Source organism: Triticum urartu, chromosome 4 (assembly GCF_003073215.2).
Source record: "Triticum urartu cultivar G1812 chromosome 4, Tu2.1, whole genome shotgun sequence".
In the NCBI taxonomy this organism is placed as follows: Eukaryota; Viridiplantae; Streptophyta; class Magnoliopsida; order Poales; family Poaceae; genus Triticum; species Triticum urartu.
Genome location: NC_053025.1, coordinates 536452678 through 536524766, shown reverse-complemented (window position 1 = coordinate 536524766; position 72089 = coordinate 536452678).

Here is a 72089-nt window from a genome sequence, read left to right as displayed (position 1 = left end):
CTCCCCTTGGCCCTCCCGGTTCTTCTCCACTAAGGTGCGTTTCTCCATGCCCCTGTCTCTGCCGTTCCAAGGCTTAATAGATCTCCTATGATATATGACTTGTTTATGAAGATTTTGATGTGTTATGGCTGGTTCTTGTTTGTACATTTGCACCCTTCCAGGGCTTAACTTGCTTATGAATACATTTCCCATTGATTTTGATGTAGTTTTAGAGTGGCTAGTATGTATGTAGTGGAGCTAGCAGTAGCAGCTGCTTCTACGGCACCTTCTTTGCTGTTCAGCTGTGTCAAACAAAATTCCAATGGCCAACTCATATGCCCTGCAATTTGCTCATGATTATTATTTATATCACATCACCTTCTCCTCTTTGCTTGCCATGCACTCCCAGCTCCGTCATTGCGACCGCGTAATAGTCCGCGAGTGATACAACATGCTCAAATTCAGTAATTAATCAGTATATATATACCATAAGAAAAGTCTCAAAGATTGGGACTATCTTGCCTTATGTTTCAAACTTTGAACTATATACATGACTTCTATTTTATTTTTGAAATTCACAGAGTTAGGACTATCGTGTGGATGATGCTAAACAGAGATAGGAGTAGTAGTGGTGGCCATCTAGTTGGACTACTACTGCTAGGACTTGCTCCAGATTTTAGGATTTCTTTTCTTTTAGGATTTATTTTCTTCTAGGACTAGGTTTTTATTATTTTTCTATTGTGATTGTTTTTGAGCTCTTTCTTTTTCATTTCCTACTATCCTTATCCTAATTATCTTAAATTGTTATGATGTGTGTAACAGGATTAGATCTTGGATTTGCTAGTGGACTTTGGGAGTTTCTTACCCAGCTTGGTGGCTCCATATTTTTCACTATTTCAGCAAGTCTTTTGTAAGCATTAAACTTTCAGAACTACATTTCTATCTTATGTGTACATCTGTTTGCTTCCAATTACTATATATGTATTGTTGTTACTAAAAATGATGAAGCTCCTGTCAATTGCTATACATATATATGTGTATGATGATCCTCCTTTCCTGCAGTAGTATAACTAGGATATAAAGCACATTGAACTAACAATCTTGTATGGTACCTAAACTACAATGATTCAGGAACATCAGATGACATAGCATGTGGATATTGACATAGGATGAGTAGATTAATAAGTAGGCCAAAAGTGATGGACAAACCTCATGCTAGGAATTCTCGAGGGTTGCAGTACATGGAATGCATTTGCTAATGCAGCCAAAACCTGATATATACCAAAAAAATTGTATAGAAATATGCTGAATTTTCTGCTCTGATTGTTGCTCAAAGAAATTTAGCAAAAAAAATGGGGTCCTGGGAGACGCCGCTGCTGCTTGAGGCCCTTGAGAGGCCCTTCGTGTCGTGATGATTTTGCAGGTACCCCGAGAGGCCCTTGAGTTTGCCGGAATGTCGATTAACTTCCGTTCCGGCAAATTCGGGTACTCCATATGTCCTATTTTCAGCAAAGGTCATGCTGAAATTTTCCGTGAATTTTAGCATGACTTTGCTAAAAATCGGACATATGAGGTACTTGCTACTAATGCATGGGCCGGGGTATCTTAGTACTTAATTAAGTAGGATCAACTGCCCCTTTATTCTTGCTCCATTAAACCATAGGTGGCAATAGAGCCAAGTGATTAGGCCCAACTTAGAAATTCTCCTCAGCATCGATAAACCCTAGATGAAACCCAACATAGGTGGCAATAGAGCCAACTGATTAGTGCCAAGTGATTAGGCCCAACCTAGGGTGCCTCGGCATCGATAAACCCTAAATGATGAAAACTTAGCATTTAGGGTGCCTCGGCATCGACAAACCCTAAATGATGAAACCTTGGCTTTAGGGTGCCTCGGTGTCGATGAGAACCTAAATGATGTACGCTTAGGCTTTTAGGGTGCCTCGGCGTCGACAAACCCTAAATGATAAAAGCTTAGCTTTTAGGATGCCTCAGTGTCGACAAACCCTAAATTATGAGACCATGATCTTATTCCTTGACAATAACCAACTTTTTGACCAAACTTTTTTCCTATGTAGAGCGAAACATGGCCCACAACGATGAGGCCGGTGTTTCGGGCGGCAAGCAATTCTGGGAGCTGTCCCAAGAGTTGGAGGAAGAACCTCACCGCTATGAGGACGCCGTGGAAGACACCGCTCCTGACTACACAACCCCTAGCGGTGTCGGGGAAGAAACCACTGATGATGGCGCCGCGGATGCCACCACTGATGATGGCGGCGCACGCACAGATGGCAGCCAACCAAAGAGGCAACAGAAGGACCGGTGCCCGAACGTGCTCGGCATCGTCAGGGAGGAATTTACTAAAGTGAACTCCGACGGGCATCCGACGGCGCCCAAACACGTAGTCAAGGGGTACTCGATTTAGCTCGGGTGCATTCTCCGGAGCACCGCCTCAATCAACACCGAGAACCTAAGGCATAAGGACCGAGGGAATTTGCGCAGCCTCCTCTTCACAAAGCTGCACGAACGATACAAGTTCCCCGCTGAGTTGGCAAACATACACCTCTCGGGTAATAAAGTGAACGGTGCCGCCCTCATGATGATGAGCACGGCCCTGTCTACTTGGAAAAGCACGATGAAGGCAATGCTTGACAAAGGTGATAGTTATGAGAAGATCAAGGCGAAATATCCTTTGATGAGAGAAGATGACTACAAGGAGTTCAAGATCAAGTGCAAGAGCCCCGCAACCTCCGAATCAAGTCCGAAAGAAATGCGGCAGTTGAACATAGGGGTCCACCAACTTGGTCCCGGTGGTTACAGAGTGGCGGAGCCTGTATGGGACAAGGAGGATGCGGAGCGTGCCGAGCAAGGCCTACCGCCCCGCTTCGAGAAATACAGTGACAAGCAGACTAGGAACTTTCTCAGGGCCCGGTACAAGGAGGACCCGGTAACAAAGGAGCTTACCACGGATCCGAAGACCAAGGAGCTTGAGCTTGTTCTGGTAAGGAATACACCCCCGCGTAATTAGCTCCATATGGTTGCATTCTAATTAATCCCCAATATTTCTAAATGGTTCACGTTCCTTCCGGAGGACAAAGAAAGTAGTAGCGCGGGGTCGTCTCAGAGCTCCCCTTTCGACACCCCTTTGAATAGGGCATTGAACGTAATGAAAAACAGGGATAAGCTTAATAAGCCGACGTCAGCTGGTCGTGTGGCCGGCAAAAGGCTTGTCCACAAAATGGTCGTCATACTATGGCGCTGGTGGGCGAAAGGAGAAAAAGACCAGCTCAGAAAGCCAGTCGCGCGAGGTTGAAGCACTCAAGGCGCAAGTGGTGCGGATTCCAGAGATGGTCCAAGAGCAAGTGCAACAACAACTGGGATCGATGCTTACCGGCATTATGCCTACCTTGATTCATGGGATAACGACATGGATTGCGGGTGGCCAACAGGGGCCGCCCCCGATTCCCAGTTTCATGGCCAGCAACTCACACAACGCGCAGGCGGCGCCATTGGTGTCTCCGGCGGCGGCGGTATTGGTGTCTACGGCGGCGGTGCCATTGGTGTCTCCGGCGGCGGCGGTATTGGTGTCTCCGACGCCGGCATTGGAGCTTAATGCACCCAGGTGTACGCCGGCCGGCACCTCGCCAGCAAGCGGCCCCTCCGTCAGTTGCACGCCCGCCGTTGGCGGTGCCTCGACATTAGCCGAGCTTGACGGCATCACAGTAACTAAGCCTCTCGGCCGAGGACTTCATCTCCTTGCCTTTGACTGGGCATCCCTCACGCCCTACATGTTTTCGCAAGGCGCCGCCAACGTTCCTTGCACTCTCCTGCACTTCGTGGGCGGCGAGTTGGTCGATGTCGCCAAGGGCAGAATCGTTCAACCGGGCAACCCCGTGTTCCACGGTAATCCGATGCCACCCACAATGTATAGGGTTGAAGTGGTTCGGGTGCTGCCAGGCTGCGACGAGCTGTTACCTCCGATTCGACCCGCTGGGGCCGACGAAGAAGATGAGATGACCCTCAGCGCCTGCGTAAGTTGGCCCCTACTTTGGCCGAAGAGCTAGATTCGTTTGGGGGCGGGGGACACCACCCCACAGACAAGACCGCCAGTCGTGCCGGCGCCAAGACACGGCAAGAACGCCGCAACGCTACCGGACATGCCGGATATCCCTATGGCACAGGATCCGGACATGCATATGGCACAGGACCCGGACGATGACGACAACGACGATGGTACATTTACCAACATCGATAAGTACTTTGCCGAACATGGGTACGGTGACAAGTTCTGTGGGCCTCCTTCTCAAGAACCCAAACAAGATGACCGTGATCCAGCTGGTACGGCGGAGAAACCCAATTGCAACAGGTGTCGTCTGGCGTTCAGTTCTCAGGAGACGCCTCCAGCTGCCGCCTTCACCGAGCCTCAGATAGCGGAGGTGCCAAATATTATCAGCCCCAACACGCTCAAGAAGGAAGTCTGTGATCAGAACTCGGTCCCATTACAGCAGATCAAGAAGGGCCGGAAACGGCTGACTAAAAAGGCCGCCGGTGCGAGCCAGCCGGCACCGAGTACGATCCGTGCTTAGGACGGGCCACCTTCACCTAAGGATATCTCGAGGAGGGTGCATGTGGCGGGTAGGGCAATGCTACCGACATATATGCTCAATGCTGCAACCGGTGCTATGCGGAGTCTGCACGACAGTGTTCTTTCTTTGGAGAAGCGGCGTCTCAGAGAGAATGATGTGGCATACCCGGTTTTCGTGGCCATGGTGCCAGAGGGCAAGGGCTTTGTGGATGGTGCCATAGGGGGTACGATCGTCCTGCGGTTTGATGACATCTTTGCTATGTTCAACCTTCATCCGCTGCACTACACCTTTGTTCGGCTGTTTTCGCTGACTATGGAGATGCGGATCATTAGAGACAAGACCCCGGACATCGTGATCGTCGACCCCTTCTACATGCGTGCCAAGCTCTTGAGCAGCGCTGGGGACCGCCAAGTCGTGAGTTCACACCTCGAAGACGTCATTCTGGCAAACCTAGATAAGGATAACTTCCTTGTGCCTTTATTTCCCGAGTAAGTCATCCCTTAACTGCCCCGTAACATATGATTTCTTAGATTTCGATCGTTCTTTTTTTTTTCTAACATTCCGTGTTCTGTGCAATGACACACATTACACACTCATCCTCTTAAGCCTGAAATATTCCATGGCCACGTATTTCGACCCAAACTGTAACTCCAAGATAGACTACATAAATATCAAGAAAGTTCTTGATGATGTTCTCCCTGGCTACGCCAAATCTGGAGGCACCTTCATCAGGGCAGTTCGTAAGTACGGCAAGCACGTGTTCGCCCACAATACGACGTTCTGCTGCGTCAAGCAGCCGCCTGGCGGTCAGAAGGATGCCTACTACGCCCTCCATCACATGCGGGCGATCGTAAGGGACCATCATCTCACCTTCTGCTACCAAATAATCTCAAAGATTGGGCCGCGAGCTTGTCGGCAATCCAGGATGCGGACATCAGACAAGAATTCTTTCGCATCCAGTCGGAGTTTGCGGACATCATCCATCAAGATGTCCTTCATACCTCGGGGCAGTTCTTCCTCAGATATCAACCATCCAACATTGAGGTAGACGGAATGCTACAAATGCAAGCTGACAACACCAGCGATTTCATGACCATCACGACAGACGGCGGCTTCATCCACGCTCCTGTCCATGAGTCGAGTCGAAAGTAGTGATGTGTAGTTCTGAAACATTGATTGGCTCATGTTGTAATTAAACTTTAATGAATTGTATGTCTATTTGGTTTGGACAGTCGTTCAACTTAGATGTAATCGATGCTATTTATTAGTAGGACCATGAATCGTGCTATTAATGTCTTGCTTTTCTCTTCCGATCCTTTTGTTGCATACTTATATATTGCTTATGTATGTATTGTCTGTTGTTTGGCTTGTGCATAGAGATGCCGTCGTATGTCGTGTACAAGGGTAAGGTTCCCGGAGTCTACGACGACTGGGAGGAGTGTCGGAGACAGGTTCACCGTTTCAGCGGTAACAGTTACAAAGGGTACACCACTAGGGCGGAGGCCGAATCTGGATACGCCCTCTATCTAGCGGGAGAGAGGAGGGAGCATTGGAGGAACCGGATGAAGATCAGTTTGATCGCGATGATGCTCATCGTGATGACCGCAGCTCTCTTCTATGTGATGGTAGTTTAGATGATTGATATCGACTTGTAATGTGAAGACAAACTCGATACTCGCGGTCTCGAGACTCGTAATGTTTTATCTTTGTTTGGTCTTTTTAATTCGGAGACTAATATGATTAATTGTATTCGGAGACTAATCTTCTATTGTATTCGATGAATCTGCTGTTGCTGTGTGCTACTGTCTATATTCTGTCAAATAATATATTTTGTAACCTGTGCAAAAATCAGAAAAGTAAAAAAAACAAATATTCATACTAATGGCGCATCACCACAAGGTGCGCCATTAGTATGCCAAAGGATACTAATGGCGCATCAAGACAGAGTGCGCCATTAGTATGACAAAGCAGATGGTTACATATGGCCCCCCGGGAGGCATACTAATGGCGCACTTCCTGGTGCGCCATTAGCATACCAGATACCAATGGCGCACCAGTGGTGCACCATTAGTAAAAAATTCTAGTGGCGTGATACTAATGGCGCACTATTAGCATACCAGATACTAATGGCGCACCAGTGGTGCGCCATTAGTAAAAAATTCTAGTGGCGTGATACTAATGGCGCACCGGTAGTGTGCCATTAGTAGGCAAAACCGGTGCGCCATTAGTAGGCCTTTTCCTAGTAGTGGAAGGACATGACGGTGTACTCGTATTGGCCATAACGAGTAAAAAAGCCGTTTTAGGAATGTCCCCGTTCTTGATTTTGATTTGATGGTAGCCCAGCCTCAAATCCATTTTTAAGAAAACTGAGGATCCAGCGACTTGGTCATGCAGATCGTTGATCCTGCGGAGCGGATACTTGTTCTTGATAGTGACCAAGTTGACAGGTCGGTAATCTACAACCATCCGATCCGTTCCATCCTTCTTCATGACGAAGAGGATGGGGCAAGCCCAAGGAGAAGAACTAGGACGGATGAAACCCTTTTTTAAGGACTCATTGAGTTGAATCTTAAGGTCGGATAGTTCTAAGGGTGCCATCTTATAGGGTCTTCTAGAAATTGGGATGGTTCCTGGAACAAGGTCTATCACGAACTCGACATCCCTGTCAGGTAGAACACCTGGCAGTTATTCTGGAAAGACATCCGGGAAGTCTTGGACTACCAGAATATCTTCAAGGTCTGGAAGGGGGTTGGCATTTAGGCAGTAAAGCTGGCGCTTGGCCACTCGAGTTAAGACATTGACTGTCTTGCCCGATGGGTGAGTAAGTTGAACGGTTCTAGTGGCACAATCAATCTTAGCATAATGAGCTGACATCCATTCCATACCCAAGATGATGTTTATGTCCGAGGACTTGAGAGCTATTAAGGATGCAAGGAAGACAAGTCTATCGACAAGAATTTCATTCCCATGGCTTACTCTAGAAGTTTTCCATTTGGAACCCAGAGTTTGAATTACCATGGAAGTGGGCATGTCACAGAATGTCATGTTATGCAATCGAGCATAGCTCTCAGATAGGAATGAATGAGATGCTCCAGTATCGAAAAGAACAGATGCCGGATGGCAATTCACAAGGAGCGTACCAAGGACGACGTTAGGATCATCATGAGCCTCTCAGTTGAGACATAGTTAACATGGCCACGTGTGGTGGTGGCTGGCTTGGCATAGAATTCTTTCCCGCTGGCTTACCACGGCCAACGGACTTTCCAGACTGGTTGGGGTTGTTGTTCTGGGGACACTCTCGACTGTAGTGACCCGGCTCTCCACACTTGAAACATGTCACAACATTGGGGCATGGAGCAGTATTAACAACGGGGCCACCATAGGGCTTAGGCGGTGCAAACTGCTGGTTGGGGCGAGGCGCCTCAAAGGATGGCCTCGGAGTGAACCTGGGTGGTAGCGCTGTGCTTGGAATCCACAACCGATGCTTCTGAGATCCAGAGCTGGATGAAGAACCAAAATCACAGGAGTGCTTGCGTGAAGCGTCATAGTCAGCCTGGCCTGTCTCGGCACTAATGGCCTTATTGACCAGCTTCTGGAAAGATGTGCACTCGTGTAGATGAAGATCGCGGTGAACTCGGGGCTGAGTCCCTTGCAGAACCTTGCCTGCTTCTTAGCATCGGTGGATACCTCTTCAGGAGCATAACTTGCTAAATTTCCAAACTCGCGGCTGTATGCATCCACAGTCAGTCTGCCTTGGGTGAAATTGCAGAACTCTTCCCTCTTGCGATCCATGAGACCTTCCGGGATGTGATGCTCACAGAAAGCCTCACTGAATTCAGCCCAAGTAGTGATTTGGCCAACCAGGCACATAGCCTCAAAGTTTTCCCACCAAAGGCTTGCAGGGCCTTCGAGGTGATAGGAAGCATAGGTAACCTTATCAGCTTTGGCTACGTTGGCAGAACGTAGCTTATGGGTGATGCTGCGAAGCCAATAATCCACTTCGAGGGGCTCGATGGAATGATTAAACTTTGGTGGGTACAACTTGATAAAGTCACTGATTGACACCAAGTCGTTTCGCTGATGACGTGCAATGTTCTGCTCAATCCGCTCCAGCAAGCGGTTAGTCTCACTCTTGTTTCTTTCTGCCTCCAGCATAACTTCGGCCAGAGAAGGCGGGTGAGGCATATTCTCATCCCTAACTGCACTGGCTTCCCCCTGCCCCGGGGCAGCAGGGTTGCTGCGGGTGTTGACCATCCTAGGAAAAACAAAATAATGGTTTAGACAAGGATGGCACAATCTTGGCAAGGAAGTGCAGAATGTAATGGATAACATGGAATGCTGAGATGTTCATTGCACGGCATGGTAATATAGAAACTGCCATATATACCATCGGTCATACACACCGTACATAGTTTAGTACAATCCCAGGAATTCCAAGCTCATCGGAGGCATCTCATCAGAGTACAACTACGGTGAAAGACGTTCATCTCATCGGAGGCATTCCAAGCTCCTATACATTATTTTCTACACCTCCGGAGCGTGATACACACCAAGTCGTATCCCACAGTCACGCAGGATTGTGGAGAATACAACTATTATAGTACTAGTGAAACTACTACTAGCTCAGACAACTCCGTAGTAATCCTCATAAAAGTCACCACCAAAACCTGGAAGCGGAACATGATCATCTGGGAACAGACGGTCCTGTGGAGCTTGCGGGCCATAGGGACTCGGATGTGGCCCATGTCCCACAAACGGTGGCAGAAAGGGACCACGAGGAGGGGTGATGCCTCCTACATCACGCCAGTCCATAGAATCTGGCAACCCAGACCGTACGGGGTACAGGTCCCTCATGTCCATGTATCCCGCCTGCACAGCAGGTGCAAACCAAGTCAAAGTGGCCCAATGATCAGAACGAGAGTTGAAGATCTCCATACGCAAGGCATGATTTTCGCGGTCCTTATCCTTGAGCATCTCGGCAGTGGTGCGGAGTAGTGACTCCTCATATGTAGAGTCATAGTATAAAACCTGATAGTACCCCTGTGCTCCAGGGAGTGAGGCTGGCATGTAGCGAAAATCGGTGTTCTGGAGCAAAGCAGTTCTGGGTCGAATGATAGTCATCATTGAGTAAGATGCGTCCTGCACGGACATCTCGATAGTGACCCCAAGTCCATAAGAGCAGTGGAGGGGTTTAGTGGCTCCAGGATAAGAGGGATATATCTTGACGGTACAAAGGTATTGGCTCTGGTTGAAATCTCGGAACTGCTCCTCGACGGTATACTCAGGATACCATCGATATCCTATCTCGACCATCACCCGGACCAGCATGGCCGTGTGACCGGGTACATCGAGGCACCGGGTCAGACGAACCACTTGGTTCTGGGAACGGGTGGCCATCTGAAAGCACAGAATAATGCAAAGGCATTAGAATTTTCTAGGAGAAATCGGACAACATAACGGCTGTAAATGCTCAGAAAAAGATTTGAGACATTCACAATAGTTTGCAAAAGCACTCAACAACATCATATCAAGGTTCTGGTTCAACTAAAACATACTAAAAGTAGTAGAAACTATACTGAGGCTTGTAACAACAATCCTATAAGCTACTACGGATTAGTAACACGTGAACCTGATAGAGAGAAGAGAGCCTAGTCCTTAACCCACGTAGAATGAGAAGAGAATGACTCAGATCAGAGGGCATAAGGTAAAGGAGTAAAAGAGCCTTACGTTCCATCCCACAATCATTTCCCTACATGTAACTAAAGCATTTCTAGACTCGACATTAACCAGTTTGGCTCAACGAACCTATAGGCAGTTCGGCTCTGATACCAGCGCTGTCAGGACCCCGATTCGAAGTCACATCGATCTAGCCGGTAACACCTCATATCACTTTGTGGCCTCATGCGCTGTATCCCCATGGGTGTCGCCTTACCGTGGCGCAGGACCGTTTGCGCCTTTTGGCTCACATATATGATAGTGTCGCTAGCATCCATATAACAGAGAACCCGGGCCGACATGGCTAGTCGTGAACCCAAAGCGGCACTAACCTATGGGGACAGGCATACATGTATCACATCGAGCATGTCGGTCATCAATGTGTGAATCCGGGCTATAGCACTGGGCTAGCAGTACTCCGGGAACCCGGGCTGTAGCAGGCTAGGTAGGACTCTGGATGTCACCACGTTACATTTCCCCGAAGGGACAGACACAGGGACGAAGTGAAACACATGCCGACCAGTCAAGTGTCATAAGCAGTAGTGCTGGGCTAGCAGGACTTCCGTGAACCGGGCTGTAGCGGACTACTATGGCTCATGGAGGCACTAGACTACATTTCCCCATAAGAGAGGCTGCCAAGGATAAACAACTAGATTGTCGGATCCCACACATACCAAGCATTTCAATCGTACACACAATATGCTCGATATGTGCAAATACAACATGGCATCACAACAAAACTCTACAACTCAAGTACTTTATTTAAAGGCTCCGGAGAGCCATACATGACATGTTCATACAGGTAGGGGTCACATGACCCAACACTCAAGTCATACAAGCATACAAGCACATGCAGAAGCAAATAAGTCTGAGTACAGACACTAGAAAGAAAGAAGGCTTGACGAAGCATGTCTATCTACATAGGGCCCTCCATGGCTAGAATCACCACCTGGGTGGAAAGTCACTCGTCAACATCAAGGTCTACGTAGAACCCATCGGAGGGGGCGGTGTTGTCGTCTGAAAACAGTAATTAAGCAAACATGAGTACAAAGGTACTCAGCAAGTCTTACATCAGAACCTACTATACATGCTCATTCTCAAGAAGGTGGTGGAGTTATTGCAGCAAGCCAGCTTTGACTCTTCGCTAAGCTATCCTACGAGACACCACTTGTAAAATATTTTTCGCGCATGAGTCCACTAATCACCAACACAAGGATCCTCCCTTGTCATCCTGCGAGAGGGCCATCCCTGGTACTCACACTTATCTTGAGTATTTTAGTAGTATCCATTAACTTGTCTATGAACTATATTGCAAACCAAATAGTCCTTTACCGCGGACACGGCTATTCGAATAGATGATGTTAACCCTGCAGGGGTGTACTTTTTCACACGTTCTCTCACCACTTACCGTCGTTTACACGACATGTACTGGGCAACCTTCAAGCGGAAGCACGAGGGTGTCGGCCATGGCCTACCTAAACACTCAAGTTTCTAGTCCCGGTTTATCGCCTATTCAGGTTCCATCTGCAGGGAGTCCAGCTGAGGTTTCCACATACGGCCCCGAACGATGTGAACAGGGTTCCCGAGACACCAAACGGGTGACCCGGTACACCGTGCCATGGTGTATCTACCGCATCCTAGCCCACCCCTAGGGTCAGCGCTACGCACGGCCGCCAACGCATAACCTACAAACACCAGAAACTAGTTGCAACTCCTGGACAGAGTACTAGGGTGGTGAAGAAGCCGAGAGGGTCAATTAAGGATCCCAATGCATGGTAGTAACTGATTCTTAAATCACACATACAAATCTCAGTTCTTAGGGACGGCCTCAATGAAACAACCCACCATGTACTCCTACATGGCCTCTCACCGATACCTTTACCAAATCATGTTCAACACATCCCTCACATTACCGACGTAATCATTTCGCTCTAGCCCATCACCCAGATGGACTAGACCTGACACAACTCTAAGCATAGCAGGCATAGCAAGGTAGGAAACACATACATGGCTCAATCAACTCCTACACATGCTAGTGGGTTTAATCTAGTTACTGTGGCAATGACATGTCATGCAGAGGATAAGGGTTCAACTACTGCAGCACCTAGCAGTTTGAAACGTTGTTGTCATAATGCAGTAAATGAGAGCAGGAGCGAGAACATGGGATTGTATCGATATGATCAATGGGGCTGCTTGCCTGATGGAGTACTAGTAGGGTACTGCCCTTCAGTTGGATACTCGGAAATATCCTCGGAGGCAGAACCTACCACGAAAGACACCACAGAACACAATCATCACATGGCAATATGCAACAATATGATGCATGCTATGACATGGCAATATGAGGTGTCCTGCCTAATGCAATGTGAAACAAGCTGGTTTGAGTCTATTTGAATCAAGGATTCAAATGAAAGCTTATGTTCTTAAGCCTTATAAGTGCATTAGCTTGTTTCACCTAAATAGCAAGGTTAAAGTGTTTTGTCATGCATGAAACCTTTACAGATGGAAAGATTGAATTTTTCTGATCAAATTTCATATATAACTCTTTGCATTTGGAGTTACAGATTAAAAGTTATGAAATTTTGAAGTTTGTAATATTTTCTGGAATTTCTTGTATAAAAATAATTCTTGTAATTGAATTATTGCGTCAGCATTGTGTCAGGGTGACGTCAGTGGTCAATGGGGCCGGTCCAGGTCAAACCTGACCAGTGGGACCCGCGTGTTAGTAGTTAATTAACTAACTCAATTTAGTTAGTGCTAATCTAAGTTAATTAACAGAGATGTCCCACTTGTTGTAGACTCAGGGAAAGTCAACCTGGGCCCACACGGGGTCAACCAGGTCAAACTCGCCGGCGTGGCCAGACACGGCGGAGCAGTGCAGGTTTCATGCTCTGGCGACCAAAACGATGGCGGAGCACATCTACGTGATGCGGGGAGTGAGCTGATAACCCACAAGTATAGGGGATCGCAACAGTTTTCGATAAGTAAGAGTGTCGAACCCAACGAGGAGCTAAAGGTAGAACAAATATTCCCTCAAGTTCTATCGACAACCGATACAACTCTACGCACGCTTGACGTTCGCTTTACCTAGAACAAGTATGAAACTAGAAGTACTTTATAGGTGTTTTCGGAAAGGCTTGCAAGAAAGTAAAGAGCACGAAAATAAAACTAGGGGCTGTTAAGGTAAAGAAGCAACTAAAGTAAATGTAGCAAGTGTGGAAAAGTGGTGGTAGGAGTTGCGAAATTGTCCCTTAAGCAATTGACTAATTTACTAGATCGATAGCAAGTATTATGTGGGAGAGGCCATTGCTAGCATGTCATCGCTTACTTGGAATTCTATGCACTTATGATTGGAACTATCAGCAAGCATCCGCAACTACTAATGTTCATTAAGGTAAAACCCAACCATAGCATTAAGATATATTGGTCCCCCTTCAATCCCTTATGCATCAATTTCTATGCTAGGTTAAAGCTTCTGTCACTCTTGCCCTCCAATACATAGTCCTATCAACATACAACTAACCCTATGGTGTGATCCACGTGCGTGGTCATATGATGGGCACCAAAGGACAGCAACATAACCACAAGCAAATTAAATCAATCATAGCAATTCATTAAACACCGATAGGACAAAAAAAATCTACTCAGACATCATAGGATGGCAACACATCATTCGATAATAATATGAAGCATAAAGCACCATGTTCAAGTAGAGGGTACAGCGGGTTTCGGGAGAGTGGACCGCTATAGATAGAGGGGGGAAGGTGATGGAGATGTTGGTGACGATGGCGGAGGTGTTGGTGAAGATCGCGGTGATGATGATGATGACCACGGCGGCGTTCCGGCGCCACCGGAGGAGAGGGGGAGAGGGGCCCCCTTCTTCCTCTTCTTCCTTTGCCTCCTCCCTAGATGGGAGAAGGGTTTCCCCTCTAGTCCTTGGCCTCCATGGCATGGGAGGGCGAGAGCCCCTCCGAGATTGGATCTATCTCTCTGTTTCTCTCTGGTTCTGCGTTCTCCTTTGTCTCTGTTTCACCGTTTCGTATATATATGGAGATCCATAACTCCCATTGGCCTGAAACCTTCGCCGTGAGATTTTTCTGAATATTAGCTTTCTTGCGGCAAAAGAAGAGCATCAACCGCCTTACGGTGGGCTCACGAGGGTAGGGGGTGCGCCCCCTGCCTGGTGACCACCTTGGGCACTGGTTCGCGTTGATTTTCCTTCCGAATTTTCCATATTTTCCAAAAATAAGCTCCGTCCGTTTTTATCCCATTTGGACTCCGTTTGATATGGATATTCTGCGAAACCAAAAACATGCAATAGACAGGAACTGGCACTGGGCACTGGATCAATATGTTAGTGCCAAAAATAATATAAAAAGATGCCAAAAAGTATATGAAAGTTGAATAATATTGGCATGGAACAATCAAAAATTACAGATACGACGGAGACGTATCAGCATCCCAAGCTTAATTCCTGCTCATCCTCGAGTAGGTAAATGATAAAAAAGATAATTTTTGATGTGGAATGCTACCTAGCATAATCTTGATCATATGTCTAATCATGGCATGAATATTAAGATACGATTTATTCAAAGCAATAGTCTATCATTTGACATTAAGACAATAATACTTCAAGCATACTAATAAAGCAATCATGTCTTTTCAAAATAACATGGCCAAAGAAAGTTATCCCTACAAAATCATATAGTCTAGCTATGCTCCATCTTCACCACAGAAAATATTCACATCATGCACAACCCCGATGACAAGCCAAGCAATTGTTTCGTACTTTTGATGTTCTCAAACCTTTTCAACTTTCACGCAATACATGAGCGTGAGCCATGGACATAGCACTATAGGTGGAATAGAATATGATGGTGGAGAAGACAAAAAGGAGAAGATAGCCTCACATCAACTAGGCGTATCAACGAGCTATGGAGATGCCCATCAATAGATATCAATGTGAGTGAGTAGGGATTGCCATGCAACGGATGCACTAGAGCTATAAGTATATGAAAGCTCAAACTGAAACTAAGTGGGTGTGCTCATGAAGACCTAGGGCATTTGAGGAAGCCCATCGTTGGAATATACAAGCCAAGTTCTATAATGAAAATTCCCACTAGTATATAAAAGTGATAACTCAAGAGACTCTCTATATGAAGAACATGGTGCTAATTTGAAGCACAACTGTGGAAAAAGGATAGTAGCACTGCCCCTTCTCTCTTTTTCCCTCGCTTTTTTGTTTTTTTGGTGGGCTTCTTTGGCCTCTTTTTTTATTTGGGCTTCTTTGGCCTCTTTTATTTTTTTGTAAAGTCCGGAGTCTCATCCCGACTTATGGGGGAATCATAGTCTCCATCATCCTTTCCTCACTAGGGCAATGCTCTAATAATGATGATCATCACACTTTTATTTACTTACAACTCAATATTACAACTCAATGTCTAGAACAAAGCATGACTCTATATGGATGCCTCCGGCCATGTACCGGGATGTGCAATGATCTAGCGTAGCAATGACGTCAAAAAATGGACAGGCCATGAAAACATCATGCTAGCTATCTTACGATCACGCAAAGCAATATGACAATGAATGCTCAAGTCATGTATATGATGATGACGGAAGTTGCATGGCAATATATTTCGGAATGGCTATGGAAATGCCATGATAGGCAGGTACGGTGGTTGTTTTCAGGAAGGTATATGGTGGGTTTATGGTACCGGCGAAAGTTGCGCGGTACTAGAGAGGCTAGCAACGGTGGAAGGGTGAGAGTGCGTATAATCCATGGACTCAACATTAGTCATAAAGAACTCACATACTTATTGCAAAAATCTATTAGTCATCGAAACAAAGTACTAAGCGCATGCTCCTAGGTGGATAGATTGGTAGGAAAAGACCATCGCTCTTCCCCGACCGCCACTCATAAGGAAGACAATCAATAAATAAATCATGCTCCGACTTCGTTACATAAAGGTTCACCATACGTTCATGCTACGGGAATCACAAACCTCAACACAAGTATTTCTACAATCCACAACTACCCACTAGCATGACTCTAATATCACCATATTTATATCGCAAAACTATTGCAAGTAATCAAACATATCATATTCAGTGATCTACAAGTTTTATGTAGGATTTTATGACTAACCATGTGAATGACCAGTTCCTGTCATCTCTCTAAATAGATATAAGTGAAGCAAGAGAGTTCAATTCTTTCTACAAAAGATATTCCCATGCTCTAACAAGTATAAGTGAAGCAAAAGAGCATTCTACAAATGGCGGTTGTATATGTTAAGAGAAATAGGCAATCCAAACTTCAAATGATATAAGTGAAGCACATGAAGCATTCTATAAACCAGCACTCAAAGAATATAAGTGAAGTGCAAAGAGCATTCTATAAAGCCATACTAAAAGAATATAAGTGAAGTGCAAAGAGCATTATCTAAATCAACCAAGGACTATCTCATACCAGCATGGTGCATAAAAGAAAAATGAAAACTAAATGCAAAATACGCTCCAAGACTTGCACATATCGCATGAACGAAACAAATCCGAAAACATACCGATATTTGTTGAAGAAAGACGGGATGCCTCCCCATCATCCCCAAGCATAGACGCTTGAGTCTCCTTGAATATTTACTTGGGGTTCCTCGGGCATCCCAAGCTTGAGCTCTTGCCTCTCTTCCTTCTTCTCACATCGAGACCTTCTCAATCATCGAACACTTCATCCACACAAAACTTCAACAGAAAACTCGGTAAGTTCCGTTAGTATAATAAAGCAAATCACTACTCTAGGTACTGTTGCAAACCAATTCATATTTTGTTTTTGCATTGTGTCTACTGTAGTATAACTTTTTCATGGCTTAATCCACTAATATAAATTGATAGTTTCATCAAAACAAGCAAACTATGCATCAAAAACAGAATCTGTCTAAAACAGAACAGTCTGTAATAATCTGAACATTCACCATACTTCTGGTACCTGAAAAATTCTACCAAAATTAGGAAAAATAAACAATTTGTATAGGAAGACAGTGCAAAAAGAATCAGAACCATTTGGCATGCCAGCTAGAAATGTAAAATTGCGCACTACAACCAAAGTTTCTGTCCTGCACCATACAAACCATCAAGCAAATGTAAACATCCTAAAGGCAAACCTTGGCACATTATTTTTATAATACAATAGAATTTTACAAGGGGATAATTATTTTTGTTGAAAAGTTTTTGTAATCAAGATTCACAAAGTTGCCGTGAGCATGAACAAAGTTCAAGGAGCTCTCCCACTTCAACAGTGCTTGTCTTTCTCACTTTCACTTTCCTTTTTGAAAAGTTTTGGGTTCCCCTCTTTATTTTTGTTGTTTTTAAACTATATGAAAGAACTCAACAGAAATAAATGACTCTCTAAAACTTCCGGGTTGTCTCCCAGGCAGCGCTTTCTTTAAAGCCATTAAGATAGGCATATAGTGCTCAAGTAATGGATCCACCCGGATCCCAAGGTATATCAAGGCCAATTTACTTAACAATGATTTGTAATTCAGTAGTGAGCACAAAGCAACATATATCAAGCAATGACGAAGTCTAACTCTCTTCATATGCATCGGCATGTCATAAAAGAACAATTCATGCACACCTAGTAAAGGCCAATGCATAGTATAAACAGTTTCTTGCAATTTTATCATGTGGGAAGCATAGGGAGGTGGAGATATAGTTCATCTCTCATAATAATTGCATATTATATTCATCAAAATCATCATGTGCAACGGTAAAAGGCAACCCATCAATGTAATCCTTAATAAGTGCAAACTTCTCCGATATAGTGTAGTTGGGAGAATTCAAAAAGATAATAGGACTATCATGCGTGGGTGCAATAGAAACAATTTCATGTTTAACATAAGGAACTATAGCAAGTTCATCTCCATAAGCATAATTCATATTGGCATCTTGGCCACAAGCATAATTCATATTGGCATCTTGGCCACAAGCATAATTCATATTGGCATCTTGGCCACAAGTACAGCAAGCATCATCAAAAAGGGATATTTCAAGAGAATCAACGGGATCATAACAATCATCATAGCAATCATCCTTCGGTAAGCATGAAAGGGAATTAAACAATGTATGAGTTGAAGAGTTACTCTCATTGTAAGGTGGGCACGGGTGATCAATCCGCTCTTCCTCCTTTTGTTCTTCGCTCTCCTCATCATCTTTTTCATCCAATGAGCTCACAGTGTGATAAATTTCTTCTTCCATAGACTCCTGCAAAATATTAGTCTCTTCTTGTACAGCGGAGACTTTTCTTAATAAGTGCATTAATTTCATAATTGTATTCATAATTCTCATAGAAATATTTGAGGATAGCTAAATTTTCAGATCTATAACAAGCATCATCAATATCATCAAACTCTTTAAACATAGATTCAATTTCATAAGCACCCATAAAAGCAACAAATTCTTCTATTTGTTCCACATCATAGTAATCATATATACCTCTAGCATAAGAAGCCAAGGTATCATTATCATTAAATTTGCATGAAAAGGGGAGGTGTGGAGAATTCATCCTAGAGCAAGAAGTATAATCATATTCCGAGCATAGTTGTCTAGCATACCACTTCAATATATAAATTTGATCCCATAATAGTTTCCCTTTTTGTGTCAAGCGATAATCCCTAATGTATTCACGTTGATCCAACGTTACTCCCATTACATAATTGAATGGGGTTTTCTCATGATTATTAAAGTAGTACATAATATCTTTCACATAACCAGCATCAAGCATTTTAGGAGGTTCCCCATCTCCATGACTAGCAAGTACACCTAATTTTTTTGGTATTTCGTGTTCCATATCCATAACTAAAGATAAAGAACAACTAAGAACAACAAATAAAAATTACTTAGTGATAAAGCAAACAAGAACACACGAGAATATTCACCCCACGATATTGCTCCCCGGCAACGTCGCCAGAAAAAGGTCTTGATAACCCACAAGTATAGGGGATCGCAACAGTTTTTGATAAGTAAGAGTGTCGAACCCAACGAGGAGCTAAAGGTAGAACAAATATTCCCTCAAGTTCTATCGACCACCGATACAACTCTACGCACGCTTGACGTTCGCTTTACCTAGAACAAGTATGAAACTAGAAGTACTTTGTAGGTGTTTTCGGAAAGGCTTGCAAGAAAGTAAAGAGCACGAAAATAAAACTAGGGGCTGTTAAGGTAAAGAAGCAACTAAAGTAAATGTAGCGAGTGTGTAAAAGTGGTGGTAGGAGTTGCGAAATTGTCCCTTAAGCAATTGACTACTTTACTAGATCGATAGCAAGTATTATGTGGTAGAGGCCACTGCTAGCATGTCATCCCTTACTTGAAATTCTATGCACTTATGATTGGAACTATTAGCAAGCATCCGCAACTACTAATGTTCATTAAGGTAAAACCCAACCATAGCATTAAGATATATTGGTCCCCCTTCAATCTCGTATGCATCAATTTCTATGCTAGGTTGAAGCTTCTGTCACTCTTGCCCTCCAATACATAGTCGTATCAACATACAACTAACCCTATGGTGTGATCCACGCGCACGGTCATATGATGGGCACCAAAGGACAGCAACATAACCACAAGCAAACTAATCAATCATAGTAATTCATTAACCACCATAGGACAACGAAAATCTACTCAGACATCATAGGATGGAAACACATCATTGGATAATAATATGAAGCATAAAGCACCATATTCAAGTAGAGGGTACAGCGGGTTGCGGGAGAGTGGACCGCTGTAGATAGAGGGGGGAAGGTGATGGAGTTGTTGGTGAACATGGCGGAGGTGTTGGTGAACATCACGGTGATGATGATGATGGCCACGGCGGCATTCCGGCGCCACCAGAGGAGAGGGGGAGAGGGGCCCCCTTCTTCCTCTTCTTCCTTGACCTCCTCCTTAGATGGGAGAAGGGTTTCCCCTTTGATCCTTGGCCTCCATGGAATGGGAGGGGTGAGAGCCCCTTTGAGATTGGATCTATCTCTCCGTTTCTCTCTGTTTCTGCGTTCTCCTGTGTCTCTGTTTCACCGTTTCGTATATATATGGAGATCCGTAACTCCGATTGGCCTGAAACCATTGCCGTGATTTTTTTCCGAATATTAGATTTCTTGCGGCAAAGAAGAGTGTCAACCGCCTTACGGTGGGCTCACGAGGGTAGGGGGCGCGCCCTGGGGGGGGGGGGCGCCTCCCTACCTCGTGACCACCTCGGGCGCTGGTTCGCGTTGATTTTCCTTCCGAATTTTCCATATTTTCCAAAAATAAGCTTCGTCCGTTTTTATCCCGTTTGGACTCCGTTTGATATGGATATTCTGCGAAACCAAAAACATGCAACAGACAGGAACTGGCACTGGGCACTGGATCAATATGTTAGTCCCAAAAATAATATAAAAAGTTGCCGAAAAGTATATGAAAGTTGAATAATTTTGTCATGGAACAATCAAAAATTATAGATACGACGGAGACATATCATGAGCCACGTCGTTTGGTGGCAGAGGTGGAGCTCGGGGTGGCCGGAAACGTTGACGGCGACGAGCTGTGCGGCTGCCGAAGCTCGGGTGAGGTCGAACCCGAGGCTACGGGGCACGGCGAGGCGCGTGGAGTGGTGCTACGGGTTCCTATGAGTGCGGTGAGTGCGTTGGTCACAGTGGTGTGGCCGGTGTGTTGCCGGAGTCACGTCGGCGACGAGCTCGGCGGCGGCGGGTGCGGGTGATCATGGTGCGGTGCATACATTGCAGGAGGGAGTTAACGGAGATGGGGAGGACAGAGCTGAGCTCACGGCGGTTGCAGCAAGCGTCGAAGCGTGCTCGGGAACGCCGTAGCTGAGCGGGGCGACGATGGCGATCTCGGCGGCCGAAGTTGGGGGAGACGGGATCAGGGGCGACTCCAGAGCGGGAGAGCGCTCGGGGCTCGGCCTGTTCGACGTAGTCGACGAAGGCGGAGCGAACGGACACGGTGACGCGGCACGGGGACGATGGCGGACGCGGTTATCACGGTGGCGCGGGTACGGCAGCGTCGGCCATGGTGCGGGAGAGCGAGGGAGAGGAGCTGGGGAGGAAGTGGCGTGTCTGCGTGCTCGGGGGAGGAATGGGTGACCGACCCAGGGCAGCAGAACAGCGAGGGGAGGAAGCAGGGCGGCGGGCAGCTGCGTGGCGCGCACTGGTGCCGGTGTCCAGCACCTGCCTGCCTGCCTGGCCAAGCCAAGCAGCTCGCTGAAGCGGTAGCTGGGCTGGGCCGGCTAGGTGGGCCTGCTAGGTGAGCGCCAGGTAATCCTCTACTCTCTCTGCTTTCTGTTTTACTTTTTATTTATTCCTGTTCTGTGTTTTGAAATAGTAAAAATACTATTCCATTTAGGAAAAACCTGAAAATATTCAGAGGCACATTTGGGAATATTCTCAACAGCCTAAAAATACTTTGAGGATTATTTGGGCATTTTGAAATATTTATAGGATTTAAATTGCCCAAATGCAAGTAGTAATGATTTAATACAATGACCTTATGTGTCCTGGAAAAATGTGAACCCATTTTGCCAGAGGTTCTAACCCCAAAACAAAAAGGGTGGACTTTTTAGAAGGGCATTTCAGGTTCATTGAAAAAGATTTTAGTTAACCCTAGTTTCCAGGGGGTGCTGGGGGTTCTGTCATCCCCATTTCAGTTTTTTGGGAAAATAAACATGATGCAACACTCTAATGCATGAACTAGCTAGGGTGTAACAGCTTCAACAACGTGCGTCTCAAGATCCCCAAGGTGACAGACGAGGGCATCATCTCAGCGTTTTCCGATGGCGTCCGCGACATCAAGATGAAGGAGGAGCTCGCCATCCATGAGGAGCTATGCACGACTCTGGTGCTGTTCAACATAGTGACCAAATGTGCAAGAACTGAGGAACGGCGTCCTTCCCTCCTCGAGCTCCCTGCTGCCGACCCAGAGGAGAAGAAGACCAAGGTCAAGGATGTGAAGCGCAAGGGAGTGTCCGTACTCGTGGAAGAGCCTGACACAATGCGCGGCCGGGACCTCCCCGAGTCGTCCAAGGGCGGCCATCCATTCTACGCCTTCCACAATGTGCGTAGCCACAACACCAACGATTGTCAAGAGCTTAGGGACATTCGATATGGTGCTTCGGTCAACGCCCCGAGCGCAACGATCGGGCTACGGCCGAGGAGGAGGACGAGGGTGAGGACGTTGGGACGATCGCGGCCCCCGCCAGGAGTGGCGCGACCAGCCTCGCGAGGACCGCTAGCAGGACCAGCCTCGCGAGGACCGTCCTCAGGGCAATCCTGGTCTCCCTCCATTGCCGCCACCACCAAGGAGGAACGACGACCACCATCAGGACAAAGGGGCTGGAGGCTTCCAGGAGCCGCGCGCCATTGCTTGCATCTTGGGTGGTGCTCAGGCCCTGGCTTCCCAGCACATCTTCAAGCAGTTCTCTCGCGAGGTGAATGCAGCCCTCCCGAAGCTCGAGGCCACGCGCCCACTCGGATGGTCCAAGTACGCCATCACCTTCAGCTCGACAGACCAGCTCAAATGCGCGGCGACCGCCAGCGTCCTCCCGATACTCTGTTCACCCGTCATCAGCAATGTCCAAGTCACCAACACCCTCATTGACAGTGGCGCAAGGCTCAGTGTCCTGTCCATTGAGACGTTCGACAAGCTTCAAGTGTCATACAATCAGCTTCAGTGCACCGAGCCTTTCTCAGGAGTGACCGACGGCTCCACCACCCCAATAGGGCAAGTTCGTCTCCCTGTTACCTTCGGTCAGTGCGACAACTATCACACTGAGCTCGTCGACTTTGACATCGCCTACATCTGTCTGCCGTACAATGCCATCCTCGGGTACCCAACGTTAGCCAAATTCATGGCAGTGACCCACCATGGCTACAACGTCCTCAAGATGCCGGGAAGCGGCGGAATCATCAAAGTCCGCTGTGAAGAAAGAGATGCGGTGTGCTCCCTCGAGCGCACCTTCCAAGCCACAGCAATCAAAGACCCTGACAGCGCGGGTGCGCAGTTGTAACACCCCGGATGTAACTTGCCATATCTGTAACTCCGACTCTGCCATTTTCGGCTCTAAGTTATGAGATTTCACTTTGTGGTTAGGTTTTGTCTTTGTTTTGCATTTTGTTCATGTCATGCATTTCATATCATGTCATCATGTGCATCTCTTTTGCATACGTGTTCGTCTCTTGCATCCAAGCATTTTCCCCGTTGTCCGCTTTGCAATCCGACACTCCCACGTGCACCAGCGCACCCCTCTTGCCTCTTTTCATGAGCGGGTGTTAAACATTCTCGGAATGGACCGAGATTTGCCAAGCGGCCATGGTACAACACCGGTAGACTGCCTGTCAAGTTTTGTGCCATTTGGAGTCCGTTTGATACTCCAACGGTTAACCGGGTGACTGGAAAAGCCTTTTGTGTGTTGCAGCCCAACATCCCTCCATAACGGCCCAATAACCCATCCAAACCTCTTCCATGTCCTCCGTCGTCGGCTCACAATCGCGTTGGCGAAAACTACACCTCATTTGGACACTCATATGTCCTCCTAGCTATAAATATGTGCACCCCGTCCAATTTCCGGGTCCCGAAACCCTAAAATTCGTGCCCTCCGCCGCCGGACATGCCCGCGCCGCCGCCTGCAGCCAGTCGCGCAACGCCACGTGGCACAACGCCACCCACCTCCGCCGCCGGCCCATCGCCGGCCCCCGCGGGCCCTTCCGCCGCCCTCGCCCCCCTGCGCCTCCCCGCGCCAGTGCCGCCGCCTCCGCGCCCGTCGGCCGCTTCTGCCGCCGATCTCCGTCGCCGCCGTCCGCCCGCTCGTCGGCGCCCGCCGCCGCCTGCGATGAGTTCGCCGCCAACCTCAACGTTCCGGTCCTGCTCCGCCTCCGCCGGCGCCGGATCCGGCCGGACCCGACCTCCCCGATCCCTCTCCGCGGTTCCCCTCCTCTCCAGCGTAACTCCGGCAAAGTTTCCGGTCGTCCTCTGTTCGCGCGCCGCGGGTCAACCCTAGATCTCGCGTGGTATATTTTCCCTAAGTATTTTACCTCTAACTTTTTATGCCCTTGTTCAACGCATCATAACTCCATGACCGTAGCTCCGTTTCAAGCGCATGATATATCAAAATGTTCATTGGGAGATGCTCTTCATTTAATTCCATTGTGGCATGCTTGTTTGAGTCCATATTGATGCCCAAATCACTGATGCAAGAGTGCTATAAAATGTTTACTGCTGTTACTTAGCAGATTATGATGATTTATCATTTTTGTCACATTTGTTGTATGCATATTATGGGCATGAGCTCTACATTTGTTTTGAACTATGCCATGCCATCTTTAGAGGGGTGCTTGCCATGTTCTTTTGTGATCAAGGTGGTGACTAACACAAGCATGCAAAGTAGCCTTCGTGATATTGCTGATTTCAGGGACTTAGGATGCCATGTAGTCTTTGTGATATTGCTGATTTCAAGGACTTAGGACTTATTCATTTTCCTGCTGTTATTTTGATGCCATGTAAACTTGATGCATTTTCCTGCTGTTATTTTGATGCCATGTAAACTTGATGCTACAAAGCATGCAAAGTAGCCTTCGTGATATTGATGATTTCAGATACTTAGGACTTATTCATTTTCTAGCTGTTATTTTGATGCCATGTGTCGTGGAATCGTCACGGCAGATGCCTTAGTGTGAGTACTTAGTCGCGAGGCCAACGCATCTATGTGGTATCCTGAGAGGGGTTGAGCGGAATCGAGAGACGCAACACAAGACAATGGGTTAGACAGCTTCGGGCCCCAGGAAACATCATCCGGTAATAACCCTACATGCTGTTTGTGGCTAGGTCTCATTATGATCATGAGGGAGTCGCCGGTAAGCCGTCTCTTTGTGTCTAGCCCTAAAGATTGTTTCTTCTCCCTCCTCTCGGGGAGCCCTACCCCTCCTTATATAAGTTAGAGGGGCGGGTTACATGTGGAGTCCTAGTAGGACTAGGACTTGTTTATTCTCTTACTAGTTGATTACAAGTCTGGGTCTTGCTTCTTCATAAAGGAAATATTCCTCATTCCTTCCGTCTTAAGCTGGCCCACAATAACATGAGCTGGCCTACTGGGCCTTGGGCCCTTGTCATCCATCTGACTCGCCGTCGGGGCCATCATTAAGTCGCCAGGCTCGTGAGTCGTCACACCAGTGAACCGCCAGACATGTGAGTTGCCAATCTTCCGGTGGGTTACGATGAAGCGCCAAGTCCGACCGGGTCATGCCGCGCGGTATATCCCCGACACCATGTAAACTTGATGCTACAGTGAGATCCATTCTTGTTTTGAGCATCTTCAGTAAGGGTGTTTTGAACATATGGTTATCCTCTATCCATGTCGTAATCTTGCTCTACTTTTGCTATAAAATGTTCCTGGCAGATTGTTTACATGTTAATCAATTTTGCCATGGTTGTTGTTGTTGATCCATGCATGCTATGAACTTGCTCTTGCCATGGTTAGCTTCATGAACATGTCATCGTGCTGTAGGTATGCTTGTCTTGTCATGCAATGCTTTGTGATGAGTGTTTTGATCTCGGAAAGATGCCTTCATAATGCTGTTTATGCCATGCTCAGTTTTCTGCTAAGTCTGAAACTGTTAATAAAACTTGCTATGTTTACATGGGTGCCATCATATCTTCTGTGCCTTTTTGGCTCATGATTAGTAAGGGACTTTTGTTGTATGCATTTAGTAGATTCATTCCATGCCTTGTTTAGCTATGATATGTTCCTGTAGCATGTTGTTTGCTTGCTCTAAACATGGCTTCCTGATGTTATTTCTGTCATGTTAGTATTTTCACTAAGTCTGGGAAGCTGATATCTTTTGCACTTTTGCCATGCTTGTCTGGAACTACTCTTGTATGATTTAGCCGTATCTCAGTGTTCATGTTTTGACAAGCATCTTGAGTACATCACTGCCATATGCTTTGTTGCTATGTTGTAGTGTTTTAGCTTAGTTTCTTATTGGATTCAAGATGGCATCGTGTTGTTAATCGCAGAATTGTGTCATTATTGTTTTCCTTGGCATTTGCAAACCGTGCATCTGATTCCGGTGATCCTTATATCGATTTCGACCGAAATCATCTCATCTTTCCAGCGGCACACTTGGTTTGCCAAGTTGATGGCTTGTTCATTCTTTCTCTTCCGTAGCACACATATGCATTGCATATCACATCCCGCATGTCATGCCATGTTTTGCATCATGTTGTTTGTGCATTGTACCGTGATTGATTGTTGGTACTTTGCTTGTGTTCTTACCTTGGGTAGGGCCGGGAGACGAGTAGGTGATCGAGGAACCTATTGAGTATGCTTACAAGGATAAAGCTTTCCTCAACTCTGAGAACTTTGCAGGCAAGATGACCATACCCTCGAAATCACTTCTATCTTTGCTTGCTGGTTGTTCGCTCTATTGCTATGTCGCGATACCTACCACTTGCTATATCATGCCTCCCATATTGCCATGTCAAGCCTCTAACACACCTTGCCTAGCAAACCGTTGTTTGGCTACGTTACCGCTTTGCTCAGCCCCTCTTATAGCGTTGCTAGTTGCAGGTGAAGATGAAGTTTGTTCCATGTTGGAACATGGATATTGTTGGGATATCGTTATTATCTCTTATTTACTTTAAAGCATCTATATACCTAGTAAAGCATGGAAGGCTGGACCTTATGCCTAGTGTTTTATTCCACTCTTGCCGCCCTAGTTTTCGTCATACCAGTGTTATGTTCCTTGATTTTGCGTTCCTTACGCGGTTGGGTGTTATGGGAACCCCTTGATAGTTCGCGTTGAATAAAACTCCTCCAGCAAGGCCCAACCTTGGTTTTACCATTTGCCTACCTACCACCATATACCTTTCCCTTGGGTTCTGCAGACTCAAGGGTCATCTTTATTTTAAACCCCCCGGGCCAGTGCTCCTCTGAGTGTTGGTTCGAACCGAATAGACTACGGGGCAACTTGAGGGTTGGTTTTACTCGTAGGATGTATCATCCGGTGTGCCCTGAGAACGAGATACGTGCGACTCCGATTGGGATTTGTCGGCACATCGGGCGGCTTTGCTGGTCTTGTTTTACCATTCTCAAAATGTCTTGTAACCGGGATTTCGAGACTGATTGGGTTTTGCCTTGAGAAGGAATATCCTTCATTGACCGTGAGGGCTTGTGATGGGATAAGTTGGGACACTCCTGCAGGGTTTTGAACTTTCGAAAGCCGTGCCAGCGGTTATGGGCAGATGGGAATTTGTTAATATCAAGTTGTAGAGAATTTGACACTTAACTTAATTAAAATGAATCAACCGCGTGTGTAGCCGTGATGGTATGTTTTCGGTGGAGTCCGGGAAGAGAACATGATCTCGTTTTATGATTGAATGTAAGTAGCTTCAGGATCACTTCTTGATCATTATTAGCTTCTCGATCGTGCTTTGCTTCTCTTCCCGCTCTCTTTTGCGTAAGTTAGCCACCATATATGCTAGTCTTAAGCTTAAATAGTCTTGATCTTGCAGGTGTGAGATTGCCGAGTCCCCGTGACTCACAGATACTTCCAAACAGATCCAGGTGCCGATGATGCCAGTGCAGGGGATGCTACCGAACTCAAGTGGGAGTTCGATGAGGATTCGGGCCGTTACTATGATTCTTTTCCGGATGATCAGTAGAGGGGCCTAGTTTGGGCAATCGGGGATCTAGCATTTGGGGTTGTCTTTCTTTATTTTGGTTCCGTAGTTAGACCTTGATTGTATTTTGGATGATGTATGATATATTTATGTATTGTGTGAAGTGGTGATTGTAAGTTGACTCCTTATCCCTTTCTTATTCAGTACATGGGATGTGTAAAGGTTACCCCTCTTGCGACATGCCTACCATGCGGCTATGCCTCTAAGTCATGCCTCGACATGTGGGAGATATAGCCGCATTGTGGGTGTTACAAGTTGGTAATCAGAGCCTTTCCCGACTTAGGAGCCCCCTCCTTGATCGAATCGCTGACGTTGTTGAGTCTAGAACAAAATATTTTGAGTCTTAGGATTATATATATATATATATCGGAGAGTAGGATTATTTTTACTTCTTAGTCCCTTCGTCGCTCTGGTGAGGCCTCCTGACGTAGACAGGGGTGGCTCTAGCATGGGGTCGTGTAGGGTCGGCCGCCCCGGGTAAATTTTCAAAACCTAGGGTACCCCCCCTTCTTATTTTAGCCAGCAGCCACCATGGAAGGCGAGCAGGTTCGCTGGATGGTCTCAGGTCTGGCCAAACATGACGAGGGAAGAGGAAAACGATTCGCTAGATGCCAGGTAAGATAACTGCTCGCTAGGAGATGGGCCAATCAAGTAAGCCCACCGAAAATTAGATGAGCCCATTAGTACGCAGCCTGATTTTCACGTTCACAAGTCCTTTTCTAATTTCTAATCTATCGATTGTGGAATTGGTCGTCCTAAACTCACGCAGTCACGCCTAGCGATCACGCCCTGAAGACGCGGCGCCGCCTCCAGTGCCATCTTGCCGTCGCCGGCGCTGCTGAGGTCTGTCCAGCCGATGGTGCTAGATGGAGAAGGAGAAGTGAGTCGGCCTATTCTGGTTGCCATCCACACGAGAAACGGAGTCGCCGCCGCCACGGTCCCCGCTCAAAACAACAAGCGAGCAGCCAACAGAGGCAACAACGACCAGGTTATTTCGCTCTCCCTAGTCTTCTCTTCTGTTCTATAGTGTTTAATTTGTTGTCATGCTGGCCTAATTCTTGGAAGTTGAATATTGAAACTAAACTAAAAATGTGATGTTATAGAGACCTAAGAAGTTGAAGCAGATAGAATCTTTTTTCAAGGTTATCCCAGTAAATCAGTCCGGACCCCAAGTTTGTGAATCTGAAGTAAATCTAACTAGTTTAGAAGCTAGTGTTCCTGAAGTATTAGCCAAGAGACTAATAGAAATAATTTGCAAGATGATATTCCTCAAATTTTTAATCCAGCTGACATTGAACCAGATCCTGGCCTTCGGAAACAAATTGAAGAGTATGCTACCCCAGAAATCAGAGATGTAGGGAGAAGGGAGTATATCTCGAACGGTGCATGTCAGCCTAAAGATAATGATTTTGAACGCAATGAAGATGGCAGGGTATTTAGAGAAATATGGTACAAGGAGTTTGATTGGCTAGAGTATAGTGTAAGCAAAAAAGCTGCTCACTGTTTTCACTGTTTTCTTTTCAAGAAACCAACAATCAGTTCAAAGTTTGGGGCTGAAGTCGTCACCAAGACTGGGTATACGAACTGGAAGAAAGCAGTTGAAAACTTCAGGCTCCATGTAGGTTCAACAAAGAGTGCTCACAACAATTAAAGAAGGCATTGTGAAGATTTTAAAAATCAGAAGCAAAGTGTGGCATATGCAATGACTACTCAAACTGAGAAGGCACATATTGAATACCAGAACTGATTGTTGGCTGTTGTTGGTGTTGTAAGGTTTCTGCTTAGGCAAGGTCTTGCTTTTCGTGGTCACAAGGAGTCTAAGAATTCGAGAAACAAGGGTATTTCCTTGAGATGTTAGAGTGGTATGCTTAGAGATGTAAGGATGCAGCTGATGTTCTCTTTGATAATGCTCCTGGAAATCATCAAAGGACTTGTCATGAAATTCAGAAGCAATTGGTGCACGCTTGTGCAGAAAAAACTGTTGATGAATCCCGTGATGCGTTAATCAAGGAGCAAATGGCTATGATTTTGAGGTTCTTGAATAAGCAAGGGGAGACTTTAGAAAGGCTGCTTTGTGTCGAGCATGTTGTTGACACCACATCTGCTTCTCTCAAACGATCTTTTGATAAAGTATTTGCTACCCATAATTTGAGCATGTCTAGGTTGAGAGGGCAAGGATATTATGGAGCCTCAAATATGCGTGGGCAACTTAATGGCTTAAAGAAACTTGTGCTAGATGATAATCCTCATGCATTTTATGTGCATTGTTTTGCCCATCAAATTCAACTAGTGGTTGTGGCTGTTGTCAAAGGAGTTCTTGCTGTTAGTGATTTCTTTGGCTATACAAATATCATTGTGACCACGGTAAGTGCATCTTGTAGAAGAAAAGATGCACTGCTACAGAAACATCATGACAAGATTGTAATCCAATTGGAGAATGGGGGATTATGAAAGGAAGGGGCAAACATCAAGATACAACTATAGCATGACCTGGTGATACACGTTGGGGATCACACCAGAGAACTCTAGTTCGTATCTATCAAATGTGGGACTCGGTGATCCAAGTGCTACATGCTATTGGTTTAGATGGAGAAAATGACGACGACAAAGGCAAAGCTTTAGGTTTGATGAAACAAATGCAAGTCTTTGAATTCGTACTCATATTGCACTTGATGATTAAAGTGCTTGGTCTGACTAATGATTTGTCACAAGCATTGCAACAAAAGGACCAAAACATAGTTAGTGCAATGAACATGATTGTCTCTGTGAAGAGGTTATTGCAGCATTTGAGGGATGAAGTGTGGGAGCCACTTTTGGAGGCTGTAACTACATTTTGTGTTCAAAGAGATATACTGGTGCCAAATATGAATGATAAAATTTTAGCAAGGGGTTATCGAAGGAGTTCACGTAAGTTAGTTACTTGCTTTCATCACTACAAGGTAGAAATATTCAATGAGGTGATTGATAGAAACATAGCCAAGATGAACAATCGATTTAGTGAAACAACAACCCGATTAATGATTTGCATTTCATGTCTAGATCCTAGAGACTCATTTAGTAGCTTTGACCATGACAAGATAATTGAGCTTGCAAGCATTTACTCAGCAGACTTTGATCCAGAAGAACGGCAATTTTTGAGTGGTCAGCTTGACATATACATTGATGTGATGTAAAGATCACCTGTTTTTTGTGGTTGTGATACTCTATCAAGTCTCTCTATCAAGTTAGTTCAAACTAAGTAGTATTGGTGTTTCCCATTGGTTTACCGACTCATCAAACTCGCATTGATATTGCTGGTAGCGACATCATCAGTTGAAAGGTCTTTCTCAGCCATGAATATAATAAAAATGGATTTGAGAAACAAGATAGGTGATGAATGGTTGAATGATATGATGGTTTGCTATGTTGAACAAGATATATTTGTTGGGATTGAAGACAAGAAGATTATCAAACATTTTCATGGCCTAAGGAATCGTAGAGGCCATCTTCCAAATCCTCCACATATAAGTACAACTTAATGGTAAACATTTGCCTCATCTATTGTTTAAACAAATGGCATACTATGTTGTGATTTAGATTAATCTGATTCTTTTTACATGTTTCAGGTACCTAATGGACTAGAAGAATAAATATTTGGGGTAACGCATGGAAGATTTAGCCAGCAGAAGTCCAAGTTAGACTTTATGTGATTTTTTGCGTTACAATTTTTTGCGTACTTCTTGAGAATAAAATTACTTAGATAAGTTTATTGTGTTGATAGTCTTGCCTGCATGCATACTCTTGGCCAACTATTTTTCTTGATTATATTGTGGCTTAGATTTTTTTCTTTAAAAGTCCGCCCCCGGTAACTTTAAATCCTGGATCCGCCACTGGACGTAGAGTTTTGACTCTTCTCTCCTCAAATTTCACGATTTTTTTTAGGATCACGCGGGTATCTTGGAATCATTCTGATGGTTGTGTGACGATAACATTGTTCTTGGTGCCTCCTGACATTTAGGGGTTGTGGCAGTGTCCCAGGGAGTTGAGCTCCGAGGTGTGGTCATCATAATTTTATCGTTGCAGTTCTGGAATACCTGAGTTCGCCAACATCGAAAATCTCTTTTATGTAGTTGTTGGTGATATAACCTCGACGCCACCCAGTACTAGGACGGGAGTTTGGGAGTATTGTCATAACTTGTATCACGGATGCTTTTCGAAGGTTGAGGTAAATGATCTTCGAAGGTTTCTTGGTTATGTGTTGAAGGATGGATATAGCTGGATGTAGCAATTGCTAGTTTTGGGTGAGATATTATGCTTCCCTTGTATCCCCAACACCTCATTGTATAACCAGAAAGTTTTGGGAGTTTTATAGGTGGGAATTCAAGTAGCTCTAGTATTTCTTCCAGCAGATATTTTGTTTGTGATTGGGTAATCCTCACCACTTATTTGTTCATATCCGTACCTTGTTGTTTTTCTACCTTTATCTAAGTGGCTTCTCAACTTAATGGAAGTGTGATGATTTACTTTGGAATTCATTCGTTCATCCTGGTCTGAATGTTAAGACTTTATGTTGCAATTTCGATTCATTGATTCAGCTTGAATATATGTCTTTCAAGATGCTAACGGATGTCAACCTCTTCAGGATGGTTCCTCCAATGCGTCAGAGTCCGAACCGCAATGATGGGGAACAGTCGAACCCTCCGCCACCACCTCCACCTCCGGAGGCATGTCAAGCTGTCATGGAAGCCACCAACACCAACACTAAGATGCTTTTGCAACTCTTGCAAGAGCGCAACCAAGGGCAAGGCAACCAAGGAAATCAAGGCCAAGGCGACAATCAGCCTTAGTTTGCTACCCTCTATCAGTTCCTTGCAAACCAGCCAAAGTCCTTCAGCAGCTGTGTCGAGGCCGCAGACGTCGATGACTAGCTCGTGGATATCTGCAAACTTTTTGAGTTTAGCAATGTGAGGCCTGAGGATTTTGTCAAGCATTTCAACTCAAAGACCAAGCTGCTGAGTGGTATCAACAATACAGATATTCCAGAGGAGGCCATGTGATTACCTGGGATGATTTCTGCCAAGACTTCAAAGCTCATCACATCCCACAAAGTGTTGCTGAGAGCAAGTGTGAGGACTTCCTCAATCTCAAGCAAGGCAGCACGTCTGTGTATCAATACAATATCCAGTTTCAGAAACTCGCTCGCTTCGCTAAAAAAGACGTCCCTGATGAAAAGAGCATGATTTATCAATTCAGAGGTGGCCTCAGAGAAGATTTGCAATTAGCTCTCGTGCTTCTTGAGCCGACTAAGTATGATGAATTCTAGAACATGGCACGAAAGCAAGAAGCTGCTGAGCTCAAGTGTGATGCTTCTAAGAAGAGAGTCATGGATGCAGTTCAATGTTCTTCTTCAACTCAAGTGGCAGCTAAGCAACAGAAGTTCTGGTTGCCACCTCTTCCTCCGTTTCGTCAGTCTTATCAGCAAAAGAGTAAAGGTGGCAATGGATCTTCCCACCCACCCAACCCAGGCTATCAGAACAAAGCTCAGTCTCATACTCCAAGGTCAAGTGCTCCTTATCACCGTTCGCTCTCAGAGGTTACTTGCAACAAGTGCCAGCAGAAAGGGCACTATGCAAACAAGTGCTTCAACCAAAGGCGCCTTCCGCCTCCTCCTCCTGTGAGATCTACCAGCAATGCAGTGGTCAAGCCTAATCCCAAGCATGCTAAGGTCAACATGATGAACGTAGCTCAGGTAGAGGATTCTTCAGAAGTGATCATGGGTAACCTTCAAGTTAACTCTATTCCTGCAAAATTTCGTTTGATACTGGTGCATCGCATTCTTTCATGTCATTCCCATTTCCATTGGAGCACAATGTTGACACAGAGGTTTTGTCCAAAGTCATGCAAGTTGTTTCTCCGGGAAATCTTATGATTTGTAGTTTGGATGCACCCGATGTCTCTGTCCTGTTTGGAGACTACAAATTTCTGTCCTCTCCAATTGTTCTTGGTGACTCAGATATTGTTCTAATTGTCGGGATGGACTGGCTTTCTAAGCACAAGGCTTAGCTTGATTGTGCTGCCAGGAAGATTCAATTGACACACTCTTCTGAGGATGTGATCATCTATGCCGCTCGCGATGAAACCATTCGGTTGTTTTCTCTCAATGAGAAGGAAGAGTTGAATGCCATCTCTCAGATTCCAGTCGTTTGTGAATATCAAGACGTCTTTCCAGAAGAAATTCCGGGAATGCCTCCTCACCGGCCAGTTGAATTCGTTATCGATCCGGAGCCTGGCACGGAACCTGTTTCCAAGCATGCTTACAAGCTTTGACCAGAAGAGTTGAAGGAGTTGAAGAAACAACCCGATGAACAAGAGTGTATGGGTATGATCATACCGAGTTCATCTCCATGGGGTTGTGGTGTTCTTTTTGTCAAAAAGAAGGATGGAACGAAATGACTCTGCGTCGACTACCGTCCATTGAACAAGAATACAATAAAGAATAAGTACCCACTTCCCAACATCAATGAGCTTTTCGAGCAACTTAAAGGTGCCCAAGTATTCTCCAAGCTTGACCTCCGTATGCGTTATCATCAGATTCGCATTCATGAACAAGATATTTCCAAGATAGCACTCAGAACAAGCTATGTTTCTTATGAATATACTGTCATGTCTTTCGGCCTTGTCAATGCTCCTCCAACGTTCTCTCGCATGATGAACTTCATCTTAAACCCTTACACAAATGATTTCGTTTTGGTGTATCTCGATGATATTTTGGTCTTTTCTAAGAATAAGGAGGATCATGCAAAGCATTTGAGATTGGTACTCGACAAACTCAGAGTGCATCAATTCTATGTGAAGTTTTCCAAGTGTGAGTTTTGGCTTGATTAGGTTCTTTACATTGGTCATATCATCTCAGCTAAGGGCATCGCTGTTAATCCCGAGAAGGTGTCTACGATTGTCAATTGGGAGCCTCCTCAGAATGTCAAGCAGCTCCACAGTTTTCTTGGGCTTGCAAGCTATTGTCAAAGATTCATTGAGAATTTCTCTGAGATTGCAAAGCCTCTTTCCAACCTCCTCTAGAAGCATGTCAAGTATGTTTGGATGCATGAATGTGACGTTGCTTCCAACACCCTGAAAGACAAGTTAGTCACAACTCCTGTCTTGACTCCTCCTGATGAATCCAAGCCTTTTGAATTTTTTTGTGATGCCTCCCTGCAAGGTCTTGGTGCTGTGTTAATGCAAGAGAAGAAAGTTGTGGCTTATACCTATCATCAGTTGAAGCCCAACGAAAAGAACTACCCCACTCATGACCTCGAGTTGGAGGCAGTTGTCCATGCATTATTAACATGGAGACATCTCTTGTTGGGAAGGAAAGTGGACATCTTCACTGATCATAAGAGCCTCAAGTACATCTTCACTCAACCCAACCTCAACCTGAGACAGACTCGTTGGGTCGAAATGATTCCAGAATACAATCCGAGTATTGAATATACCCCAGGCAAGGCCAATGTCATTGTAGATGCTTTGAGCAGGAAGGCTTACTACAACAGCTTAATTCTCAAGCCCTTCCAACTGGACCTTTGTGAAGATTTCTGCAAACTGAATCTCCAAGTTATTCCTCAAGGATTTCTTGCCAACCACCAAGTCTCTCCTATTTTGGAAGATCAAATTCGTGAGGCACAACTTCTTGATGCCATGGTGAAGAAGGTGAAAAATGGGATTGCCAAGAGCCAACCCAAATACAAGTGCTATCACATTGATGACAAAGACACTCTTTTCTTCGAGGATCGAATTGTGGTTCCTAAAGGCAATCTAAGGAAAGTCATTATGAATGAGGTGCACAATTCCCTTCTATCCATTAATCCTAGAAGTACGAAGATGTACCATGACCTGAAGCAGTCGTATTGGTGGACTCGAATGAAGCGAGAAATTTCTCAATTCGTGAATGAATGTGATGTCTGCAGAAGGGTGAAAGAAGAACACCAACGACCAACTGGTCTCCTCCAACCTCTTGATATTCCAGAATGGAAGTTTGACCATATTGAGATGGACTTCGTGACTGGATTTCCTTCCTATCAAAGAATCTATCATTTCCTTCCTATCAAAGAATCTATCACAGCAGCTCAGCTGGCAGAGCTATACACCTACAGGATTGTCTCTTTGCACGACATTCCGCAATTGATATCTTCAGATCATGGAAGTATCTTCACTTCTAATTTCTAGGACTACTTCCAGAAGGCCATGGGCACCAACATTCGCTTCAACATATCTTTCCATATCCTCAAACTAGTGGCCAAGTTGAGCGAGTCTATCAAATCCTTGAAGATATGCTTAGGGATTGTGTCATTACCTTCGGTATGAAGTGGGAAGATTGTCTTCCATATGCTGAGTTCTCCTACAACAACAGTTTCCAAGCGACTTCGGGCAAGGCCCCATTCAAAATTCTCTATGGCAGAAAGTGTCGTACTCCTCTTAATTGGTCAGAGACTGGTGAACGCCAACTTCTTGGCAATGATTTGATCACAGAGGCTGAAGAAATGTGCAAAGTCATCCGTGAAAATCTCAAAGCCGCGCAATCGCGCCAGAAGAGTTACTATGATAGCAAGCACCCTAATTTGACTTTCGAGATCGGAGACCATGTCTACCTCCGCGTCTCTCCAATGAAAGGCACTCGTTGCTTCGGTCTCAAAGGGAAGCTTGCCCCTAGATACGTGGGTCCTTTCAAGATCATTGGCAAAAGAGGCGACCGCGCCTATCAACTTGAGCTTCCGTTCAACTTCGCAAATGTGCACGACGTGTTTCACGTGTCACAACTTCGCAAGTGCTTCAAGACTCCTGAGCGCACCATCAACTTCGAAGAGATTGATCTCCAAGAAGACATGTCTTATCATGAGCATCCCGTTTCTATTCTTGAAGAAACTAAGCGCAAGACTCACAACAAGTCTATCAAATTCCTGAAAGTGAAGTGGTCACACCATTCCGACCGAGAAGCCACCTGTGAACGCGAGGACAACCTCTGTTCAGAATATCCGGAGTTCTTTCAGTCCTAGATCTCTGGACGAGATCCTTTCGTAGTGGTGGAGTGTTGTAACACCCCGGATGTAACTTGCCATATTTGTAACTCTGACTCTGCCATTTTCGGCTGTAAGTTATGAGATTTCACTTCCTGGTTTGGATTTTTCCTCGTTTTGTATTTTGTTCAGGTCATGCATTTCATATCATATCATCATGTGCATCTCTTTTGCATACGTGTTTGTCTCTTGCATCCGAGCATTTTCCCCGTTCTCCGTTTTGCAATCCGACACTCCCACGTGCACCTGCGCACCCCTCTTGCCTCTTTTCATGAGCGGGTGTTAAACATTCTCGGAGTGGACCGAGATTTGCCAAGTGGCCTTGGTACACCACCGGTAGACCGCCTGTCAAGTTTCGTGCCATCTGGAGTCCGTTTGATACTCCAACGGTTAATCGGGTGACTGGAAAAGCCTTTTATGTGTTGAAGCCCAACACCCCTCCATAACGGCCCAATAACCCATCTAAACCTCTTACATGTCCTCCGCATTCAGATCACAATCGCGTGGGCGAAAACTACACCTCATTTGGACACTCCTACCTCCTCCTAGCTATAAATATGTGCACCCTGTCCAATTTCCGGGTCCCGAAACCCTAAAATTCGTCCCCTTCGCCGCCGGACATGTCCACCCCCGCAGGACACGCCCGCGCCGCCGCCCACAGCCAGTCGCACGACGCCACGTGGAAACACGCCGCCCACCTCCGCCGCCGGCCCGCAGGCCCATCGCCGCCCCCCGCCGGCCCGTCCGTCGCCCGTGCCCCCTGCGCCTCCGCGCCCGCCGGCCGTCACCTTCGCCGATCTCCGCCGCCGCCGTCCGCCCGCTCACTGGCGCCCTCCGCCGCTCGCGACGAGTTCGCCGCCAACTTCGCTGTTCTGGTGATGCTCTGCCTCCGCTGGCACCGGATCTGGTCGGATCCAGTCATTGGTTTGTCACGGCAGATGTCCTTGTGAAAGGACTTAGTCATGGAGCCATCGCAACGGGTTAGCTTAAAGGGTTTAAACCGGACAAGGGGACACGGGGAGTTTATACTAGTTCGGCCCCTTCGATGAAGGTAAAAGCCTACGTCTAGTTGTGATTAGTATTGCTAGGGTTTCAAAGGCCAGGGAGCGAATCCGCTTGTCTGGCTCTCGAGTTGTTGTCTGTTGTCCTGAACCGCTGTCGGGTCGTCCCCTTATATACATGGGTGGCGCCTATCAGTTTACAGAGTCCCGAGACCGGCTTATAAACGTGTCTGGTTCGGTCTTTGCTCTTTCTATCTTACAATACAAGTTACATACCAATGTGGGGTCATGGCTACAGGCCTTAAACTGGTTCTCGGCCCTGGGCCTTTCCTCTTCTGTCTACATGGGCTTCAAGCATAATCAACTACGGATGAAGTTAACCGGGCCTTTCCTGGCCGGTTTACGCCCAGTACTAATATCCCCAACATTAGGCCCCAGATTGATTTGAACAGGTTCATGTCAATCCTTAAAAAACTTCATCTTCAACATCTTCTCATAATTTACTAAACCGTCATGACATCATCTTCTCGGATCATGGTAAACCGTCGTGACGTCATCTGTTTGAAAACTGTGTATGACACATCTTCATTAATGGGTCTCCGACAATCGAGGCGACAGCTCCGCCTCACTTCCAAATTTCTGACCCCTCGATTTTCGCACCTGACACTTATCCCTTGCCTTTATAAATAGGACCGATTGGTCATTTTCACCTTTTCCCCCTCGTGCCTCTTTGCGTCGGCTTCCTTGCGCTGCTCAGCCTCTGGAGCTCTGCCGCCACCGTCGACCGTTGCCTCTGCTCCGACCATGGCCGCTGCATCACCCTGAACGCACCAGAATACTACAGCGCCTTTCCACTTCCTCATCAGCTCCGGTAAGTTCTCTGCTTTTTTCCGCCACAGATCTGTTCTAGGGTTTCGACATTCTTCGGTGTTCGCCAGCGTTCTTTGTTCATACGATGATTCTTGACAAAACTCTGAATATCTGTTCTGAATAATGATAGCTTTTAGCCTCTGTTTCCATTTATGCATCTCAAAACAGAAGATCTCATCTGAACCTTCACCCATTGGTTTAGTACTGCTTCTTCTGCTTTGAATATATTTCCCTTTTCTGATATGCCTCATATCCGAAATTGCAACATCAACATGTGAAACCTGTTTTACCTTACCTTAGTCGTTTTTGCCTTAGATCTGTACCCTCTTATCACTTCGGCGATTTACCTTTGTATAAGAAATCTATACCATTAGCCCTCTGGTAAACCGGAGGAGCCTTTTACCTCCATTGTTATACTCCGGTTTAACAGTGTCTGGATACCCTTGTTCCGATATTGCCTTGTTATCCATTATTGCATTGGTCTCCGGTTTATGCAATTTCACATATCAGTATATCTTTTACTCCATCGCATTTTGCATGTCATCATGAATGATCTGTAAACCGGCATTTCTTTTCCAGCTTTTTGTTCCACAATGGCCAAGCAATTTGCCGCTTGCAACTGGGCTCGTTCCCGGGTCACCGAGGAACAGTTGAACGGAATGGTCAGCATTGGCACCCTGCCTAAGAAAACTGAAATTAAATGGCGAGTTCCAGGAGCATAAAATCCTCCTACCCCGAGGCACGGTGAGGTTGTGGTCTTTGTTGACCACATAGGCCGTGCTTTCAAACCGCCAGGGTCAAATTCTACTGAGATGTACTTGCTAGTTTCTAGCTCCATCCTCAAGATATCGGACCCAACTCGCTGTCCAATCTATGCAACTTCCAGGTCTTCTGTGAAGTGTATTTACAAGAAGAACCGACTACTAAACTGTTCCGGGATTTCTTTCATCTGAACCAGCGCACAGAATTTGTAAATTGTCCCAACACTGAACTTGGTGGTGTTTCTATTCAAAAGCGGAAGGAAGTTGAATTCCCTCATGCCAAACTGCACATCCATCCTAAGGAATGGAACCAGACTTGGTTTTACTGCAGAGATACTTCTCCTGAAGATGAGAATCCTCATCCAGGCTATCGTGATCACCATCTTTCCAACACCCATCCAATGCCGCAGCGCTTAAGTTCCGCAGAACGGGCCAAATATGCCCCTCAACTCTCCAAGCTCCATGCCTTTATGGCCAATGGTTTAACAGGTGTTGACTTCGTGTGCTGTTGGATATCATGGAGCGTCCTGCCGCTAAGCCACCGCCCCGGTTTAATGTGTGAGTACACCGGTGATGTTGAAGACCCTCAATGCCATTGCAACATTCAGGTGACCGATGAAGAGGTCACTGAAAATGTAAAGAAAATTTTGAATGAATCAGAATTAGTCTGTAGTCAAACCGGCTTGAACCCCTTCTATACTAAGAACAAACCGCCTACTGTAAGCACTATACTTCCTTTTCATCTTTGATATCTTTAATTTGTTCAACTTGTAATCATTTTTCTGTGTATGTATTTATAGGGTGATGATCCCTTCTGGAAATGGAAATCCGTAGATAAAGCGGTAAGGCCAACCGGGGATAAAGTGGTCAAACCATCTCGTCCCAAAACCAAAGCCGTCAAGCGGACCTCAAAGCGGAAAACGGCTGACCGAATCAACATGGAACTTGATGACGATGTTGATGATCCGGAAGTTGAGGTAGAACTTGACTCACTTGGCTCCCTTTTCATGCACCTCATTAACAATGATCTTTATCAGGAGGATGTAGAAGGCAGCCAAGCTGATGATGTAGAGGTAATTACCCTTTCCTCCTGTTCAGACTCTATGCCAACACAAAAAACCCGTCAAGCAGTCCGCAAAGTAAGCTTTTCTAATCCTCTTGCTTACTTGGACCCAACATTTATTTTGAAGACACAGCAGCATGAAGCTCGCCGGACAACCCGGCACAATGGCCAACATGTCACTTCAGCCGGTTTACCTGATACCCCAGTTCTGAAGCGCCGGTGTGAGGTCTCTTCCACTTCTAACCATTCTTATCCCAAGGCAGGTTATTTCAGACAACCTCTTAATCTGTCCGATTCAAATTATCAGGTGACACCTCCCTCATCCTCTGGCGAGTCAACAAGAACCCAACTGTGGCTGGGTAAGCTTTCAAACCCTTTCTTCCAACGTGTTGCAAATCTTGAATAAGATGCTAAACATCTTTTATTTTTGTTTGCAGAGCCAAAGATAGACCCAGCAAGAAAGCTCAGGTCACTAATCCGTCAGAAGACCAGGCTGTTGTTGAAGAAGAGTAAATAGGTGAACCGGACCAAACTCGTGACCCGGAAGGCCCTCCTTCTGAAGCCACCTTTGATGAACCGCCCATTCCAGACCGGAATACTGATGAACCAGCAGAAGCTGATCCTGCCATTCCTGATACTGAACCGGCAGCTCAAAACCAGGCTAGTCCAATGAAAGATACTGAAACTCCGTCATCACCCGCAAAAACCACTGAAGGCCAAGGAGATGATGTTGTTGTTACTGGTATAGGCCATAGCTCTCATGGCCATCCTGTAATTTTGGCCCAACATAGTGCCAAAGAAGAGCGTGCTGCTAGGGAGAAGGGCAAATGGAGTAGTGACTTATCTAGTTATGCCCATCTCAACGCTGAAGTGCTTCACTCCGGTTTCTTAAGTCGTCTGCACTCAGACCGTGACTATGAAGCTGGTTTGGTGAGTTCGATGAGGGAACGCTATGAGGTATTTTCATCTCCCTTTACTTCTTGACTACAAAGCTGAAATGCCAGCCCAAGTAGCCCCCAAGGGCCGTTTTATGATGTTAATCGTGAACCGGGTCTTTATAATACTTTAAGTTTCTCCCACTGATCCCTCAAAATGTTAGATCCTTAGTGAAAACCAAGGCCGATACTTTACCAATGTAATGATATAGCTTTCCTCAGCGTAGCCCCCAAAGGCCGGTTTAGCTTTGCAAGGTAATCCGGGTTTTAATCCATGCGTCCGTTTTTTAACAGATATACATTAGCCCCCAAGTGTCAAGGATAATGCTTGCATTGTTCTGGAGACTTTATAAAAGATGTAGTGAATCAGAGCAAACAGACATTAGCCCCCAAGTACAAAGTGCATAACTTGTTGTACGCTTTGTACTTTAGAAAATATATATCATGTTGTCTAACATTTCTTCATTGTTGTAGGCCGAAATAAGCAATAGAGATGCCCGGACTGCTGATTTGCAAGAGAATGTGAAGTCCCAACAAGCAGAAGCTGCGAAAGCTAAAGAGGAGCTGACCAAGGCCCTGACAGTGATGGAAAAGCAGAAAGAGTCTTTTAACAAAGATCATGCTGACTGGGAAACCGAAAAATCCAGTTTAACCAAAAGAGCTGAAGACGTTGAAGCGGCCCCGAAACCAGTTGTGGATGAACTAACTGGGTTGAAACGGCAAATCAACGCCATGACTTCCGCTATCTTTGGTAAGTATCTCCTTGTGCAGTTTATCCAATTCATTGAATCTTGTCATTGATCAGAACACTTGATTTTAAACCATCACAGGCACTCGTATTGCTCATCTGGGCACAGATATGCAGATGAAGCTTAAAGCGGCTTATACCCTTATTGAACAGCTATACTCTTGGTCCTAGCGTGCGATTTGTACTGCGGCTTACAATAAACCGGCGCCCTCACTGATAAAGGAAACACTTGAGAAGCTGGCCATGTTACCTGCCCATATCACCGAACTAAAGAAGGCAACTACAAGAGTAGGCGCATTAATCCGAGCCAAGGCATGGATTCCAGACCTTGAAGCGGAGGACATCATCAAAGGATATCCAGGTGTGAAAGAGGACAGTTCAGACATCAACAATGATGACCTCCGAAGGCTGACCAAAGAAATGCGACCAATAGCTAGCAAGCTGGCAGAGGACACAAACTTGTCTCATTTCCAACCGGCTTATGACGCTGAAGGGAAGAGACGGCCTGCTGAAATCCATGATGTCGAAGAACTTGTACCTCCAATTCGTAAGCATACCTAAGCTCTTGATATTAACCCTTCTAGCCTTATCCATGAAGAGGCTATGTTTCAAGAGTTAACTGGAATCGATTGGTCGACTGTTGATTTCCAGCGTCTGGGGAGGGATGAAGAAGAAATGATGGCACCAACTAACCCTCAACCATCAAACCGTCCAGATGAAGTATCTTAAACCGGACGCCGGTTTACCAGCTATTGTGTGCCAATGCTTAAAAACAATTATTCAATGGGAGCCATTTGAAAGCTTCATGTAATAGGATAGCAAAAACTCCTTGATCTGTCCTGCATCGAGCATGTTTTGTGACACTTTGGTATCTACCGTTTGGCATCTATTTATGCTTAACCCATAATGAACTGTGTTCCTGGAGACAAGAACGTAAAAAGTGTCCTAGTGGTTTACCACTGGACGGGTCATGATGCCCAAGAATAAACAATACTTGGATGGATAACCAAAGTTTGTATATAAAAATAACATGTGTAACATACCTCATTGGCTAACCAACTGCTTTTATGGTAAAGGTGTAAACACCAATCCGGAGCAGAGATAACTCCGTCTTTAATTTGGCGGATTATGATAATAAACCGTATCGACATATAATAAACACCGGATTTTCCTTATCACACTGGCGACTTATTAGTCAAAACCAGACCGGGGTAGCGAACGCCGGTTTATAACTGATCATGTACTGACAACCTGTAGTTGAGAGCCAAGCCGGGTCAAGGACACCGGTTTATCAGAAGACATTATAAACCTTAATAAAGTCAAAAAACTTAGCAAATAAGTTTCAAAAAAGAAATATGCAAGGCTTTTTACGAGCTGCCAGGAACTAAATCGAGGCTTTTCATGGGCTGCGAGGCCTCTGAGTTAAACCATTTAACAAAGCCTTTAAGATGGGCCTCCAATTAACCAATCATCGTTTTAACTTTGACAAGTTCAGAGTCTATAGAAGATTGACTTGTCACGTTTGGCGGGTCATACCAGGATTACCTGGACAGGAGTGGCTTACTTGATGAAGGCAGGTTAACCCGGGGTTTTAGATGAATACACTAGGCTTCCAAGCCGTGGCTTGATAGCCAATTACAAGGGTCCTTTCAGACTCTTTGTTGATTTGCACAAAGAGCCCCCAAGTAACTTTGTGAGCAGTGCTCAGTGGGTGCCCATGTTTGAGTTTGTGCGTTGTGCAACACTCTCTGTAGCCCCACATAATTTCCTTTGTGTCGAAACGCCTATCAAGAAGTGTAGCCATGGTTCAGATATGACCAAGCCCCCTAGTGATTTTCTTTGTATCTGTGCAGCTGTAGAGACCGGTTTAACAAAAAAACTCCGCTTTGTTAGTAGAAACTCTTGTAAGCACACACATGATGTAAAAAGAATAGATACCCCACTTTAATGGTGGCTCCGGTTTATTATATAATATATACATCGTGATAAATATGTACATATGAAGAGCCTAGGGCTCAAGTATAGTAAGGCCGAAGAAGAGCTATGTTCCACGGCCGCTTGGTCTCCTCCTCCGATTTACGTGAGCCTTGGTGCTCTCGAACATTAATGAGGTAGTATGACCCGTTGTGCAGATTCTTGCAGACCACAAAAGGTCCTTCCAAAGGAGGGGATAATTTGTGCATATCAGTTTGATCATGGATAAGCCGGAGCACCAAATCACCCTCTTGAAAGGTTCTGGTCTTAACCCGGCGGCTGTGATAACATGAGAGATCTTGTTGATAAATCGCCGAACGTGCTGCTGCAAGATCACGCTCCTCATCTAACAGGTCCGGAGAATCTTGATGAGTTGTCTTCTTATCCGCTTCAACATAAGCTGCCACACGGGGCGAGTCGTGATGGATGTCACTAGGGAGAACCGCCTCCACTCCATAAACCATGAAGAAAGGTGTGTAACCCGTCGATCTGTTAGGCGTGGTGTTGATGGTCCATAACACAGAAGGTAATTCCTCCACCCAACAACCCGGTGTCCACTTCAAAGGAACCATAAGCCGGGGTTTAATACCTCTCAAAATTTCTTGATTTGCCCTCTCTGCTTGACCATTAGATTGGGCGTGAGCCACCGATGCTATATCAAGCCGGATGTGCTCACATTCGCAGAACTCCTCCATCTCTCCCTTTGAAAGATTAGTACCATTATCAGTTATAATACTGTGTGGAAAGCCAAACCGGAATATCACCTTTTTGATGAATTGAACCGCCGTGGCCGCATCACACTTACTGACTGGCTCTGCTTCCACCCATTTGGTGAATTTATCAACTGCCACTAATAAGTGGGTCTTTTTTCCTTGGATTGCTTGGAGGGTCCAACCATATTGAGCCCCCAAGTCGCAAACGGCCAAGTTATTGGAATCATCCTCAACTCCTGAGTCGGAATGTGAGCACGGCATGCGAATTTTTGACAACCGTCACATCTCTTGACCAAATCCTCTGCATCAGCATGAGCTGTTAACCAGTAAAAACCGTGGCGAAAAGCTTTAGCAACCAAAGAATTTGAACCGGCGTGGTGACCACAATCCCCTTCATGGATTTCTCACAAAATCTCACAACCCTCTTGAGGAGAGACACAACACTGAATTGCTCCTGAAACGCTGTAACGATGTAACTCTCCGTTGAGTATGGTCATGGACTTGGAACGCCAGATTATCTGTCGGGCCAAGGTTTCATCGTTCGGTAACTTGCCCCGGTTCATGTAAGCCAGATACGGGATTGTCCAATCCGGTATGACATGCAAAGCCGCCACCAATTGGGCCTCCGGATCAGGAATAGCCAAATCTTCCTCTGTTGGTTCCTTGACTGACGGATTATGCAATACGTCAAGAAAGACATTGGGTGGAACCGGTTTACGCTGAGAACCAAGCCAACTTAAAGCGTCTGCCGCTTCAGTCTTTGCCGGTCTATATGGTCCACCTAATAACCCTTGAAGTGACCAGCCACTGTGTCCACCTCTCGTCGATATGCGGCCATGAGTGGGTCTTTAGAATCCCAAGTGCTAGACACCTGTTGGGCTACCAAATTTGAATCCCCAAAGCACTTAACTCGGCTTAAGTTCATCTCTTTAGCCATCTGAAGACCGTGGAGTAAGGCCTCATATTCAGCTACATTGTTAGTACAAGGGAACATTAAACGAAGGACATAACAAAACTTTTCACCTCGTGGGGAAGTTAGTATGACTCCAGCCCCCGAGCCCTCCAACTGTCTGGATCCATCAAAGTGAATAGTCCAGTACGTGCTATTTGGTTTTTCCTCTGGTGCCTGCAACTCTGTCCAATCATTGATGAAGTCCACGAGTGCTTGGGATTTGATCGCTGTGCGAGGTATGTATTTGAGCCCGTGAGGTCCAAGCTCAATAGCCCATTTGGAAATCCGGCCCGTTGCTTCTCTGTTTAAAATGATATCTCCCAGAGGGGCTGAACTGACCACTGTGACAGGATGACCATGAAAATAGTGTTTAAGCTTCTGGCTTGCCATAAACACTCCATACACCAGTTTCTGCCAATATGGATACCTCTGCTTTGACTCAATGAGCACCTCACTGATATAATAAACCGGCTGTTGAACCGGATATTCCTTGACAGCTTCCTTGCGCTCCACCACAATAGCCACGCTAACAGCTCGGGCATTAGCAGCCACGTATAGAAATAATGGCTACTTATCGATCGGTGCTGCAAGCATAGGTGGTTCAGCTAACTGCCTCTTCAGATCCTCGAACGCTTTATCAGCTGCCTCACTCCAGACAAAATTATCTGTTTTCTTCAGCATCTGATATAAAGGGATAGCCTTCTCCCCAAGACAACTGATAAACCGGCTCAAAGCCGCAATCCGGCCGGCCAGACGTTGAACGTCATTCGTACACGCCGGTTTAGCCAAAGATGTAATTGCTGAAATTTTTTCCTGATTAGCCTCAATGCCTCTATTTGACACCAGAAAACCCAAGAGTTTGCCTACCGGAACACCAAAGACACACTTCTCCGGATTGAGCATCATCTTGTAAACCCGGAGGTTGTCAAAGGTTTCTCTCAAGTCATCTATCAATGTTTCCTCCTTTCTGGATTTTATCACAATAGCATCCACATATGCATGAACATTGCGCCCAATCTGCTTATGAAGACAATTCTGAACACAGCGTTGATAAGTCGCCTGGGCACTCTTGAGCCCAAAGGGCATGGAGACATAGCAGAAGGCTCCAAAGGGAGTGATGAAAGCTGTCTTCTCCTGGTCCTTAACTGCCATTTTGATCTGATGGTAACCAGAGTAAGCATCCAAAAAACACAAACGGTCACAACCCGTCGTAGCATCAATGATCTGATCAATACGAGGGAGGGCAAAGGGGTCTGCAGGACAAGCCTTGTACAAATCTGTGTAATTCACACACATACGCCAAGTGCCATTTTTCTTAAGAACTAGCACCGGATTACCCAACCACTCTGGGTGAAAGACTTCCACTATAAACCCTGTGGCCAACAATCGAGCTACCTCCTCACCAATGGCCTTGCGCCTTTCTTCATTGAAGCGGCGAAGAAACTGCCGAACCGGTTTAAACTTAGGATCAATGTTAAGTGTGTGCTCGCGAGTTCCCTCGGTACACCTGGCATGTCAGAAGGTTTCCATGCAAAGATGTCCCAGTTCTCACGGATGAACTCGATGAGCGCGCCTTCCTATTTGGGATCCAGGTTAGCGCTAATGCTGAACTGCTTGGACGAATCGCCAGGAACAAAATCAATCATCTTAGTGTCTCTGGCCGATTTGAATTTCAATGCCGGATCACGTTTTGTAGTTGGCTTTTTCAAAGAGGTCATATCTGCTGGATCAACTTGCTCCTTATAGAACTTCAGCTCCTCCATGGCATAAGCCGCATCGCCTAACTCACACTCCAAAGCGATCTTTCTGCTCCCGTGTACTGTGATAATCCCCTTACGACCTGGCATTTTAAGCTGTAGATAAACATAACGCGGCCTCGCCATGAACTTAGCGTAAGCCGGCCGCCCGAACAAAGCGTGGTACGGACTTTTGATTTTCACCACCTCAAAAGTCAATGTTTCTGACCTTGAATAATAATCATCTCCAAAATCCACCTCTAAGGCAATCTTGCCCACTGGATACGCAGACTTGCCAGGTACCACACCATGAAAAACAGTATTTGGGGTTTAAGATTCTTATCTGTCAACCCCATACGGCGGAATGTATCATAATATAGAATGTTGATACTACTTCCCCCGTCCATGAGTACCTTAGTGAACTTGTATCCCCAACTTGAGGGGCCACCACTAAGGCCAAGTGACCCAGATTGTCAACCCGGGGTGGGTGATCCTCTCTACTCCACAAAATGGGCTGCTCAGACCAGCGCAAATACTGAGGCACCGCCGGTTCAACAGAGTTTACTGCCCTCTCGTGAAGCTTCTGATCATGCTTACACAAGCTAGTGGTGAAGACATGATATTTCCCACTATTTAGCTGCTTAGGATTGCTCTGATAACCCGACTGCTGCTGCTGCTGGTGGTTCCCCTGATGGTTGTAACCTCCCTGGTTGCCTTGGTGCCTTTGATTGATGTGTCTGGTTTGATTACCCTGAAATCCTCAACCGGAACTGCCACCTCCGTAACCCGGCCCGTGGAAACCACCTCCTGAACCGCCAGGCGGACCATTATTGTACTGGAACATATTGGAGTTCTTGAAATCTCGCATGATATAACAATCATTCCAAAGATGCAACGCCGGCTTCCCCTTTGATCCATGCTTTGGACAAGGTTGATTTAACAGGCGCTCCAAATTGGGGCCTGAACCTCCGCCCCTCTGGGGCAGCTTGCCCTTACGGCGCTGGCCATTCTCCTGAGCATTGGTGTTAGCGACAAAGTCCAAGCTGTTGTCTGCTTTGCGCTTACCACTGTTCCCATGGCCTGCCGGATTATGCTGCCGACCCTTCGTGTTGTCGTTCCTTTTCCCTTTCCCCGATTTGTCTTCCTCTGAGTCAGGGTCTTTGGTATTATCTGAATCGGCGTACTTAACCAAAGCGGCCATAAGCGTTGACATATCATTGAAGTGACGTTTGAGCCTTCCTAGCTTCTGTTTGAGCGGCAGAAAACGGCAATTGCCCTCCAATGTTAGCACTGCGGTATCTGCATTGATACGATCTGATGAATGCAAAATTGCTGAGACCCGCTTGACCCAATGGGTCGTGGACTCCCCCTCCTCTGGGACACAAGCGGCCAGATCCACGATTGACATGGTCTTCTTACAAGTATCTTTGAAGTTCTGGATAAACCGGTGCTTCAATTCGGCCCATGGTGAAGCTCTTCAACCAAGTACGAGCTCTAGATAAACAGAGTTAGTTGGTAAGCTCTTCAACCAAGTACGAGCTGTTCCTTCCAACATCATGGTAAAGTATTTAGTACATACTGCCTCATCCACATCTAACATCTCCATTGCCATCTCGTAGCTTTCAACCCACGCCTCTGGTTGTAAATCGGCGGTGTAATTTGGTACCTTACGAGGTCCCTTGAAGTCCTTGGCCAACCTCACATTACGCAAAGCGGGGGTGAGACACGGCACCCCTAACGAACTAAATACCACACCTGGCTCTACTGAAGCGGTAGGGTGAACCAGAGTATGTTGACGAGCTTCGTGCTAGGCTGCTAACTTGGCCTATCGACGAGCGCGACCATGATCCACTACATACTATGCATTAGCACCTCCCCCTGCCGGGTTGTGTCCTCGCGGCGAATTACGGCGACCCGCACTGCTTGACACGGCCGGTTCATCCTCAACGTGTCTGCTATAGCTCTGGCTTGGATGGGGAGTGGAATGAATCCTCTCACGACTGTGCGAATATGCCTGCTGTTGATTTAGCATTGTTTGAAGGAGATCTCTGGCCCAACGTGCCTCAATCGCAACTGGTGTTTCGCCGTCGGTTGGGAGGGCTGCCAAGCGTGAAGCGGCGGCCACAATGTTGTCCAACGGGTTGGAGTAATTCCCGGGAGGTGTTGGTACATACTGTGGCACAACGTTGTTCTGACGAGGCGGGTCCATCGTGCGTGGCTGAACCGGCGCTCCTATTCCTGGTACATCTGTCCGGTTTAATATTGGCTGGTTACTAGTTCCTGCTCCTGGCGTATTGCAGAGATTTCGTGGCTCGTAACCCGACAGGAGATGCGATCGGTACCTTCTTCTCATGACTTCTTCGGAAGCATTCTGATCCAGCCTAATCCGGTAGGCTTGAGCTTCCAACTCGGCCCGTTCTATAGCCATCCTGGTGGTCTCTGCCGCTAGGTCCGCTTTGGCCAGAGCTATCTGATCCTTCACCTTTGCAATCTCCACGTTGTGCTGATCCCGGGCTGCTGCATCCACTTCTGCGGCCATAAATGTTGCCAAAGCGTCGAACAAGTCAGACAGGACTTGAGCCGGAGGCGGCGCAGAGCTTCCTGCCCCTGCCGGCGTGGCTGTTGTTGAACCGGAGAGTATTGTTGCGGCAGCTGACGAATGATGCGCGGATTGTGTACCGGCCATGAAGATAGCGGCCCGGTTTGGCAGGTCAGGGGATTCCGGAATACTGTTGCCCTCGGTTCCTCTGCTAATCCGGCCATCCTGCAACTGATAGAGCGATTCGATCTCTCCAGAAGACTCGTCGTCGAAGCAGACAACGGTTTCTCCATCGGACGCTGGTCCGTCCTCGTATTCTGCTCCATGGATGACGCCTACAAAAACATGCCTCGCCACGGGCTGAACCGGCAAAGGGCTTGCACGCTGAGCCGTCTCGATGATGTCGGTGCAGATGTCCGGCTCAGGGGCCGGTTCGCCAATCTTGTCGATGAAGACATGAATCCCACCAAAGGGGACCCGGTACCCGTATTCGATTGAATCGACCTCGGACCCCATCCTGTGTTGTCGATGTAGAGCTTGCCACGATGACTCTTCGTCATCCAGCCCACAGTGTATCCCTTGTGTCCATCAAAGCTGCCCTTCAAGATCTCAAAACCATCATGCGATAGCCCCACGGTGGGCGCCAACTGTCGTGGGTTTGTCACGGCTGATGTCCTTGTGAAAGGACTTAGTCGTGGAGCCATCGCAACGGGTTAGCTTAAAGGGGTTAAACCGGACAAGGGGACACGGGGAGTTTATACTAGTTTGGCCCCTTCGATGAAGGTAAAAGCCTACGTCTAGTTGTGATTGGTATTGCTAGGGTTTCGAAGGCCAGGGAGCGAATCCGCTTGTCTGGCTCTCGAGTTGTTGTCTGTTGTCCTAAACCGCTGCTGGGTCATCCCCTTATATACATGGGTGGCACCCGTCGGTTTACAGAGTCCCGAGACCAGCTCATAAACATGTCTGGTTCGGTCTCCACTCTTTCTATCTTACAATACAAGTTACATACCAATGTCGGTTCATGGCTACAGGCCTTAAACCGGTTCTGGGCCCTGGGCCTTTCCTCTTCTGTCTACATGGGCTTCAAGCATAATCAACTACGGATGAAGTTAACCCGGCCTTTCCTGGCCGGTTTACGCCCAGTAGTAATATCCCCAACAGATTCGGCCGGACCCGACCTCCTCGACCCCTCTCCGTGGTTCCCCTCATCTATGGCGTAACTCCGGCAAAGTCTTTTCCCTAAGTCAACCCTAGATCTCGCGTGGTATATTTTCCCTATGTCTTTTCCCTCTAACTTTTTATGCCCCTGTTCAACGCATCATAACTCCATGAGCGTAGCTTCGTTTTATGCGCATGATATATCAAAATGTTCATTTGGAGATGCTCTTCATTTCATACCATTGTGGCATGCTTGTTTGAGTCCGTCTTGATGCGCAAATCACTGATGCAAAAGTGCTATAAATTTTTTACTCCTGTTACTTAGTAGATTATGATGATTTGTCATTTTCGACACATTTGTTGTGTGCATCTTATGGGCATGAGCTCTACATGTGTTTTGAACTATGACATGCCATCTTTACAGGGGTGCTTGCCATGTATTTTTGTGATCAATTTGGTGACTAGCACAAGCATGCAAAGTAGCCTTCGTGATATTGCTGATTTCACGGACTTAGGATTTTACCAAGTCATTTTCCTGCTGTTATTTTCATGCCATGTAAACTTGATGCTACAGTGAGATCCATGCTTGTTTTGAGCATCTTCAGTAAGGGTGTTTTGAACATATGGTTATGATCTATCCATCCATGCCCCTGTTTGCATTTATGGAGTGCCGTAGCATGTCTTAATCATGCTCTACTTTTGCTATAAAATGTTCCTGGAAGATTGTTTACATGTTAATCAATTTTGCCATGGTTGTTGTTGTTGATCCATGCATGCTATGAACTTCCTGTTTCCATGGTTAGCTTCACGAACATGTCGTCTTGCTGTAGGTATTATTGTCTTGTCATGCAATGCTTTGTGATGAGTGTTTTGAGCTCGCAAAGATGCCTTCATAATGCTGTTTATGCCATGCTCAGTTTTCTGTTAAGTCTGAAACTGTTAATAAAACTTGCTATGTTTACATGGGTGCCATCATATCTTCTGTGCCTTTTTGCCTCATGATGAGTAAGGGACTTTTGTTCTATGCATATGATAGATTGATGTCGTGCCTTGTTTTGCTATGATCTGTTCCTGTAGCATGTTGTTGGCTTGCTCTAAACATGGCTTCCTGATGTTATTTCTGGCATGTTAGTATTTTCACTAAGTTTGTGAAGCTGATATCTTTTGCACTTTTGCTATGCTTGTTTGAACCTGCTCTTGTGTGATTTATCCATAGCTCAGTGTTCATGTTTTGTCAAGAATCATGATTACATCACTGCCATCTGCTTTGTTCCTATGTTGGAGTGCAGTAGCTTAGTTTCTTGTTGCTTTCTAGATGGCATCGTGCTGTTAATCGCAGAATTGTGTCATTATTGTTTTGCTTTCCATTTGCAAACCGTGCATCCGATTCCGGTGATCTTTATATTGATTTTGACCGAAATCATCTCATCTTTCCAGCGGCACACTTGGTTTGCCAAGTTGATGCCTTGTTCATTCTTTCTCTTCCGAACAACACATATACATTGCATATCACATCCCGCATGTCATGCCATGCATGTTTTACATCATGTTGTTTGTGCATTGCACCGTGATTGATTGTTGGTCCTTTGCTTGTGTTCTTGCCTTGGGTAGAGCCGGGAGACGAGTACGTGACCGAGGAACCTGTTGAGTACGCTTACGAGGATCAAGCTTTCGTTAACTCTGAGAACTTTGCAGGCAAGATGACCATACTCTCGAAATCACTTCTATCTTTGCTTGCTGGTTGTTCGCTCTATTGCTATGCCGTGATACCTACCACTTGCTATATCATGCCTCCCATATTGCCATGTCAAGCCTCTAACCCACCTTTCCTAGCAAACAACTGTTTGGCTATGTTACCGCTTTGCTTAGCCCCTCTTATAGCATTGCTAGTTGGAGGTGAAGACGAAGTTTGTTCCATGTTGGAACATGGATATTGATGGGATATCATTATTATCTCTTATTTACTTTGAAGCATCTATATACTTTGTAAAGGGTGGAAGGCTCGGCCTTATGCCTGGTGTTTTGTTGCACTCTTGCCGCCCTAGTTTCCGTCATACCGGTGTTATGTTCCTTGATTTTGCGTTCCTTACGCGGTTGGCTATTATGGGAACCCCTTGACAGTTCGCCTTGAATAAAACTCCTCCAGCAAGGCCACAACCTTGGTTTTACCATTTGCCTACCTACCACCATATACCTTTCCCTTGGGTTCTGCAGACTCAAGGGTCATCTTTATTTTAACCCCCCAGGCCAGTGCTCCTCTAAGTGTTGGTCCGAACCAAGTAGACCGCGGGGCCACCTCGGGGCAACTTGAGGGTTGGTTTTACTCATAGGATGTCTCATCCGGTCTGCCCTGAGAACGAGATACGTGCGCCTCCTATCGGGATTTGTCGGCACATCGCGCGGCTTTGCTGGTCTTGTTTTACCATTATCGAAATTTCTTGTAACCGGGATTCCGAGACTGATCGGGTCTTCCCGCGAGAAGGAATATCCTTAGTTGACCGTGAGAGCAGGGTTTTGAACTTTTGAAAGCCGTGCCTGCGGTTATGGGCAGATGGGAATTTGCTAATATCCGGTTGTAGAGAACTTGACACTTAACTTAATTAACATGAATCAACTGCGTGTGTAGCCGTGATGGTCTCTTTTCGGCGGAGTCCAGGAAGAGAACACAGTCTCGTGTTATGATTGAACGTAAGTAGCTTCAGGATCACTTCTTGATCACTATTAGCTTCTCGACTGTGCTTTGCTTCTCTTCTTGCTCTCTTTTGCATAAGTTAGCCGCCATATATGCTAGTGCTTGCTGCAACTCCACCTCACTACCCTTTCCTACCCTTAAGCTTAAATAGTCTTGATCTCGTTTGTGAGAGATTGCTGAGTCCCGGTGACTCACAAATACTTCCAAACAGATGTAGGTGCCGACGATGCCAGTGCTGGGGACGCTACCAACTCAAGTGGGAGTTCGATGAGGATTCGGGCCGTTACTATGTTTCTTTTGCGGATGATCAGTAGAGGAGCCTAGTTGGGGCGATCGGGGATCTAGCATTTGTGGTTGTCTTTCTTTATTTTGGTTCCATAGTCGGACCTTCATTATATTCTAGATGATGTATGATATATTTATGTATTATGTGAAGTGGCGGTTGTAAGCCGACTCTTTAACCCTTTCTTATTCAGTACATGGGATGTGTAAAGATTACACCTCTCGCGACATGCTTACCATGCGGCTATGCCAGTAAGTCGTGCCTCGACATGTGGGAAATATAGCCGCATTGTTGGTGTTACAGCAGTACCCTCCTGAGGCCAACCCCAAGAAGAAGAAGCAGCTACTCCGCACTGGGCCTCAGGGGAGCGCCACCTCTAGTGGTGCCACCTTAGGATCGGTGCCCGCACCTAGGGAGCCTCCCTCCCTCACATAGGAAGGCGCACCTGGCGCCCTCCTCGGGCAAGGCTCGGGGGCTCTCTTCTGGAGGGCCTCAGACCTAGCCAATATCACGAGGTAGGTGCTCGGGCACCACGTGGAGGCATGCTTCGTGGTATGTTTCCCTAAAGAGGGCATCGGTCGAGGAGCGCCCGACGCTTAGGAGTTCATCATCAAGGCCACTCAGGAGCTTCAGGAAGCAAGGGTGATACACGGCGACCGCCGCCCACCTGGTGTAGCTCCCCACCCGGGCGTAGGTGGCGAGCGGCACGTCTGCGTCGACATCCAAAGACTCAACAGGGCCGCATCTCAGGAGCGCTTCTGGCCTTCGCGTGCTGGCCAGTGTGAGGGTCTGCATCAAAGCTACGTTCGCATGCTGTTTGGCCTGCTGATTGTGGCAGCCGCCTTCCAGCGCAATCTGCGGAGCATCATGGTGACCCAGGAGGCCAGGCATCACATGGTGCTGGTGGAGATGGAGACGGTCCTCTAGAGGTCACCTAAGCCCCCAGAAACTCCCGAGGCTCAAGGTCTCGACGCCTTGTGAGGAGCGGCTTCTTTAGCGCACACCTTCAGCTACCCCAACGCTCCTTCGACAACAAAACCAAGTGACATTTTCCAAGTTCATTCACCTGGGAGCGTCCCTCGGGCTGCATTATTCCCAGGTCGGTTGGGCCTGTCCGTCCGGCATGTATCCTCTTGCATCTTTAGCTTACCCTGCTGGGGGCGCCCCTCGGGCTGCATCATCCCCAGGCCGCTCGGTTCCGACCCAGTGGCATGTATCGTTCTTGCATTTACCTAAGCTAGTTTGCTTTCCATGCATGTGTTATTTATGGTCATTACCTGCTTGATTATCACCCACCACGGGAGCCACGCGCCGATCGTCTTTCTTCAGGATCCTTCGCATAAGAAGGCTAGGCACGGTGTCTGTGCTCGGGTCCATCCCTGCTGCATCGATAAATCCAATGGCTGAGCTCTATCTGGCAGGCCGGTCCCGTTCACGTCACCTCTTAGGGTCGTTGGTGCTTGGCCTTCTCGTGCGATAGCCTCAGGAGATTCGTTCGGTGCATGTTGTCTAACCATCTCGCAGGACCACCGCAGTCAACGAGAACCAAGACCAAGCATAACCCGCCTTGACGTAGGGCTTCGTGAGTCTCGCACTAGCTCATGAGTGCCTAGACACACCTCGTCTAGCCCTGCCGTGCATGCCACGTGTCAGGGCGGGGTTGTACACGCCCCGGGGGCTCCACTAAGAGCGAGCCCTCACCCACGCACCAGTGGAAGCACCATGCTCCGTGCTGGCAGTCGACACTATTGAGGAGCGGCTATGCCCATGCAAGTGCGGAAGCGCTATGCTCCGCGTTGGTGATAAACAACTGAGGGCGGCCTCACGGCCGTATCAACCTCAGGGAGCCTCCGAGCTAATGATTAGGCTTACGATCTATTAAGTAGATCCTACGGGATTAATTGTCTACCAGGGCCCTTGTCGTTGGTGGCCAGCGTCTCCTCCAAGCCCTTCTTGTAGAGTGACCGCAGCGCCGCGCGAGACCTCTCCTCGAGGGACTTGAAGGCCATGCAGTCTTTGGCCAAGACCTGTGCCTTGGCATCCAGCTCTGCCTTCTCTGCCTCCACCTTCTGCTCCAGCTTCTCTAGCCGGCTGCGCTACGTAGCCTGCACCTTTGCCAACCGCTCTAGCTCAGCGTCGCGACCCCTGAAGGTGTCCTCCCAGGACTTCATCTTATCCTCCTCTGCCCTGGGGCCCCGAGCTTCGTCCGCACGCTCACTGCGCACGGTCCTCAGTTCGGCCTCCAGCTGCTGGCAGTGATCTTGGGCGGCTCCGGCATCCTTCAGAGCCGCCTCGCGGGACGCCGAAACTTGGTCGATGGCCTGCTTGTCCTTCTCGATGTCCGCCACGGCCTAGCACGGCGCCGCCCGGACAATGGAAGGTCACCAGGCACCCGGCCACCAGGCAGCCAGAGATCAGCTCGGAGTGGAGCCAGCCAGAGATCAGCTCCAGGCACCCGGCCACCAGGTGATGGTTGGTGCCTTGAAGATCCTCCCGCAGCAAGGTCAGTGCAGAAAGAGCGCGCTGCAGGATGTCAGGGGAGGCGGAAGGATCCGGGGTCAGTAGAGTGGTGGAGGAAGGAAGAGGCAACATCGTCATGATGGCCTGGGAGATTGAGGGCTCCCGAGCTTTGGGGACCTCAGCAGCCGAGCCGGACCCCGGGGCCTTTGGTGCCAACGGGGCAATGGGGACTGCCTCCTCCAAAGAATGCTCCCCCAAGTTTCGTGAGGACGATCGGGCTGGGGAAGCACGAGCACCACCACCATCCTTCCCTGCGGAGGAGGGAGCAGCTGCTGCAGGTGATTTGGTCCCGAGCAGTGCCGCCGTGTCGTCCTTCCTCCTCTTCCCTGCAGGCGTCGGCAGAATCAAGGAATGGAAGGCGTCAAGAATCAGCAGCGGAAGCAGGAGCAAGGCAAGACAAGGATACTTACTGGTCCAGCACGGCGTAGTCCCTCTGCTTCCTGAGCTTGAAGCCTGAGAGCCTCCTAGCCTGAGGCGCGGGCGCAAGGGCCCTAGGCGCAGAAGAGGGGGCGACAGGCAAGTTGGAAGTAGCTTCAGGCAGCGACAGAACAGGGGCGTCGTCTCGAGAGACCAGCGCCGACCTTCCTCTTGTCGGAATCTCGACCAATGACCTCCTCCAGGGATTGACCTTGGACCTCGAGGAGCCCCCTGCAGTACGCAACTCCTCCCCTTCGAGGAGGACATCGGCCTCGTCATCATCATTAGGCAGGGTGCAGAGGTTGTCGGCCTTACACAAGGGGGAGGTCTCCCCCGCCCCTTCGCGGGTCGCCTCCGAGTCGCGCTCCTCCTCTCCCTCCTCGCGAGACTCGTCGGAAGACACAACCACCAGAGTTGTCGCCACCGGGATGTTTGTGGGAGCATGCGGCACGAGCCCACGCTCGTCGAAGACAGACAGAGCGGCGACAACCTTCGCCCCATACGGGCGGCGGTACAAGGGGACAAGGCCATCAAGCGGGTATCCCTGGTCGTTCCCGACCAAGGAACGAACTGTCGAGCGCAACGGTGGGGAGCACCGGGCACTGGCAGAGGTCGTCCCCTTCCTCTCCAAGCTTCCACATTGGGCGCGGGCGCGAATGGTGGCGATCCATGCCTTGCGCCATGAATTCCTTGGCGATCAGGGAACCCGTCAGCTTCGCAGTTCTCGAGTCACCAGGCTTTAGGTCGGCATTCATCCTCTTCAGCACCTGTGTCGCCCACGGGTCGGTCAGCTTCGCGCGAAGCCATCCCTCGTGGGACAAAGGCATCTCTGTCAGTAGCACCAGCCGAGGGTGGACGCGCTTGGCGTCCATAAGGACCCACTTGCTCCTGAAGACCTCGGCCTTCTTCCGGGCCTTCGAGACGGCATTGGTATTGTTGGCCACGACGAAGCCAACACACCCTGAGCAGGGGCCCTCGTTAAGCCGACAAAAGAAGAACTGGCGTAGCAGTGCCACGGACGGCATCACTCTGACGTATGCCTCACGGTAGAAGGCAAAGATCAACAGGAGAAGGACGGAGTTGGGATGAAGATGACTGAGGACGGAGTATAAGAAGTCGGAGAAAGGGGGAACCAACCCGGCGGTGATGCTACTCGCAAATAAGGGGTAGAAAGTGTTTCCATGGGTCTCAGGCTTGGCGAAGCCGACTCGGAGCACAGTCTTCCTCTTCTCGTCACCCTCCGCCGTCATCTAGCGCACAGCGGCAAGGTTCTTCTCCGACACGCTCAGTGCATTGAGCGCGGGCTCATAGCAGGATGACGAAGGAGTATCCCGGGCTTTCTTGGGCACCATCGGCGGCAAGCTCGAAGGAGGATCTGGAGTCTCTGGAAGCAAAGGGCAGGAAAGGGGATCTGGAGCAAAACGAAGGAAGGTAATGAAGGAAAATATAGCCCGCGTCAATCTTTTTTCAGTCGGGCAGTTGCCGAGGTAGCGTGGGGAAGTGGAGACGCCCATGTCCAATCAACCGCCACGCATGAAATGATGCCGCAGGCTATTGGGGCATTCGGTGCTCCGCACTTGCTACATGGCGTCGCCTCGAAGCCAAGCCCGAGTGTGCCTTGGGCGAGGGGGCTACTGTCGACGTCCTGGGAACGGGGGTCCCAAGACATGCCTGCCTGTGGCCAACGGCGTGGCTCCACCAGCGGCCCTATACGACCCATATTCACAGGCAAACACTCAAGACCCTCGTGAGGGGCCAAGCCCCGCGAGGAGGACGATGCAAGACCTCTTCAGGGGCGGCCTCACCAGACTGGCTCGTGAGGGGCGGAGAGATGAAGGCAAGGGGCACCTCGCAAGGTTCCTGTGATGCAAGCCATGATGGCCAAGGTCAGGTGAGGGAGTCCTGGATTAGGGGGTCTCCGGACAGCCGGACTATATCCTTTGGTCGGACTGTTGGACTATGAAGATACAAGATTGAAGACTTCGTCTCGTGTGCAGATGGGACTGTACCTGGCGTGGAAGGCAAGCTAGGCAATACGTATATGTATATCTCCTCCTTTGTAACCGACCTTGTGTAACCCTAGCCCCCTCCATTGTCTATATAAACCGGAGGGTTTTAGTCCGTAGGACAACATACAATCATACCATAGCCTAGCTTCTAGGGTTTAGCCTCTCTAATCTCGTGGTAGATCTACTCTTGTACTACCCATATCATCAATATTAATCAAGCAAGACGTAGGGTTTTACCTCCATCAAGAGGGCCCGAACCTGGGTAAAACATCGTGTTCCCTGCCTCCTATTACCATCCGCCTTAGACGCACAGTTTGGGACCCCCTACCCGAGATCCGCCGGTTTTGAAACCGACATTGGTGCTTTCATTGAGAGTTCCTCTGTGTCGTCGCTGTTAGGCTTGATGGCTCCTACTATCATCGATAGCGATGATGTCCAGGGTGAGACTTTTCTCCCCGAATAGATCTTTGTGTTCGGCGGCTTCGCACTGCGGGCCAACTCGCTTGGCCATCGGGAGTAGATCGAAAGTTACGCCCCTGGCCACCATGTCAGGTTTGCAAGATTAAACTACACGGCCGATATCCGTGGAGACTTGATCTTCGACGGATTCGAGCCTCTGCCTTGTGTGTCACGCGGTCACGATGAGTACGATTTAGTTCTGCCATCAGACAGTGTTCAAGAAATCACACCGGTAGCCGCTCTGACCCTTAATTCGGAGCCAGTTGCGCCTCCCATGGACAGGTGGATAGACCCCGCCACAGAGGCTGCATCCCCAACGGCGATCGAGCCGAATATCGATCTTACCCTTCACGAGAGCCGTGTTGTTGAACCGCCAGATACTTCTCCGGCCACGGACTCCTAACCGCCTGCGCCCGTTCCTATCGAATCCGGTTGGGCACCGAGCATGGAGTTTACCTCCGCGGATATCTTTCAGCACTCGCCCTTCGGCGACATACTGAATTCATTAAAGTCTCTCTCCTTATCAGGAGAGTCCTGGCCGAAATATGTCCGGCAGGATTGGGATGTGGATTACGAAGAAATTCGCCGCACACCCACCACCATTTAGTAGCCACTGTCGATGACTTAACCGACATGCTCGACTCTGACTCCAAAGACATCCACGGTATGGACGACGATGCAGGAGACGAATAGGAACCACTGCCCATAGGGCACTAGACGCCCACTTCATCACATGATGTATACATGGTGGACACGCCAAAAGAAGACGATGACGAGGAACGGAAGGACGCAACGAAGGGTTGTCCCCTCGAGAAGCAGTCAAAGTGGCGGTGTAAGGGCCGCTCCAAATACCGCCTCAGCAGAAACAACGATCATATAGACCCAGCGTTAGAGCAGGGTGAACCATCGCCGGACCACGGCAACACGGAGAATCAAATTGAACAACCCGACTCTGTCAAAGATAATAGTCGGGACGACATCACACCAAACAGACACCCGGAGCAACAGAATGCCCATCAAAGGCTCGTTGCCACCGCGAGGAGTCTAAAAAAGCAGAAGCAAAGGCTCAAGGCTGCGCAAGACACACTCAGAATTAGATGGAGTAAAGTGCTCAACACAGCAGTGAAGTACGGCGGTAATCACCCCACCAAGAGCTACCCGAAGCGGAAGTGTCTACCTGAATTCGATGAGGAGGCCTTAGATCCACCGCAACCAAAAATTAAAACGGCCATCTGGCTGGATAGACGACCTCATGGCCAACATAGAACAGCAAACAACACCGCACATAAGCCAATCCGCGATCCACACGAGGGCTCGCATCAAAAGGACAGCACAACCAGATCCATCTATAGACCACGCAAGCGCGCCCCAGCATACGATGCAACACAACAAACATCCGAACAATGCGGTACACCTAGATACAGGGGTGCCGCACACCCCCTATGTTTCACCGATGAGGTGCTGGACCATGAATTTCCAGAGTGATTCAAACCCGTAAACATAGAGGCATACGACGGAACAACAAACCCTGGGGTCTTGATTGAGGACTATATCCTCCATATCCATACGGCTCGAGGAGATGATCTCCACGCCATTAAGGGGCTGTTTGGATCACACCCCAGTCCGCCCTGCCAATAGCGGGCTTGCCAAAAAATTGGCGAAGGAATCCGCCGCCGTGGTTTCACCAACTCACGGGCGTAAAAACTGAACAAAGCTGCCGAAATTTTGGCGTGGTCATGAAACGTTGGTCCCGATCCAAACGGCTGCCCGGCGTGCTAGTCAACGCCGAAAAATTGGTAGGGCGCTCATCGGCTGTATTCCAAACAGCCCCTAAGTGTTTACCCCTCAAACTCAAAGGGCCAGCTCGGCACTGGCTTAAAAGCATCCCCGGAAGCTCCATTGGAAGCTGGGAAGAGCTCGAAGACACTTTTCGGCAAATTTTCAAGGGACTTATGTCCGACCTCTGGACGCGGACGATTCGAGTCATATAACTCAACAGCCCAGAGAGTCAGCCCAAAAGCTTTGGAACAGGTTTCTTACTAAAAAGAATCAAATAGTCGACTGTCCGAACGCCGAAGCCTTGGCAGCTTTTAAGCATAGCATCCGTGACGAATGGCTTGCCAGACACCTCGGCCAAGAAAAGCCGAGAACAATGGCAGCATTAACAATCCCCATGACCTGCTTTTGCGCGGGTGAGGACAACTGGCTAGCCAGATGCAGCACCAGCGACCCAAGTACATCCGACGTTAGAGATGGAAATGGGAAATCACGACGCAGCAAAAATAATACGCGGCGGAATAAAGAGGACAGCCCGAAGAGCACGCTAGTAAACGCCGGATTCAGAAGCTCTCGGCCAGGTCAGCAAAAGCCGCCCTCTAAGGGCAGCAGAGACGAACTGTCCAGCTTAAAAAAATTCTAGACCAAATATGTCAGATCCCTAGCACCCCTGGTAAACCCGCTAACCATACCCATAGAGAATGTTGGGTCTTCAAGCAGTCCGGCAAGCTCAACGCTGTACACAAGGGGGAGGATACACCAAGCGAATACGAGGATGAGCCTCTCAAGCAAAACACTGGGGAACAAAATAAATTTCCACCAGAAGTCAAAACAGTGAACGTGTTACACGTGATCAGGGGGAGAAACAAAGCGGCACTCCCAGAGAAATATGCACAAGGGCCTATCACCGCGGAGTCCTGCCACTGGTCGTCTCAACCAATCACTTTCGACCATCGGGATTACTCAGCAAGTATCCGGCATGCAGGATGGGCTGCCTTGGTATTAGACCCAATAATTGACGGATACCATTTCACACGAGTCCTGATGGACGGTGGCAGCAGTCTAAACCTGATATATCAGGAAACAATCCGCAAAATGGGGATAGACCTAACGAAAATTTGCCATAGCAATACTACCTTTAAAGGAGTAACGCCAGGCCCAGGGGCTCATTGCACGGGCTCCCTGCTACTAGAGGTTATATTCGGCATCCCCGTTAACTTCCATAGCGAAAATTTAACATTTCACATTGCTCCGTTCCACAGTGGCTATCAAGCATTACTTGGACACGAAGCTTTCGCTCACTTTAATGCAATACCGCATTACGTCCCTCACGCTTAAGATGCCCAGTCCACATGGCATCATTACAGTGTATGGAAATATTAAGCGATCCTTGCGCGCCGAAGAGAGTGCGACTGCCTTGGCAGCCGCACACTAAAAACGGCCTCACGAACTAAAGCATTTGATAAGTCGTCAAGACCACGCACACGGTTAGACGAGTTCGGCGCAGCTATATGTCATTCACACAGGTTTGATAGGCCACACCCTTATTACAAATACAAGGAGCTCAACGCACGTAGACAAGTGGCAATTTTTACTCATCTTGAATTGTACATGGTTTCTTTAAACCTACATTTTTGCACGACAACTTTTACAGATGACCGTCGTGCTACACCCATCCAGGATACGGCACAACAGAGACACAAGCGCAGATGTGCAGCAGGTACCCGTTCCAAGGATTCTTTTTAGATTAAGACCCTGCGTAAACCTTTTTTACTGTCTCTTGTTGATACACATCCCTCGGATTCTCAGTACTATTGAGAAGGATGCTGACGTCTTGGCATCCGGCCACGTCAGAATAATGCACGTACCTGGACACCAGGGGCTTCTTACAAAGGGCACTGTTTAGGCCCGGTTTATAGCATAAAAGACCGAATACCTTAGGGAGTGTTCGGTGTCGCGAGTTTGGCCTTATATGCATCAGCTCCGAATCATGTCTTTGGACAAATGTTGGGTTTGCCCGGCACCTGTGTTTTGCTGCCTTACGTTCCGCTCTATCGGCTAAGGCGGCACCAGGAGAACTACTGCGATTGTGCCCTGGTTCATCTGGATGAGCACCTCAGTAGAGAAAGCCGAAAACGGACTGTCATGATATAGCATGAGATTGGTCAACCACTCGCTGACCTATCGGAATGTTAGAATTCCTCCGCTTTAACGAAGGGCCGTTTCCCGGCCAGGCATGTACGCACCCCGAATTCGGATGAGTGCGGAGCCACCAGGGGCTATATAGTAGCCCCACTCTCAATCTCCTATGGCTAAGTGAAAGTGTTAAAGCATTATAGTCCAGTTGCCTAGTTCGTTATGCCATCACCTCGTTATTAGAACCAAGACGTTGGATGTGAATACGCGTCTTCTGCGAACACCCCCGCATTATATGCGTGGGGGCTAAAGTCGACGACTGCAATCTTTCAGGTTATACACATGTATACATAAACGGCCGCACGGGATGCATCATATTACTTTTGGGCAAAAGTATAAATACAGCCTTAATAAATTTCATAAAAACATTGTGTTTACAATGGGAATACATGTCACTCAAACATAATACCTTCGAGCACTGGGCCTCTATCAAACGAGCGCCCTCGAGAACTTCTTCGAAATAGTGTTCGGCAGCCACTCGGCCTATGGCCGAACCCTGCGCCGCAACAGGGGTAGCATCCATATCCGCCCAGTATGCTTTGACACGGGTAAGGGCCATCCGCGAGCCCTCTATACACGCCGACCTCTTCATCGCATTGATGCGCGGCACCGCTCCAAGGAACTTCTGCACTAAGCTGAAATAGCTGTTCGGCTTCGGTTTTTCCGGCCACAGATGATCTACGACGGACCTCATGGTGAGTACGGACAACCTGTTGAGTTCGGCCCATTTGGCTAGGTGATCAGTCAATGGAAGTGGACGCTCTGGAACGTTAAACTGCGACCAGAACAGCTTGTCAACTTACGATCTATTTGATCTCGGAAGTATTCGGCCGCATCGACAGCGCTCGCCGCCAAGTCCATATTTGCGTCTGCCAAACTCCACAGCTGATCCAGAGGGGCATACCGCAGATCTCCGAACTTCCTCCGCAGCAAAAAGGGCTTCGCAGCCGCAATATCCCCGACTTCACGCAGCTCTTCCTTCTTTGCCCTCATAGCAGAGTAGGTGTCTTTGGTCGCCACTTCGGCCTTTTCAAGGTCCGTCGCCTTCGCTCGGTTTTCTTCTTCAAGGAGCTGGCAGCGGTCGGCAGTGTCTTTTAACTTTACAGCCATCTTGGCCATTTTATCTTTGCTCTCGCAATGTGCAGCCTTTTCGGCTCTTAACTCTTCGGTCGCCTTTAAAGCGGCCGCATTACTAATCCTTGCTTGTTCCTTGGCTCGGGCAAGTTCTGCCTGAAGGGTCTCTACGGTGGCAGCTCCATGTGCAGTCACAACATATTAAAGATACTAGTGTTATGCTGCTCTTACTATGTGACATTCACTAGAAAACATTACTTACCATGTGCCTCATCAAGCCGCTTGTTAACAAGCTCGATGTCGGCATCTGCCGCATCCAGTTGCCGCTTTAGCTCGGCAAACTCATTAGTCCGGCTAGCCACCGGACCTTCCACCACCTGCACATAAAGTCGGTTTGTTATTACCTGGGACTACGATCCTCTGTTCGCCGCCGTTCTCGATGACAACGAGAGTCTCAGTGGCTGCTATCTACACAGGGCACACCTAAAAATGTGCGGTACTATCAAAGAGTATATCATTTCACGTACCTCAAAGCCCGTCAGTAGACTCATAAAGGCTTCATGCAATCCACTTTCGGCGGACGAAATTATTTCCATCAGTGTAGCCATCAACGTACGGTGTTCGTCTGAGATGGCCGCTCGCTCCAACAGCTCCCTCAGTACGTCCGACCGCATAACAGACGGTGCCGGACTCTTTTGTTTTCTCTCTTCAAGAGGCGGACGCTGGGGACTTCGGGTGACTATAGGATTATCTTCTGGCGTCACCGGATCCGGAGAGGCCCTCCACGACGACACTTCAAGGTCGCCCGCTTCTTGAGCGGGGGAGTCCGGGGGAGGCATTTCGCTCTCCATCATCTCTCGAAGAAGATCCCCCGAAGACGAGCTCTGCTGAGAAGGGCTAAGATCCGAACTGCAAGATAAACGCTTTGGTTATTTTCCTTAGAATTAAGGTAGTATATCTCCACTATTAAAGTTCTTTTTGATTATTTACATCTCGTTTGAGGGCTGATCCTCCCGCGGACCTTGTGCGGCAAAAGCACCCTCCAAGGTAGGACCCTCTGGTGGAGACTTCTTCTCCCGTTTGGAAGCCTCGGTTTTCGGATCTTCAGAGGCAGTCCTCTTCCTTCCCCGAAGCGAGAGAAGGTCAGATCCTTCCCCTTGGTTATCCTCCTTCACGGAGGATCTCATTCCCTCGTTTGGAATTGGTAGCGATGGGGGCCCGCTTTCGACCTCATTATTCCCCCCTTTATCTTCCTTTGAGGGCTCCGGGCAAGGTGCTAGCTCAAGCATCTTTTCCAGTACCGGATTCTCCAAACCCTCAGGAAGGTGGGCCGAACACCGAATCATCTTCGCCCTTGTTAGCCAGTCCTGGTGAAAGAGCGATTTCTCAGAATGACGTCATGGTAAATGAAAGACGGTGTGTTCGGCTAAAGGATTACTTACTTGGTCGGTGGTACGGTTGTAGCTTAGGCCCACGTCCTCGGTAGTATCCGGACACTCTACTTGGGATCCGAAGAATGATTTGTACATCTCCTCGTGCGTCAGGCCGAGGAAATTCGGAATAGTGCGCAGCCCTTCTGGGTTGAACTCCCACATGCAAAGGGGCCGGCGTTTGCAAGGCTGGACTCGACGAACTAGCATGACTTGCACCACCGTAACCAGACTGAAATCTCCTTTGAAGAGATCTTGAATGCGGCTCTACAGTATAGGCACGTCCTTGGCTGGACCCCAACTCAGTCCTCTGCTAATCCATGACATCAGTTGTGGTGGAGGGCCCAAGCTGAAAGCAGGGGCAGCCACCCACTTGGAAGTTCTGGGAGCTGTGATGTAAAACAACTCCTGTTGCCATAACCCGAACACCTCTGGAAAGGAACCTTTTGGCCACGGAGCTCCTGCTATCTTGCTTATTAATGCGCCTCCGCACGCTGCATACTGCCCCTCGACCATGTTCGGCTTCACGTCAAAAGTCGTGAGCCACAGGACGAAGTGAGGGGTAGTACGGAGGAACGCCTCACACACGACAATGAATGCCGGGATGTGGAGAAAGGATCGTTGTCGGTGTCAAAACCGGCGGATCTCGGGTAGGGGGTCCCGAACTATGCGTCTAGGCCGGATGGTAACAGGAGGCAAGGGACACGTAGTTTTACCCAGGTTCGGGCCTCTTGATGGAGGTAAAACCCTACGTCCTGCTTGATTAATATTGATGATATGGGTAGTACAAGAGTAGATCTACCACGAGATCGGAGAGGCTAAACCCTAGAAGCTAGCCTATGGTATGATTGTTGTTCTGTATGTTGTCCTATGGACTAAAACCCTCCGGTTTATATAGAGACCGGAGAGGGTTAGGGTTACACAAAGTTGGTTACAATGGTAGTAGATCTACATATCCGTATCGCCAAGCTTGCCTTCCACGCCAAGGAAAGTCCCTTCCGTACACGGGGCGAGGTCTTCAGTCTTTTATCTTCATAGTCCAGGAGTCCGGCTGAAGGTATAGTCCGGCCATCCGGACACCCCCTAATCCAGGACTCCCTCAGTAGCCCCCGAACCAGGCTTCAATGATGATGAGTCCGGCGCGCAGATTGTCTTCGGCATTGCAAGGCGGGTTCTCCTCCAAATTCCGTGTACCTGTTGAATAAAGTCCGGTTTCTTGTAAATGTTGCGCTCCTCGGCTTTTACGCCCAATAATGGCCGTCTCCCACGTGTCAAACGAATATGAAAAGTCTGAGTGTTTTTACATCCACACCCCTAGCCGCGTAAATGAGCCACCCATTTAAGCGGACGAGGATTTAGATCCAAACCACACCTTCTCCCCTTCGCGAGTGTTCATCAGAGCGCATCCGACAAAGGTCCATACCACCATGGCCAGCCGTCGCAACTCCTCCTTTCGCCCTTCCAGCCCTCAGCCTGGATATTGGGAGAGATGCTCCATACCGCATAGCGAGCTAGTGACGCTCCAGACCAAGGGATTTCTCCCCCTGGCCTATATGGTCCCGGTTCGAGCCGGTCTTGCCATCTATAATGGCGGAGAGCAAGCGGAGAGTGCCCCATATCCATCCAAAGGAGAGCGGGTGTGCCCCGTCCCTTATTTAATAAGAGGGCTCAGATTTCCAATCCATCCATTTCACTGGGGGCTCCTGGAGTTCTATGGCCTCCAGCTACACAATCTCACGCCTACCTCTGTATTGCATATCGCGGGCTTCGTAGCCCTCTGCGAGCTATTCTTGGGTGTTGAGGCTCATTTCGGGCTGTGGAAAGAGCTATTCTGCCTTGTGCCCCATTCTCAGAAGGGGTCGATATTTCAAGTGGGCGGAGCCGAAGTGTGGCGCATCGCCGGGACCGGATATCTATTCGGAACCCCAAAGAAGTCGTCCGAGGACTGGCCTTCGGAATGGTTTTATATAGAGGACATCCCGCTGCCGGATCCTGTCCGGATCGGACTCCCTGAGTTCGACAGTGCTCCACTAAAGAAACGCCTAAGTTGGCGTCCATGGAGCCCTCAGAGGGAAAGTGACAAGGACGTCCGTTACCTGATGGGCCGGATAAGATTGTTAGCTCATTCCGGACTGACCATGATCGGGGTCATGGCCGCATGCATCATGCGAGGGGTGCAACCGCTACAGTACAGAGGCCACCCCATGTGGGATTTTAACGGGGATGACGATGCAACCCGCTACGGCCGTAAGGGACCGGATTCGGCTGCGGCCCTAACAAAGACCTTGTCCGCTTTGTACAAGGGAGAAGAGGAGGAATTTCTCCGCGTCAACCCACATGGTGGATTCTCTATGCACAATCCCCAAGCTGGGTAAGTGGTTTACTTGCCCATCCGTTTTATATTCCAATTGTTAAATATTCAGTCTAACGACTTTAACGCAGGAACCGTGCCAGACTGTTAAAGAAATAAACAGCCCTCCTCCACAACCCGAGGACCCAGGACGGTCCCTCGAGCTGGCCTCTCAAGAGGATCCGGACTTATCTGTGGAGCTGATTGATGGAGTGTTCCATCAATTGAGCAAGGACAACGCCTTGGTGGCCATTACGGCCGATTACCCAGGGCTAATCCCGGCCTCCTAGGTAACTGAGATCGAAGTCCCAGTACCCCGAATAGGGGTCCGCCCTCTCGTGTTTTCAGTTTCCTGATTACAACCGAGCTTTGCAGGGGAGGTTTTGGAGATGGGAGGCCGAACCTGCGGAGACAAGCCAAAAAGGGGCCGTAGGGCCCCGTGGGCAGAAAAGAAGTGCAGTCCGGACCGAGGCGTTAGCGCAAAGGTATGGCACGCCCCCTTATCCCAGGTGTTATACCTTCAAGGCATATTAACACTCGTGCTCTGTTCAGGACAAAGAGACCTCGCCGGACTATATCCGGAGAGGCTGCCAATCGCGCCTCCACCAGCCAGGCTCCAAAGCCTCGTCCGGAGGCAGAGGCGAACACAAGGCGCGCACCGGACGCTCCTCCGATGGAGGATGTGGACAGGTTGTCTGCCACCAACTCTGAGGTGGAGAGTGCCATGAACCACAGGCGTCGCCGGACAATTCTTCGCGACGCTTGTTTCTCCCGAGAGGCATTAGATGCCTTTAATTCGGGAGATGCGTACCTCCGTGCCGCTCAAAATGGTCTAGCCAGAGCCACGACGGAGCAATATGTAAAAGACATACGGGTAAGAAAATTTTGGTAATTATATATATACCAGTAGCCCCCGAGACTTGAAACAGTTAGAATAACTGATATAAAGATCATTTCTTATGCAGGTTCTTACAGAAAATAATTCCCTACTGTCCCAGGAGCTGGAAGAGTGCAAAGCCCAACTTCAGGCCGCACTAGCCGTGGCAGGGGAGCCCAAGGAGACTCCCTCGGTAATAGACACTTTGAAAGATAAGTATTTTGCGAAGCACGACATGGGTCCGAATCTGACAAATGAATTTGCAGATGGCACCGAATTGAGTCCGGAAAGGCAACAACTCCTACGCCAGCTGAAGGCTGGTGAGAAGGTGCTGACAAAGGTGAGGCAGGAGAAGAACGATCTCCAAGATGCCAACACCAAGCTGGGCGTCGACCTGAAAGATGTTCGTGCCCAGCTGGCAGACTCCGTTAAGGAGAATCAGCGGCTTCGGCGCGGCATATTTAGTAAGTGCTTGAACGAACCTTTGAAAAAAAGTTTGGCAGGTAAGTCGACTAACAGAGTAATGTCTGTAGGTGTGCTAATAGGTCGTCCTGCAGAGCAGATGCCCGGTTCTACGGGTGACCTTCTTCCCGAGCTCTCGCAACTGCTCGAGCGAGTTCGGAAGGCGATGCAAGGCGTCGCCCAGGCCTTGTGGCCATCCATCTCCATGCCCGAAGGTCTTGGAGGGCTTGCGGAGAAGCTAAAGAAAGCACGGCGGCGCTTCCGATTGTGGAAGATATCAGCCTGCCGTCAAGGCGCTAGGGAGGCTTGGGTCATGGTGAAGACGTGGTACACAAAGGCTGACCCCAACCACATGGCCGAGGTCGGTCCTGTGGGGCCCGATGGGAAGGAGATCCCGGTAAGCTTAGTATACGGCCAAGTAGAATTGGCCGCAAAGTATTCCCAGCAGGACTGTAAATTAGATAGCCTGTTAGATGGTATTGAAGAGGAATACAATTAGTCATAATGACTATGTAATTTAATTGACATTTATAATGCCTTCTAGCTGGATTGTAGATCGTTTGTCATGGCCGACCTTTTCGCTTCAGGCTCGGGACCTGACGGTCCGGAGTGTGTCCGAATTCCCATGCGGTTATATAAGAACCGGGGAATGCATGGAGACCAGGCATAGGGGTCATTACTGCGTGAACAGACAAGTGCCCGACTAGTTATGTTATATTACATGGTTAGTAAGAAACATCTTCCAGGGAGAATAGTTCCGTTAGGGGTTCCTTTCCCTGGGAGGCATGCCCTAAAGTGCATGCCCATTCTGCGAAAAAGACGCAGGAAAAAGCATCTAGGGGCGCATAAATAAATAAGTGAAAAGATCATCTTTTAGGTCACCGACCGAATATTCCCTTAAGAACGCTAGCTTTCGGCTTCACCCAGTCTAAGGTAGACATCCGGCTGATCCGGCAGTAACAATCGCAGTGGTGCTCCCTTTGCCGCCTAGCCGAGTAATCGAGAACGTAGGGTAAGCACAGGAGCCAGGCAACCTAGCATGGCCAAAACTTAAGTCATATCGATGCATATAATGGTGAAATAAAAGGTACATGCGGAAGTGTAACACATGTGTTGGGCATGAAGCCCGTATAAATAAGCTTCTGTTAAGAGAAGCCCCCAGGTTTAATGAGTGTGAATAGCACGTCATTTGATGAGCCTTTAAAGGCTATAAGAGAAAGGAAGGGGAGAAGGAGAGAAATGTAAGACAGACAGTATATAAAAAATGGATAGAGGAAGGAGACTAACACAGAGTCCGGCGCTAGGCATAGAATCTTCGGAGACGGGCTGCGTTCCATGGGTTCGGCTCGAGTCGGTTATCCACTTGGTCAATTATGAAGGGACCTTCCCACTTGGGCTTGAGTTCTTCCTTTTTCTTGTCCAGCAGGCGTAGAACTAATTCTCCAATGTTGTAATTTTTGGCCCGTACTTCTCTGCTTTGGTATCTTCGAGCCTGTTGTTGATAGAATGCGGAACGGGCTTTTGCCACGTCACGCTCCTCCTCCAATGCGTCCAAACTGTCGTGCCGATCGAGCTCGGCTTATCTTACTTCGTACATGCGCACTCGAGGTGAGTCATGAATTATGTCGCAAGGCAAAACTGCCTCTGCGCCGTACACCATAAAGAATGGTGTGTATCCGGTGGTGCGATTCGGCGTGGTCCGCAGCCCCCAGAGTACGGAGTCGAGCTCCTCTACCTAGTGCGTGTTAGATTCCTTGAGGGACCGCACTAATCTGGGTTTGATGCCGCTCATGATAAGACCATTTGCACGTTCGACCTGGCCGTTAGTTTGTGGGTGATAGATGGAAGCATAATCGAGCTTGATGCCCATGTTTTAGCACCAGAGTTTTACCTCGTCGGCTGTAAAGTTCATGCCGTTATCAGTGATGATGCTGTGGGGGACGCCGTAACGGTGTACAACCCCGGATATAAAGTCTATCACCGGTCCGGATTCGGCCGTCTTAACAAGCTTGGCTTCTATCCATTTGGTGAACTTATCCACCATGACCAGTAAGT